Genomic DNA, 60,948 nt, shown 5'->3' with positions numbered 1-60,948 from the left:
AGTGAATTCTCGGTGTTTGTTCTTTGGTGGAGTCGATCGTAGGTAGAGTCGAAAAAGATGTCTTTACACTTGTCTATCTTCACACAAGGCGACTGAGCACGAGGGCTGAACGAACAATTATAATTATATATGATTTGTCTCTGTTCTTCAAGCAGTGTCTGGTATTTTTCTGCTGAAATGCTGCTATTCTGAGACTCTTTCTGTGAAGAGACATTAGCAGACATACTAATTTCAGAGTCTAAGTTCAGCTACAGCAAGTCCAGAGTCTCCATTCCAGAGACAAAAGTGGATTGATCAAGTTCTGAGCCTGTGGCTCTGAGAGACAATTTTGCTACAGGGAGAGCAATCCTTCACTTCAAGGTACCTACATTTGTGCGTTTCAGATTTTAAGACCCTTTTGGCGCTCCAAGAGATCAGCATCCCACAGAGCTTTGTGTTTAAGGCTGTTTAAACTAATTCTGGATCCTTTCCCCACAGCGCAACCAGTGGGAGATGGCATCGCCATCAGACCTGTGCTGCATTTCCGAAAAGCATCGTAAGCTTAAGTTGATCATAGAACAATTGTCACCAATGGGCTCTACGATCAACTTAGACTTACGATGCTTTTGGGAAACCCAGCCCTGGACTTTGGATCCTATTCCAGAATAATGTTCTAATGAAGTCTATGCAAAGAATTTTATGGCACTGACAAAGTTCTGAATCCGAAATGGTTTGCACTTGCTATCGCGCATATTTCACACGTACAGTGTGAGCACATAAGTCGTGAACTTTGGCTTTACATCAAATGCGATCTACTTCTATAGCGTGGGTAGGCAACCTCTCTGAAATCGCACTAAATGCTCTTTGGCAAGTGATTAACCCACTCAACCCAGTGATTAGGCTACCGGGGCTCCGCCCTAAATACGTCCTGATTGGCTGTGAGTGCTAAATCAACCTGATCCCAATTATTAAGAGCTTTTTAATAATGCTACTATCAGTACAGATGAGAGTTAAGCTGTAGAGCAGTGTGAATCTGTAAAGAAGTGCTGCAGAGTTTCTGTCTAGACTTGGATGATTTCTCCTCATGGCTGTGAAGGAGATTTGTGTTTGGAAAGGTCTCATTTTAGCCCTTTTCCTCTTTGCTGTTGATGGGCAGACTTTAGGACCGTGAGTATCATGTGCTTTAAGTGGCTCAAATAGAATAGTCTGATTTGTGACTGGTTGCACAGTGCTATTGGGATCAGTTAACCATTTAACTGACTTGTGAACACTTTAGAAAACGCAGTTTAGGGCAGTTAGCCCTTGCTGGAGTCATTAATAACATCACTATTCTGATTTGTGAATTCAGTTAGCCCTTGAGTCATTAAGTTAACTATTCTGTTAATGACCAAGGTTGGATTTACTGCTCCAAACTGAGCTATGAAAATTAGAAGAGGGAAATTAGGCACCCAGAGTGTCCGTTAACTGTAGTTGATAAATTAAAGGGTCAAAAGCGCAAGTAAGTAGACACTTATCACACTGATTTGAAACATAACTTTCCATACAATCTTAACCTCTGAACTTTTGTAGAAGTATGACGAGTCAAACCTGTTAATGTCTAATGGCTTAAAGTCTATTTTCTGTTATTGGTTCCCTTTAGTGAATCTGCTTATCAGGTAACACCACTTAATCATCACTTAATTATCATTAACTTCACCATCTAAATTATTTACTCACTGTTGCAGTTATACTGAAAAATAGCTTGAGGCACCCCGCAGATAGTAATAAACTGAACGTGGCTGCTTAAAGTGTGACCTGAACTCTGAGATCATAAATTTTAACAAAAATAAATCACACCAGAAAAAGTCTTCCAACCTAATTGCTCACTTTGACTTGCAGCAGGGGTCAGATTTAATTTATCATGACTGAGCTGACTGGCAAGATATCAGAAGCTTTGGTTTTAAAGTGAACCGTAAAAGTTCCCATTTACTCAAGTTTGTCACTGTACTGTTTCCTTGTGTTGTTCTTTAAAAGTAGGCTTGTTTGAGATCCATCGGTGCTGCGCAGACCGCTCTGTGTATGGCATCAAAATACCATGAGAGAGATTCAAAAGCATACGAAGTAGATTGCTCTACAATCTTTCTCGCTGTACTTTGTCATATGCTGATCAGTCTGCAAGGTGCCAATGTATCTCGAACAAGCCTAATAATTGGCTAATAAACCCACCATTCAAGCAACATTGACCAGAATTGGCGCTAATTCTAAACTGAAAGTAAAGTTAATGCATGGCTGTACTGTCACTGCACTGTGAGTGTTCAGTTAATTCTGGAAAGCACTGAAAGCACTCTCTTTACACTGCACTGTTATGAATGCACATTTTACTTTAGTTTTAGAATTAGTTATTTTTAAAAGCCCCTGTTGGTGATTCTGATATTACTGGTGTTGTCGCATGTTGATTTAACTGGTGGAAATTTCCTCACATCCCCATTTTCAAATGGATATATATATTTTTTTAAATTAAAGAAACATTAAACATTTTTCAATGCACTGCTGCAAATAACCTTTTGTCAGAATCTCTTAAATTGCATGTTATCTGTTCAGGATCATGATCTCTATCAGAAACCAATTTTTTTTTTTCTCAGTTCACCTAGACTCATGCAGCCCTAACACCTCACCTGCCCAAGTCAACCCACCCCCCAACAGTGTCACTTTGGGCTAATTGGCCATTATGAACAGACATGGCAACCCTGTGGCATCCACTTTATGTGACTGTTCAACCTACATGTTCTGACCTGAGTCCCTTTGCTCTCTGAATCTAAACTTCATGATGTTTCCACAGGTTATTCATGGTGACATTCCCTGCAGTGATTGAGTCTGGATCTGAGGCCAAATTATGCATAACCCTTCTAAAACCCCAAGAGAGCCTCACAATGACAGTTTATCTGCTTGATGACACCAGTACGATTCAACTTGTCCAGAAGGTTTCTTCTAAGCCATTTCACAGCTGCTTTAGTTTCCAGGTCTGTTATCTTGAGACATGTGGCTTTTTCTTGTCTGGTTTGTTGTTAACTGGATTTCTCCATAGGCTCCTCGAGTAGATGGAGAATCTGTGCAGAAGCTGAAGGTGGAAGTTCAAGGGATGACCTTCAGAGCAACCGAAGAGAGGAGTGTCATGTTCAGACGTTATCTGCCTTTGACCTTCATCCAAACAGACAAACCCATCTACAATCCAGGACAAACAGGTGAGCAGTGCATGACCCTTGGTTGAATATTAGAGTTCTGATCATCAAGTGCATGATGCAATGAGCATTTGCTGCTGTCTTTTGCAGTGAATTTCAGAGTTGTCACCATGGATCCCAGATTTGTGCCTTTTGATCAGATGGTAAGACCTGAACATGAACAAATTGTGCAAATAAAAATAACATGCAATAAATGTGTAGTTTTGCAATCTTCAATGACTGCTGCATCAATGTTTGCTTTTTAAATGCCTATTATGTCTTTGTCATTGCAGTACAATCTGGTGGTGCTGGAGGTAATTTGTTCCATTGCAAGTCTTTGAATGGTGCCAATTAAGCTTTTTGCTTGTCTGCTGTTTTTCTGAGCTGTTACTTGTCTTAATAGGACAATAATAAAAACCGGATTAGTCAGTGGACAAATGTTTCATCACCACGGTGGATCTTGCAGCTTTCTCATGAGTTAAACCCAGAGGCTCAGATAGGGATGTACACACTAAAGGCTTTTATTGGTGACCGGATGATCTCTCAAGTTTTTGAGGTGAAAAAATATGGTAAGGTGTGTGTGTGTATATAATGTGCAGCAGTTCAATGAATATCTGAGTTCTTAATCTAAGGAGTCTTGTTTCTGGTTTAGTTTTGCCCAAGTTTGATGTGACCATAAATACACCACAAATGTACAGCGTTGGAGATGTGGGACTGAAGGTTGAGGCTTGTGCCAAGTGAGTGAGGCTTGCATTCTCTTGTCCTGTGGTTGGTCACTTTTTGATCTTGTTCCCTGTGACTCATTTCCTAGATACACGTATGGCCAACCTGTACCTGGTCAAGCATTGGTGGAAGTGTGCCGTGATCCATATCCATATGTTGTGGTTCCTAATGTGATCCGTCAGTGTCTAAATAAAACATCAAAGGTGTGACTCCTGCCTTTACAGTGGAGGGTGTCTCCTGCTTGTTGTTGAACTAAATTTGACTCTTCCAGATGAATGCCACGGGCTGTAATTCCCTTACTGTTGATGCGTCAGAGTTTTTCAACACCAAATTTAAATATAATATGCAAGACTCATTTCTTGTAAATGTGAATGTCACTGAGGTGGGAACAGGTGAGCTATTGGCTGATCTGATCCAACAGTATGTGTATAAAGTTGATGTGGTTATGTGATGGTTCTTTTTTCCCCTAGATGTAATGATGTCAAAATCTGCAACCGTGTCCATTACATTTGAAGTTGGCAAGGTCACGTTTGTTGACCTCCCAGATTATTTTGAACCTGGATTAATGATTAATGGAAAGGTAAATTTATACCTGGTTGCAGAAGACTTTACATTGTGTCCCTTTCCTAACCTTGATCATTCCTAACAGATCTCAGTGTCTCGTTTTGATGGTACTCCCATTATGAACAAAGCCGTGTATCTCCTGGACCGTAACAGCTGGCCCAACAAACTGCTGTTCAATCTGACCACAAACCAGAATGGACTGGCCACGTACTCCCTCAACACCGCTAATCTTCCGAAAGCCGATCTCAATCTGGTGGTAGGAGTTACTCTTTATATTTTGTGACCTGAAGATTTCTCTTGCAAGAAACTGATTCTGCTCATTGTTCCCCAGGCAAGTGTGACTCCAGAAGTTGTTTATAGTTACAAATCACCATACTTCACTACAGATAGGAGGGTTGTTCAGCTTCTCCGACCCACTTCTGACAACCCATCATCTAGTGAGCTGACTATAGTGGCACTTGAGCAGCCGCTCAAATGTGGTGCTGTTTCCAGTAACTGTGAAGTATTCTTTTGTTGGGGAGACTGGGGACTACAATGCTGACATTATCTATATGGTGAGTAAACCTCAGTTGTTTATGTATTAACTGTTTTTGTCTGTCCAGTGCACTTATGCACCATTTGTCTTCTGTCAGGTCTTATCCAGAGGAATGATCGTCCTCCATGGATTTCAGAGAGTAAGCGTCAGGGCTTCTAATACAGTCACAAGTGGCTCTGTGTCTTTCCAACTGTTTGTCACTGCTGCTATGGCTCCAGCAGTGCAGATACTGGTCTACTGTGTTCTGCCCAGTGAGAATGTAGTTGCTGCTAGTGTGTCTTTTGAGACAGAAATGTGTCTCCAAAACCAGGTATGATGTGCACTGGCTTCAAGTGGGGAATGGTGACATGCCCTACAGTGTGTTGGTCCTTGTTTCAGGTGTCTCTGCAGTTCTCTCCTGATACAGCCGTTCCTGCTGAGGGAAGTGTTCTGACTGTCTCTGCTCAAGCAGGATCTCTGTGTGGCATCAGTGCTGTAGATCAGAGTGTCCGGATCATGGAGCCAGGAAGACGCCTGAGTGCTAAAATGGTATCCATGTGCTGCTGATTTGAAATATTGTTGTTTTTGATTGACATTTAGGGCTCTTTAGAATTTGAGTATTGCTGATGGCTCAATTTGGCAAGCCTATCCTTTTGTGACTGACTGGATTATAGAAATTTAAGTGTACATCTCTAACAAAGGGTAGCTAGTGGTTCCTGTGCGAGTAAACCTCACTCCTCTGATCTCAAGACCCACTCTTGCAACTGATGCTTAAGATTGCAACATTTAGCCTCCTTGTTAGAGCATTCAACTCGTGCTGGATCAGAGTTCGAGTCCCACTTGGAGATGGCTGTCTGAACAGGAGGAGTTGCATGTCTTGCGCCTAACATTTAAATGCTTTAATGCACCGACCAATGCATTGTTCAATTTTCCAGAAACAAGCGACATATAAATGCTGTTTCTTTGTCCCAGGTGTTTGACTTGCTCCCAGTGCAATCACTATCAGGTTATCCATACAGCATTGACGACGAACCAGAGTGTTTTGGTATTCAACCTGATTGGCCCATTCGTATACCTCGCTACACTGATTCTACAAATCAAGCTTACACAGCCTTTAAGGTAGAAAACAACTCTCAACCATTGAGTCACTGAATAATCGTGCCATTGACTTTAAATCGGTTTTTGACTTGTTACTCCTGACAGAGCCTGGGAATAAAGGTTGCAACAAATCTTGCTGTACGAGCCCCTCCATGCCCCAGCTTCCCTGATAGTAGGTCTATGCAGACAGGCTGTTTCCATAAATACATTCTGCATGATGTGGTGAACTGGCCTTGACTTAAAAGAGGAATTATAATTTTGTATGTGACCAGTCACAGAAACCAGGGACACAAGTCAGCAGCTCTACTTTAAAGCAAAATGCGCTTTTTTTTTTTTTTTTTTTTTTTTTTCAGAATTTGTTGAAATCACAAAGCCTCATAATGTTTGCCATGGCAGTGTTTGTATATTTAAGTTTACATTTTGAGGTTGAAATCAACTTTTGTCTGTGTATTTCCACACTGGCTTTCGTTAATTTGTGACTATATAGGCTACCAAAGCATTTGAGGCATGTATTCCTCTAGTTGCGAGCCTGTGCGGCAGCTGCGCACGGACTGGGACTGAATAATTCAGACTGACAAAATAATTACATTCTTCTTCTTTTAAATATTAATAAAATAAATAATAACGACATTCTTCTTCTAAATAACAAGCATCATTAATAATAAAAATCATATAATAAGAATCTTATAAATTGTCATGCAATTATTGTGACTGAATGGAGGCTACGCCACATCATCACTTTTGTACACCCCAATACATGTGCCGTGATACGAAATTAAATGCTAATTGTTTCAAAACATGTGCTGTAAAATGCGGTAGGCCTAATTTATCCAAACATCTTTAAACTGCTGGAATGCGCTTCTCAACCTCCACACTATTAACAGTAGGCCCTAATCGTAATTTGGGTCCATATGTTTGTTTTTTGGGTGCCTTTTAATCCCACTCTTTAAACTCCCAAATAAAACAATTTTGCTTTTTTCCACTTCCCTGGTAATTGTCTCAATCATCTCACTAGTTCACTAGTCAGGGCACTGATCAGTAAGTCAGCCCATAGACTTACTCCTAATCTGTGTCCTGACTAGTGGACTAGAAAGATGATTGAGGCGCGCCCGATCTCCACGTCAGAAGTTTCGCTCTGCCGTCTTCCGTGTGTCCATGGCGTAAAATGAGGGCGTGGGGGAGGCAGAGACTTGAATATATAGAGGCGTGTTATTCTAATGACGATCGTTTTCAGGCGCGGCATTTATCAAGGGCAATTATTGCATAATCTTACGCCAACATATATGCCCGTTTCTACGCAAGATTGATAAATGAGGGCCAATATCCCTAATCTACAACTGAGCAAAGAGGAAGAATGTATCAGACTGTTGTTAGACGAGTTGCACCGTGATTTATCAGAGGCTAAAGCGATTAGTAACATTTGATGGGGATATAGATTGAGAAATGGGTAATCTGTAACCGTGGCTGTAGTGTAGAGGTAAGGCGCATGAGACAAATCGATCAGAGGTTCGACTCCACCTTTTGCCACACTCTCTACTCCCTTTTCCCATCACATTGAACATACATGCCTATCTGATAGATGCTTTTTCACTTTTCTAATATCTTTAGAATTCTTCTAACATATTTAATACATTTCTCGTTTAGTGTGGCAAAAGGCAGATTCAACCCTATGATTGCTTTGTGTGAACTTAATTACTTGCTCCTTACCCCTACACTAGCCACGGTTATGGATTTTACCCATTTCTGTCTTCATCCCCATCAAACAGACAACACACAGTACATCCACAAAGATGCCGGCAAACAAAGTGTGCCCAAACGACTTTTCATTGGAGGCAACGAGATCTGTATGGGGTGAGCTTCCATAAACACCCAAGTATGTAGTTTTGTGTTCATTCTAAGAACACATGCACGTTCTGATGTTTAGACCTTCCCATACCTACCTATTGTTTTGAACCGTAAGCATTGTATCACTTGCCAAAACCCATTACTATAATGGGCTTTTAGATGGTAATGTTAACATCTGTCCTTTATTATTAATAGTATGATGTCCTTTTGTGGTGTCTGTCATTACTAGCAACCATGCAGCTTTACAGGGGGAGCTTTAAAAGGGGTATGGCTTATCTAAATGAGCCCTATTGTGACTTCCAGCAGGTGAGAACTGCTCAATCTTTAGCTGTTGTTTTCTCTCATTTAAACCTTTCTTAAAGCCTACATTCATACGGCCACAACTTCTCCAAATATTATCAGATTTTCCTGTTACACATCATTGGAACGCTTGGAGACTACACTTTCAGAATCTGTGAATAACTCAATGCCCGGGCCGACTTGTGTCCCTACTTTCATGATTGGTCACATTAGCCAGGAGGGTGATTATGAATCCCATGTTTATTCTGCAGACATTGACAGTTCAGTGTAAAATCTCTTCTCTTTCAGTTGAGATTTTTCCTGGTCGTGTAAACATGGAAGAAATGGCTCTTCCAACAGAAATGATGACAACAACACTTCCCCTTTTAAAGGCACCATCACTTCCTGCTCCTGAAGTGACCGTCAGGACTTACTTTCCAGAAACCTGGCTCTGGCAGCTTGCTCAAGTGGGGTAAGTAGAGCATCTTGTTTACTCCTTCTAAAGCTACTAGTCCAGTTTTTTTTTTTTTTTACTACACCCTTTCTTTCATTTGCTGTCCTTCAGGGCCACTGGGTCCACACAAGTTCCTCTCACGGTTCCAGACACAATCACCACATGGGAGACTGAGGCATTCTGCCTGTCCTCCAAGGGTTTTGGTCTGGCACCACCTGCTCTGCTGATGGTCTTCCAGCCCTTCTTCCTAGAGCTCTCTCTGCCATACTCCATTGTCCGTGGGGAGTCTTTTGATCTGAAGGCCACAGTCTTCAGCTATCTATCCAAATGCATAATGGTCTGTCATATTTTTTTTTCCCCATTCTGTTTAAAATGTGAGGCCAAACTCAGTCCTGTAGGGCTACTGTCCTGCAGCATTTAGCTCCAACTTGCATCAGCGCTCATTTGAACGGGGCGTAACTATTAACTCTGCAGACATAAATATCTAAATAGTGAAATGGGCATTTAAATCAGCAGCTTAAGACATTCAATTGTAAGTGTATAACACAAGAACACCACTACTTTTAAACGCAAATGAGACTTGTTTGTTAAAATGCATCAATAATATCGAAGACAGGCACGTACTCTTGCAGGTTAGACATGAACTGGCTGAACCATCAGTCAGTACTTAGTTCTTATCCTTTCTTAAATGAGGTTATTCCACTTTTAAATGGTGCATTGATTGACGTTAGAATCTAGAAGTATTGTTTGTAGTTCATGAACTCTTTGAATGGGGTTTCTTTTCTTGAGTCTGGTAGCCTGACTTCTGCTTCTGATGTGGCTTTTGTGCCTCGCCATACATTTTACCACCTGGTCTCAACTTTTAGACATGCCTGAATGATAGAGCTTACACAGATTTCAATCAAGCAGTATTCTGGCTTATGAACAGATGGATGCATACAATGAAAGTCCCTTGCTTGGTACCAATCACTCATTTGATAGTTACTTGGCCTCAGACTGTATGATAACCACCTCAATTATGGTCATATATTGTCAATTGGGGTCTGGAGTGATTTTGTGTAATGATTTGAATGAATACCGTTGAAGGTTAATTTGTTGGCTTTGCCCCCAAATCCTATAAATTGACCTTTATAGAGAATGTTGTTGTTTTTTTTTTGGGGGGGGGGCAGGTTAAAGTGACTCCAGCTTTGTCCACAAACTACACTCTTAAACCATACGCTGATCCATATTCATCCTGTCTTTGTGCCAATGGGAGAAAGACCTTCAAATGGGTTCTCTCTGCTTCTGTTCTCGGTCAGTTTTGGACTGTATTTCTAAATTTGAAATGTCCGTGGTCTTGCTCACTAGTCTGTCACCCACAGGAACTGTCAATGTGACTGTCAATGCTTCAGCTGAGCCATCCCGGACTCGATGTGGCACTGAATCCGTGACTGTGCCGACGAGAGGGCGCATTGACGTTGTCACTCGAAGTCTACTTGTCCTGGTAAGTTTGAAACCGCTTCTGGAGTTTGATCACGGACCTCATTCTGCATTACTGATGCGGTTTCTTGCTTTAATAGCCTGAAGGAGTTGAAAGGACAAACACCCAGAGTTGGTTACTGTGTCCAAAGGGTTTGTTTGCACTCAGTGATTCACAAACATTTTCCCTGTACAGCCAAACATTAGCCTAGTGCTCAATGCTGATCCTTTCTGTTTGGTCTCCAGGAAATGTTCTTTCTGAAGATGTGACTCTGACACTTCCAACAAATGTGGTTCAGGGATCAGCCAGATGCTCTGTTTCAGTCCTTGGTAAAGTGTTTTATTGAATAGCAACTGACAGGGGATGTTTAGTAGAATAATGTTGTTTCTGATTTGTGCTTTATGCTTATCCTCTTGTAGGGGATATAATGGGTCGTGCACTGAAGAATCTAGATGGGTTGATAAAGATGCCATATGGCTGTGGAGAACAGAATATGGTTGTTCTTGCTCCCAATATTTACATCATGCTGTACCTGAAGGTCACGGGGCAACTCACCGCAGCCATTAGAGAGACCGCCTTGGGCTACCTTCAGAGTGGTAAATAGTCCTGCTCTTCTGGAGTGTCAGACTGTCTAATTCTTGTCCTGATCAATTTACATGCGTCTTGACCTACTCAGGATACCAACGAGAACTAAACTACAGACACAATGATGGTTCATTCAGCACCTTTGGTTACGATAAATCCAATACGTGGTAAGTTTCATGCTGTTCTACTGCTGAGTATAATCTGTCCCCAGCAGTTTGTAAGTTCATTTTGTGATACCACATGTGATCTCTGTGGCCAGGTTGACCGCCTTTGTCCTGAGGTCTTTTGGTCTAGCAAGGCAATTTATCTTCATAGATCCAAATGTCCTGCAGAGTGCAAAGGATTGGTTGATCAGCACGCAGGGTTCAGATGGCTGTTTCGTGCAGCAGGGAACTTTGCACAACAATCTCATGAAGGTACATTACCTGTTTCTTAATATGCTCAAGCTAGAACTGCACAATTATTAAAAGATTGTGATCTCTATTCAAAGACCCATGTGATCCCTTTTGACAATGATTCTGCTATCTATGGCTGTTTCACGTCATAAACATGAGCTTGAGCAGCGCATATTTTCGCAGCTCATATTTTCGCAGCTCATGTTAATAAATGACAGTTTGGCTGTCATGCTCCTGCTGTGAATGCTCTCATTCATTGATAAGGGCAACAAAAACAGACTGCTTGCGCTCTGGTTTAAAACCAGTTTCATGTCACGTGTCAAAGACTTTAGGGACTTTAAAGTACAAGCTTCACTTCTGAGTTCTTGCTGCCGCTAATTCAGAGAAGCTGACATGTATAGATAACCAGTTTCAGTCTTTTCAACCACAATTTATTTGACCGTGTACTGGGCTAAACAGAGAATCATGGTTTTTCTCTAATTCTGAATTGTGCAGCTCTAACCAATGAACTTGGTTTGAGACCATTCTTCTAAATTTAATATTTTTTTTCTTTTTTTTTTTTTAAGGGTGGAGTTGGTGATGGTGTGACCATGACTGCCTACATTGTTGCATCGCTGCTTGAACTAGGCGTCCCTGTCACCGTAAAACATCTCCAGTAGCTCAATGAGCTCCTTGCAAATTATTGTCCTGTTCTTGCTGTTGTCTAATATCTGTTTTGCTTTCAGGATCCTGTCCTTACAAAATCTCTGTCCTGCTTGAGGCCTGTTGTTGGGAGCCTGGGAAACACTTATGCCACAGCTCTACTGGCCTACACCTTCAGTCTGGCAGGGGATGGAGAGACAACCACTCGATCACAGCTTTTAACTGCCTTGAACAGCCATGCCATTTCTGAAGGTAAAATTTACCAGCTTGTTTGTCGTTCAGTTTCTTTTATCAACTCCCCCCCCCCCCTCCCCCCTTTCTCTTCTTAAGGAACTAAGCTCCACTGGTCTCAGACCACATCTGGTGATACTCTGGCGGTGGAGATCAGCGCGTATGTGCTGCTAGCGGTTCTCACTGAACGGCCTCTTACGACGGCTACTCTGGGCTATGCTAACCGCATTGTCAACTGGCTGGTGACCCAGCAGAATCCTTATGGAGGCTTCTCCTCCACCCAGGTGCCTCTGACTACCAAACATGAGTGCAATATTTGAGTGTAGTTTTTAATCTGGTGCTTGTTTTCAGGACACAGTGGTGGCTCTTCATGCCTTGTCTGTGTACGCTGCTCAAGTGTTCAGTTTGGATGGCTCCAGCACTGTTACTGTACAGTCATCAGTGGTAAGGGGAGACTCTTCTAGCTTCACTGTGAATCGGGATAACCGGCTGCTGTATCAGGAGAAGCCGCTGAAGAATGTTCCTGGCAAATATAGTGTCAAAGCATCAGGATCCACTTGTGTGTCTGTACAGGTCTGTATCTTCAGCTTTTAAGGTTTCTGTTGCACCTCAATCTTAATCTGCTTTACTTGTACTATAGGTTGCATGTTTCTACAACATCCCAACACCCATTAAAGATACCAAAACACTGAGTGTTGAAGCGACTGTGACTGGAGACTGCCAACCACTTGGGGCCAATCTCATGTTGAACTTCACTGTAAAGTAAGAACACCTTTGACTTTGTCCTGAAACCAGCTCTTGTTTTTCCTCTTAGAAAAGGAAACTGTTCTTGATCTTGTTGACTAAACCTCTTTTTCCCACATCACACTCAGATACAACGGCGTAAAAGCAAGCACTAACATGGTTATCGTGGACATTAAGCTCCTGTCAGGCTTCACCGCAGATGTGTCACCGGTTCGTGTGTTTAAGGTTTAGTCCTGCGACGCTTGAAGTGCCTTCAGATGTAATGGTGTCTGTAAATCATGGTCTCTTTCCTCCTCAGCTTGGTTCTCCACCCCAATCGTTTGCCCCGCTAGTGGAGCGAGTCGATGCTGATGATGATCATGTCCTAGTGTATCTGAAAGGGGTGAGACTGTACACTGGGTAGATTCACTAGCTGCAAGCTTGTTTGTGTTGCTGTTTATCACTTCTGTCTCGCAGGTTCCCAAAGGCGTCCCAATGAGTTACACTCTTCAGCTGAAACGGGTCCTTCCAGTGAATGATCTCAAGCCAGCGGTCATCAATGTTTATGACTACTATCAGACGAGTGTGTTTTAATCCCTAATCATGCTTTGCTCTGAACTCACTGACCATGATAGAGCTCATTTGATGTTCCTCTTTCAGGTGACGCGTTTGAGACGACCTACACATCTCCCTGTCCATGATTTAATTCAGTACTGATTGCAAGAAACATGACTTGAATAAAACTACTTTTATACAGTGGGGCTGATTTCTGTTTTGTCTTCTGACACCTTACAACATGACTTGATTGATAACAGCCACTGAACGTTTCAAAGTAAAAGCTGGACTTCAGACTGCAACTAATCTCTTGCAACATTTGAGATCCACTAGAGTTGCACTTTGTTTTGGACCAGTATCTTCTGGGATACTTAACAGCTCTTTCAGAGACTACAGGGCCTTCTCAAAAAATTTGCATATCATGAAAAGGTTCTCTAACCAAGCTATTAACCTAATCATCTGAATTGACTAACTCTAAACACCTGCAAAAGATTCCTGAGGCTTTTAAAAACTCCCAGCCTGGTTCATTACTCAAAACCGCAATCATGGGTAAGACTGCCAACCTGACTGCTGTCCAGAAGGCTATCATTGACACCCTCATGTGAGGGTAAGACACAAAGACATTTCTGAACGAATAGGCTGTTCCCAGAGTGCTATATCAAGCACCTCAGTGGGAAGGAAAATGTGGCAAATGCTGCTCAACGAGAAGGTGACCGGATCCTGAGGAAGATTGTGGAGAAGGACCGATTCCAGACCTTGGGGGATCTGCGGAAGCAGTGGACTGAGTCTTGATTGGAAACATCCAGAGCCACCGTGTGCAGGAAATGGGCTACAGGTGCTGCATTCCCCAGGTCAAGCCACTTTTGGGCTACAGAGAAGCAGCACTGGACTGTTGCTCAGTGGTCCAAAGTACTTCATTCGGATGAAAGCAAATTGTGCATGTCATTCGGAAATCAAGGTGCCAGAGTCTGGAGGAAGACTGGGGAGAAAATTCCAAAATGCCTGAAGTTCAGTGTCAAGTACCCACTGTCAGTGATGGTCTGGGGTGCCATGTCAGCTGCTGGTGTTGGTCCACTGTGTTTTATCAAGGGCAGGGTCAATGCAGCTAGCTATCAGGAGATTTTGGAGCACTTCATGCTTTCATATGCTGAAAAGCTTTATGGAGATGATTTCGTTTTCAGCACAACCTGGCACCTGCTCAGTGCCAAAACCACTGGTAAATGGGTTATTGACCCATGGTATTACTGTGCTCAATTGGCCTGCCAACTCTCCTGACCTGACCCCCATAGAGAATCTGTGGGATATTGTTAAGAGACGCAAAACCCAACACTCTGGATTTGCTTAAGGCCGCTATCGACGCATCCTGGGCCTCCATAACACCTCAGCAGTGCCACAGGCTGAATGCCTCCATGCCACGCCGCACTGAAGCAGTCATTTCTGCAAGAGGATTCCTGACCAAGTATTGAGTGCGTAACTGAACATAATTATTTGAAGGTTGACTTTTTTTGTATTAAAAACACTACTTTGATTGGTCGGAAGAAATATGTAAAAAAATGTATAGGAATTTGGGGTTTTCATGAGCTGTATGCCAAAATAATCAGTATTAAAACAATAGACCTAAACAATGAAATATTTCAGTTGGTGTGCAATGAATCTAAAATATATGAAAGTTTAATTTTTATCATTACATTATGGAAAATAATGAACTTTATCACTATGCTATTTTTTTTAGAAGGACCTGTAATCTATTTAAACAGGTTATCTTTATGCCTTTAAAACTGGGATGCATTTTGCTTGCGGGTGACACTAATGACTTTGAAATTTAAAAAGTTTTCCAACAGTGCTGTTTTATGAAGGCATTCAGTTCTATGCACAATCCAGTGTAACCAGTTGTTTTAGCAAGGTGATAAATATGGGAATAATGTCTCAAAGGGATATTGGCCAAGCAGCTGGTTGTTGCAGAATAAACCCAGGCAGTAATCAGCAGCCTGATCTGGAGGGGTCTTGCACCCCTACCCCTTTTCCACCAGAATGAACTGGGTGCTTGTTGAATTATGTTCTCATCATTTATGTTGTATTATGTTGTTTTCTATTATTATTATTTCCCTTTTTATGGTACATTATAATACTGACTGTCATATACTAAAAATGTGCAAGAGTTCATTGTGCGCATATGTGGACAACATGTGACCTTTTTTTTTTTGACTTGAGAATGTGACGACCCCCCGTGACACATGTGGCTGCTCCCTTGAGCACTGATGGTTTGCCAGTGTATCGAGATGTACGGTAAAAATAAAGAATGCTAAGAAGTTATTTAATGTGTAATATTCTTTAATGGATGGATGACAACTACATTACACATAAACATGATGGAGAGAGATGAAAACCTAACAGGTTATGGGCCCAGGCGCGCCAATGCTAACGTTTCAGGAGGAAAATGGCAGAGACTAGTCTTCGACGGAGACGAGAATAACTACGAACTATGGGAAGTAAAATTTCTTGGTCATCTGAGATTAATGGGTTTAAAGGAAACAATACTGTCTACCGAGGATATAGACAAGGAAAAGAATGAGGAGTGCTACGCTGAACTAATCCAGTTTCTCGACGATAAAAGCTTGTCACTGGTGATGCGAGAGGCGGCTGATGACGGCAGGAAAGCTCTGGAAATACTTCGAAGTCACTACGCCAGTCAGGGTAAGCCGAGAATTATCGCCCTATACACTGAACTAACTTCGTTAAAGAAGGAATCTAACGAGACGGTGACAGACTACATTATCCGAGCTGAGAAAGCGGTGACTTCCCTAAGAAACGCAAAAGAAGTAATAAGTGACGGACTGATAATAGCGATGATCCTAAAGGGCCTGCCAGATTCCTACAAGCCTTTCGCTATCCATACTACACAGAGTAATGAAGAATTGACTTTCACCCAGTTTAAAAGCAAACTGAGAAGTTATGAAGAGACAGAAAAATTTGATGATAAACCCAAAACTGACAATGTGATGAAAGTAAACATAGCATCCGTGACCTGCTATGGATGTGGAAACCGCGGTCATCTTGCACGTGATTGCCGCCAAAAGGGGGTACCCAAGTGGTGCAGCTACCATAGAAGTTCAACACACAGTGATGAGACATGTCGCCGGAGAAAAGACGGGCACAAAGACGAAGCGAAACAAGCTGCAGAAAAACAAGAGGAGCGTGAAAAAGAACAAACATTTGTTTTCAAAGTCAGTCAAACATTTCTTCCAGACAATATTACGAAAAATGGACTAATGGTAGACTGTGGAGCAACATCCCACATCTTAACAGAGAAGAACGATTTCACGAGATTTGATGAGAGTTTCGACCCAAAGTCACACTACATGGAACTTGCGGATGGAGCCAGGATGAACAACGTGGCATTAAAGCGGGGCGACGCAGAGGTGTTACTGCTGGATGTGGAAGGAAAATGCATCAGGATCACTCTAAAGAAGGCCTTGTTCATACCATCATATCCACAAAGCATCATCTCCGTTCAAGCTGCTACAACAGATGGTGCCAGGGTGATCTTCCAAGAAGGACAGAATGAACTGATAAGCAAGGATGGAGCTGTGTTCCGCATAGAAGAGCATGAGAGACTGTACTATCTGAAAACGGTAAATAACAACAAACACTGTGTTGATACATCAGTTACTGATATGATGTCCAGGGACAAAGTGAGTTTAACTTGTGATGTTAAAACATGGCATGAGATAATGGGACATTGTAATGTTAGTGATGTGTTGAAATTACCTGAAGTGGTAGAGGGTATGAAAATCACAGGTAATACCAAACTAGATTGTGACGTCTGTACTGAGGGAAAGTTCATCAACAGCAGAAGTAGAAAAACTGACACAAAAGCTGGCGAGGCCCTAGAGTTAGTACACACTGATTTAGCAGGTCCTATTGAACCAACTTCTCAAGATGGATATAAGTATGCGATTTCATTCACAGATGATTTTTCAGGGGCAATATCTGTTTACTTCCTTAAGAATAAGAGCGACACTACTCTAGCGACAGAGAAGTTCCTAGCAGACTGTGCACCATACGGTAGAGTCAAATGCATTAGATCAGACAATGGTACAGAATACACAGGCAATGCATTTCAGTCACTTTTACGAGAAAAGGGTATAAGACATGATACATCATCCCCATACTCTCCACATCAAAATGGTACAGCTGAGAGACAATGGCGAACCATTTTTGAAATGGGAAGGTGTCTTCTAATAGAGAAGGGATTACCAAAGGTTCTGTGGCCTTATGCTGTCCAAACTGCTACTCATATCCGAAACAGATGCTATAATGACAGAATTAAGAATACTCCACATTTCATATTGACAGGAAGAAAGCCAGATCTTTCTAAAATGTGGGTTTTTGGATCAGAATGCTATGCATACAAACACAATCAAAAGAAATTGGACCCTAGATGTGAGAAGGGAATATTTGTGGGGTATAGTAAGAATAGCCCAGCTTATCTGGTATACAATCCACAGACAGGAAATGTGTCAAAACATAGATTGGTGAAATTCATTAGGAAGAACAGTGTTGAACAACAGACACAAACCGATGAAGATTACTTGGAAATCCAAAGCTACAGAGATAGGACACAGAATAATGTGAACGGTGGTGATACCCCACAAAGTGAGGAGAGCACAGAGAAGCAGGTACTAGGTGAAAAAATGGAGAGTATAGATACAGACAATACAGAAGTGTCAGAACATGATGGAACTATGGAAAAAGTAGACACAGAAAACAACAAAAACAGTACAGGTCCAACAGACACTGATAGTCAAAAACAGTATCACTCGAAAAGAGAAAAGAGAGCCCCAAAGTATTTACAAGACTACCTGACAGACTTTAAAGACGATGTAACCAATGTGAGTGTCGATTATTGTTACAGGGCAGTGTGTGGAGTTCCCCAAACCTATAGAGAAGCCCTTATGTCACCTGATGCTCCCGGATGGGAACATGCTATGAAGGAAGAGATGGACTCACTTAAAGAAAATGACACATTTGAATTCACTACTCTACCAGAGGGCAGAAAGACAGTAGGGGGAAGATGGGTATATGCCCTTAAAGAAAATGCAGAAAGAGGAAAAATCTTCAAGGCTAGGTATGTTGCAAAAGGATACAACCAAACTGAAGGCATAGACTACCATGAGACATTTGCTCCTACAGCAAATCTCACCTCTGTACGGGCATTAATGCAGATAGCTGCTCAGAATGACTTTTTTGTTCATCAGATGGACGTCAAAACAGCATATCTACATGCCCCAATAGAGGAAGACATATACTTAGAACAACCAGAGGGTTTTGAAGAAACATCTGACATAGGAGACAAGTTAGTATACAAACTAAAGAAATCTCTGTATGGTCTAAAACAGTCTGGAAGGAACTGGTACAAACTTTTAAATGATCATCTTGAACAAAACAACTTTGAGAGAAATCAGTCTGATCACTGTGTGTATCGAAAGCAGATTGAAAATGAGACAATCATAGTGATCATCTGGGTAGATGATTTGATAATTGCAGCAAGCAGTGAAGATCAGCTCAACAGTTTTAAAGAAAAAATGAAGTCCAAATTTAACATGAAGGATCTGGGGAAAATATCTTATTTTTGGGAATTCAGTTTGAACAAAAAGAGGGAGAAATTAAAATGAATCAGAAAAGGTACATTCTCAAAATGCTTGAAAAGTTTGGAATGTCAAACTGTAAACCAAAAGCTACCCCAAGTGAATTAAAAGTGGAATGTGATAAGAATCAGGGAGAAAACATCAATGAGATTGAGAACCCCAAAGAATACCGTGAGCTCGTTGGAAGCTTGATCTATGCAATGACCTGTACCAGACCAGACATTAGCTGGATAGTCAGTAAACTGTCACAAACCCTTGCAAAACCTAAAACACATGACTTAGTAGCTGCAAAACATGTCCTGAGATACCTAAAAGGTACAGCTGACTACGAGCTTTGTTTCAAGAAAACAGACAAGACTTTAAGTCTAATAGCATTCAGTGATTCTGACTGGGCATCTTCAGAAAAAGATAGACGCAGCACTTCAGGATACTGTTTCAGCCTGACAAAACAAGGCCCTGTTATTTCATGGAAGTCTAAGAAACAGCCGACAGTGGCACTGTCGACCTGCGAAGCTGAATACATTGGCCTAGCAAACACTACTCAGGAAAGCATGTACTTAACTCAACTGCTAAATGGCATGGATAATAGTGTCTACACTTGCACCACAATGTATGGTGATAATCAGGGGGCCATTGCATTGAGTAGAAACCCAGTGAACAGATCTAGATCGAAGCACATTGATGTGAAATATCACTTTATTCGTGATGCTGTCAATGAGGGAAAAATACATATTGTGTACTGCCCTACAGAAGACATGGTGGCAGATGTTTTGACAAAATCTGTGTCAAAAATTAAAATTCTAAAGTTCAAATGTTTTCTGTTTGGGAACTAAATATTTGTGATGTCATTATATATGGCTTAAGATGATGAGAACAAGTGGGGGTGTTGAATTATGTTCTCATCATTTATGTTGTATTATGTTGTTTTCTATTATTATTATTTCCCTTTTTATGGTACATTATAATACTGACTGTCATATACTAAAAATGTGCAAGAGTTCATTGTGCGCATATGTGGACAACATGTGACCTTTTTTTTTTTGACTTGAGAATGTGACGACCCCCCGTGACACATGTGGCTGCTCCCTTGAGCACTGATGGTTTGCCAGTGTATCGAGATGTACGGTAAAAATAAAGAATGCTAAGAAGTTATTTAATGTGTAATATTCTTTAATGGATGGATGACAACTACATTACACATAAACATGACGGAGAGAGATGAAAACCTAACAGTGCTAGTTCATAGTTGGTTCGACTTGAGAGCTTTCAAAGAACCGTTTGCTTTTCCACATGCTAAGAGCCGCAACAGAGCCAGGTCTTACATCATACCAGAGTACTGCTCGGGTTCATCCCAGACCCGTTAATATTTGGCCCGTTACCGGATCCGTGCCCGCAATAAATCACACATGCTAAAATCATTCCAATTAAAATGCTTTATTTTTTTATCTTGCACCTTTCTCAACATCACAGCATCGTCATGAATGGGCTAAAGAAACAGGCGAAAGTGCCCTTTATAGACTCATTGTCAATGTTATACACTAACTTTACTTTTACTTCATCCATTGCTACTTTTTTTTTGCTCGTTTTTTGAGAACCGGCGACCATTTAAAAGACTAACCAATTAAAACAAAAGAAAGTACAATTCCTGAAGAAATTTTGAGTGGTGCTTGCCGTGGACAACTGCCACATAGGCCTACACACATAATAAAACATAAACACAGCTCAACGTCAAATCCAGGTCTGGTGATCTCAATTCCTTTATTGGTGTCACTTGTCCTTATATGCCTCCGAGCTCCCTCATGAGAGGACTTGAGTGATCACAGAGTGATCACAAAATCACAAACTGTTCTCATGACAGCTCTATAGCACGAGCCGACAGTCCAACTAACGACATGTTACAATTATGACTGGATAAGGGTTATATAGATCATGAAAAGAGGAAACAAACATATATTAGGAGTATAGTATGTGTGAGCTGACGATTGAAGCACACAGTGAGGAGATTTAGATGCTCCATATGGTGTGGAAATGAACGGGTCTTTATTATCGCTATGGACTAACAAGTGAACATGACACACGAGCATAGTCAAACAGCATATATTAGGCTAGTTCTCTGCTAATGTCCGTCATGTGTGACTCGTGTGTTTTAAATAATGACGTGCACAGAGCGAGAGCGCTCAATAGTAGACACGCCCCTTACCTGCTGATTGGCTAAGTTTCAAAAATAAGTTTGTTATTCCACTCGGCCCATGTCCTTTTTCTGAAACGGTTTTGAAATAACACTTACCCCACCTTTAACTGGGAGTGTAAATGCAATTAAGAAAAATAACATTTAAATTATTATTTTGCTACAATTTTTGCTTGACCATGTTAAACACATTTAATAATTCCTGTAATACATTTTTAATTTTAACTTTGCAACTTATATTATATGTTAAAATTATATGTTAAAACTGAAATAGCAAATTATTCAATTTGAATAATCATGTTGCTCCAAATGTTGCACACATGGTATAGAAAATGTAAATACTATTCATTGCCATTTTGCATTATTGCATTGCAAATTGAATATTGCTACACGTAGGCTTCCATAAGGATCCTGTTGAGAGTTCGAAAATATGATCACATCACACCCATTCTCCATTCACTTCAATGGCTTCCTGTTTCTGCCAGGATTGAAAATAAGCTCTTCCTTCCAACCCACCAGTGCTTCTATATAAAAAGTGGCTATTTTCCAAAGATGATTTATTCATTTCTAGGGGGCAAATGTTATTTTTATTCAAAATATTTTGATAATTTTAAACACTTCAAATCAAATAAAATCAATGCAGTTTTGCTCACAATGTGAATATAGGATGTTTAGGCTATTTTTAATGGAAACAGATAGGCCTATGTATTTATTGCAGTGTAAATACAATTGTATGACTCAGCAATTCACTGACAAAGTTTTTTAAAATGGAAACGTGCACATCTTAACTAACTTTTTCTTCAAATTGTAGGCTATCCTTCAAATACAATGGTTTTTTTCATAATTATGTGAAGATGTTTTTACACTCCATGTCCGTGCAGCTCCGGTTGTGTACGGTATTATCTTTGGACCTATTTAACCCGGACAATGGACAGTTCAACCACCGAATCCTGCAGTAATATCCAACGAAGTGTACATCATCATTCTCGCTAAAACATTGTCATAACATGAGATCTGCAGTTTAGTTTAAAGAGGAATTACTGGAATTAGCCTGTATTTAATCCTGGCTGTCACTGAAACAGCGTCACAGGAAAAGTGATCAAAAGTTGCACTTCATCTAAATTCATATCATTTTTGTTTAAATTCTGAGTAATGACTTTGTCATTTAAGTGGATATCGCCATTAATGAAACTGGAACAGTAATATACCCTACACATACGCATGGCCTATGTCAAAATGAAAACAGTTTTAAATTGTTCTTACTTCATTACTTTTCTCACTCGAGTAAAAGAGTTTGTACGCATGGGTCAGAGTTTGCATGCAGGTGTGCAAATTTTCCTGTCAAGTTTTTTTTTTTTTTTGAAAAAAAAAATTAAAAAAATAAATAAAGCTTCAGCTTCTGCCGTTTGTAAACAGCACAGCAGTAATGACTTTATGAACTTCTTTACTAGTAAGATTGATAATATTAGGAATAAAATTATAACCATGCAGCCGTCTACTATAGTATCACTTCAGGCAGATCATTGTAGTGTCACTGAGGAAAAATTACAGTCATTCACTGCTATACTGCCCTACAAAGCAAAAAGGCAGTAACTACGCAGAGTGCAGAACTGAGAAAAATGACTTTAAAGTTATCCTGTCGTCCAGCCCAAGTAGTTGTAGGTAGATAACAATTTATTTTTGTGAAACTCCTGCATTTATTTGTGGATCTCATTCTATTGATTTGTGAAATTATTTATTTTTTGTGAATCGCTTTACATTTATTTGTGGATTACAATATATTTGTTTGGAATAAAGCAACAATATTACCCCCATATCTGTAGGCCTATTTCACAAAGTAAGGGCTGCAACACATCGCAAAATTAACTACCCTGGAGTTACAGAGGGCAAGCATACGCAAGAAGCTGTGCAAAACAGTTCTTTTTAAAGGATTTTAGCTCCCCAGTCCCAGTTGCAAGCCTGGCAGGGTAATGTAAGATGCTGGGATGACCTGGAATTATGACGTTTACTTTAGGCCTTTAAAAAAATAATAATAATTCTGAGCTGGTACAGTATATATGGGAGCTTATATGTGTTACAGAAGGTGTGTGTGTGTGTGTGTGTGTGTGTGTGTGTGTGTGTGTGTGTGTGTGTGTGTGTGTGTGTGTGTGTGTGTGTGTGTGTGTGTGTGTGTGTGTGTGTGTGTGTGTGTGAGAGAGAGAGAGAGAGAGAGAGAGAGAGAGAGAGAGAGAGAGAGAGAGAGAGAGAGAGAGAGAGAGAGAGAGAGAGAGAGAGAGAGAGAGAGAGAGAGAGAGAAATCTAAGTGAAAAATCTGGAACTTCATTAAAAATAAATTAAGTATCACACATTCCTAATAGGGCGATTCCACATTTTAGGCCTAACTGCAAGGACAATAGCCTGCAAAATCAATCTTCATGAAGAAAGCCATTGTCCTCAGGTTAACATCCTGAGAAAACCTGGGATACATCTGTGTGAAAGGCAGGATAAATCTGGCAATGGTAAACTTTTATCAAAGTTGAGTTGATGCAAAATATGTAACATGGACGGAAAAACAGTGTAAATTCAACCAGAAAGTGTACTTAATCTAATTCAGTTTAATAAAACTCTGGTTGAATCCCAGTTCATGTTTTACTTTGTTCCTAATTTGGTATATTATGAGTCATGTGTTGTGTATGGTTCACAAAATTGGTAATAGGACTTCCATGCAGGAAGGGTGGCCATCTAATATTATCTGTTCTATAAACTTAAAGGTGCATTTTTGATTCTGGTATGTTCATAAACTGAAAGCCAGAAAGATTAACAAATACCACAGGTATATTGTTCAAATTTATTTGCCAAATGTAGGAGCCAAAGGAACTCCTACAAGTGTGCAAAGTTATAACGTGTGTAACGTGGACGGAAAAAACTTGAGGAGATTTGCCATAATTTCTGAAAAAAATAAAGAAAAGCCATTTATATACAGTATAGACCAAACGTTTGGACACATTACTATTTTTAATGTTTTTGAAAGAAGTTTCTTTTGCTCATCAAGCCTGCATTTATTTGATCAAAAATACAGAAAAAATAATAATATTGTGATATATTATTACAATTTAAAATAATTGTTTTCAAATTTATTATACTTTAAATTATCATGTATTTCTGTGATGCAAATCTTAATTTTTAGGATCAATATCCTGTGAGCCGTTAGAAATTATTTCCAACAAAGTTGGAAACAGTTCTGCTGCTTAATATTTTTTTCAGAACATGTGAAACTTTTTTTTAGGATACTTTGATGAATAAACGTAAAAAAAAACAACAAAAAAAAACAATGTTTTTAAAATATAAATATTTAGTAATAACAATATACACTACTTGTCAGTAATTTTTTTCTTTATTTTTTAAAAAATAAAATACTTTTTTTCAGCAAGGATGTATGTGTTAAATTGATAAAAAGTGATAGTAAAGAAAATATATTATTAGATTATATATTATTAGAAATTGAATAAATGCAGTTCTTTTTAACCTTTTATTCATCAAATATATTAGACATCAGAACTGTTTCCAACACTCATAATAAATCAGAATATTAGAATGATTTCTAAATGATCATGTGATAGACTGGATGTTACATGTGACACTAAAGGCTGGAGTAATGATGCTGAAAATTCAGCTTTGCATCAAAAAGAAAACTATTATTTTAAGTTTTAATAATATTTCACAATATTGCAGTTTTTTCTGTATTTTTAATCAAATAAATGCAGGCTTGATGAACAGAAAATATCTTCTTTTAAAAACATTAAAAATAGTAATGTTTCCATACTTTTGGTCTGTATACTGTATATACTGTGTATACACTTTACATTTATAATTATATGTTTAATTATATTATCTGAACACCACAGCAAACTTAATTTACTGAATAGCTGTTTCATTTCTTGAATATACTTCTTAAAATTAAGAATCTGAAATATGAATGATGACTGTTAGTCTCCATGTTCATGTCAATGACAAGATAAGGATATCATCTTCTCTATGATAGGCTGCAATTTACATAGCCTGATTTACAGAATATGATGCTGCATGAATGGTGGCCTACATAGTATTTGAAAAAGTTTTTTGATTTCATATTAGGCCTGCTTTTTAAAATAATGAATAGGCTACTTAAGACATTTATTAGGCATGATGTGCTAAATATGATTTGGAGAAATAATACACAAGACCATAGGCCAGTGTTTCTCAAACTTTTTCAGCCCAAGGACAACTATATTTTGCAAGCTTAATATGAACAACAAAATGCACATGTGGAAGAAAAAAAACTGCCATTAAACATACTGTAACAGCCTAGGTCTCACTTAATGCCATTCCAAAGAGCCATTAGTTTAAAACTGAGGTGGTGGGTATAGGAAGTCTATGGTTGTGTAACTATGGTAACAATAAAATGCTGAAAAGAATGTTCCCCTTAGGCCCTTTCACACTGGACATGATTTTGACGTGCGAATAATTTGCACGGTGGTTTTATTTTTTGGTCAGCTGTTTGTGTAATGAGCGCTTCCAATCCGAACGCGAAGGTGCTGCGGCGAAAAAACGGCATTTATTTTTTTAGTTTCAGTTTTGATTTGTTTTTACTCTAGCGGTGTCAAAAATGGCTTCAACCAATCACATACAAGGAAACAAAGGTGACGAAATGTCAAGTTGATGTCATGAGCTATTCACTTCATTTATTCACTTATTCACTATTCACTTATTACTACTGTGTTTACAGACAGCAATAACCTAAGTTAACCTTTTATATATTGTTTTTTTTTTTACCTTATGTCTGCGATTATGGAAAGTGAATGTGCTGCCATCAGTATGTCTGTGGCACTTAAATGTTTACATTGTGACTGAACTGGAAACAGACCGGATGGATTGGTTCCTGAAGAGCGCGGTTTGTCTCGTCAGATGCGCTGCTGTCTCGGGATGAGATCCTCAAATTGTCCCCCAGACTTAAGAAAGTACTAAAGTGCAGAACCGGCCATGATAAAGATTTAGCTCCTGTACACGATTAGCATACTCCCCTTCAGACTCTCTGTCCTTCAAGACTGGGTTGCACCCGAAACCGTCTTTTAAATAAAATGAAAAGCTCATCTTCACTGTCCGTGTTTTCTCAGCTGACGCAGCAAATGTTTTGGAATGTTGGAGCTCTGAACGTTGCAAATTCGTGTCGCGGCTGATGTGAATGGCTTTGACGCAAAGTATTCGCATGCGTTACGCGTCCGGTGTGAAAGGGCCTTTAATGTCCAATATCACTGAAATTACTAGGATTTTACACATGAAACAAAAACTGGTACATTACAAAACTAATAGATCTGTGGATTTTAGATCCATTTTTACATTATTAAAACAGAATGGCAAGAACTGTTTCGCAAGTACATTAAAAATCTACTTAAATAAGTGACGATTTTATAAACACTTGCCTAGTTTAGGTAATATTTTCGCGGACCACTAGGGGTCGATGGTGGACCACTAGTGGTCCGCGGACCACACTTTAAGAATTACTGCCATAGGCTATTGCTGAGCTGTGGCTTTCGGCTACACTTAAATGGCATGACTAATCGACCAATAAGGAAATGAGCACAAATTCAAAGTACGCTCTTGCTTCCATCAAACAGAGCTCCAGTGGAACTGAAAATAACCTCGTGCATCGCCTGTGGACATAATTTGAACATGATGAAGGTACACTTGACAAGCGGTGGAGCTTCATTTTACCACTAATGTTTAAACTAGCTTTATTGTGTGCCATCAGTTTTTTTGGCAGAAAATCTGTGCGTTTCTTTTCTTAACATTATAGCCCAGTTGTTTAAAAATCTATGCGATTAACGCCGACATTTTATTCTAATGGCATAAGTGAGATTGTGTTAACTTTGGCAGCCTAAGATATATTCTTACGAACATTGGACAAAACAAAACGGGAAAAAGTGAGCAAATTCATTGACGCTGTTCACTTTCATGAACAGCTTATTGAGTCGTAAACTTTTGGACAGAAGCCACAAACTTACCCACATTTGTCGAAATCCGTGAAATCCTGTTGTTCTTTCTCCCGTGCAGAACAAGCATGACCTAGACAATCTTATATCTCACATGAGAACCGTTGAGACATTAAAAGATGGAAATTTAGCTTCAAAAATAAAATGTATGAGCGTTAAGATTTATGGATAGATAATCTCTGCCCCTGTTTTATCCCAATTTATTAACAATTTATCATATAGCCACACATTTGATAATTTAACCCACACAAGATGTTTTTATCGTTTTGCTACTCATATAATTACGTGGAAAAATTATATCTTTTTTTTTAGAATTGTTCTGTCTGTTTAATTAAGTATTGTAGGTTTCTTGTCTGGGACTCTTATTTTGAAAATTATCTGACTAAGCCCGGGAGCAGCCATTTTAGTTTTAGTTTGCTCAGTTCTCTAAAGCAATAAGCTCCATGTGACTGCTGCTCCAGTTTCTTTAATGTTCAAGTCTTCGAAAGCATTGTCAGTAGGTAGTTCTTGTAAAATGTGTAAATTGAGAGTATTTCTTTGTTATATTGGTAATATAATTTAGTGTTAATTACTCTAATTGCTCATTTGGTAACTCTGCTGTTCCATCCTTTATATTGTGCATATAATTTGTATTCTATTTACTAAAAATAATTTATTTGTATTGTTTTTTATTAGTTTCACTCTCATTCAATGCATATTGGAGTAAACATCAGGAGTTTTGGAAACTACACCCTGGCTCCAGTCTTTATTTGAAGGGAGTTTGGCTCGCTGCTGAATTGTGTTCACACATAGGGAAACACACAAGGAGAGCAGTACAAGAATCATAGTTTAACGTTCGTAACTGTTTGGACAGAAGGTGTAACGAACGTTAGTAAATGTTTCCATTGCATCGTGGTGGATTAAGGGAATTATACTTGCAGTGTTAGTAGTAGTATTTTGTAGAAGACACACCAAAATAAATGTTATGCACCAAAATTCAGGATTTTATTAAAGGAAATGAAAGAAATTACTTAGGAAAAATCCAGATGCACTGAATGTCCCACCCTGACATCCGCAATTTCTGGGGACGGAAATAAAAAAATGTCTCATTACATGATAATGCCAAGCCTTAGTGTGATAAAATTAACTTTATTATTTCTTACATCTATCTTAAACAAAATAGTGGAAAAAAAAGAAAAAATGACAACATCTGGGTATTATTCAATCTATTTTTTTGTTCATTACACCCCTTGTGGACAGAAACTGTGGAATCGCTCAATACTAGGATCTGAAGGAAGCTTATGCAGCGACTGAGTTCTTCGGTAACAAGAACTCAGTTTTATGCATGTTTATGACAACTGTCATTAAGTGTCATTCGCTTAATTATGTCATTTTTAATGCAATGACGACATTTCGGAGTTGTCTTTGTTATGACAACTTGACATTACCAAGACAACATCACCTGTCATAAACAAATATGAAATGACATAGCAGATTAATTATCAAATTTAAGAAACTACTTAGCTTTTTGGGTTTACATTACATTAGTTGCTAGGCAACGTGGGGGAGAGGATGCTGGCGTTGTCTGTTCGCCGCTTCTCCACCCACAAATCATGTTAACTTTACTATCAAATTTAGATTTTATTTTATTTTATTATGTTTGTGACTAGTCTAACAGAGCTACTATTGGGACTGTTGCTGATTGCTGGCAGCCACTGAGAGGACGTTGTTTGCCGTTTTTTCACTGCTTCTTCTGTTTTTGTTTGAATTTGTGGTTGGTTTTGGTTTGAAGGACATTTGATGTTGCTCACTGCGGCTGCTCTCTCTTCTGGGTGTCGGCTGCTCACTGGTGGTCTCCAGAGGTGGGTAGTAACGAATTACATTTACTTCGTTACATTTACTTGAGTACATTTTTTGGGTAACTTGTACTTTTAGAGTATATTTAAAAATGGGTACTTTTACTTTTACTCAAGTACATTTCTTGTGAAAAAACTGTACTTTTACTTCGTTACATTCGGTGGCGTTCCTCCGCTACTGTCAATGATGATAGTTAATTATATATTTTAAAATAAGTTATGAATTGTTCGCAAGTCTCGCGAAACGTTGGAGAGGCTGCTTCGCGAGAGGTGGATACGCATCACCCGCATAAAATTAGCGCGCGTTTAGTCAGAAGATGATGGCCGAAGCAGAGGGAGATGTGTGAGCTACGGCAGATCACCCGTACGTGGCCTCAAGTTCAGCCTGTTTTCAGTCAAAGATGTCAAAAAGAACAGTTTCATAATGTAATGCATGCTGTGTGCACCAATATGAACGGACATCTCAGCATACATTAATTCCAGCTCCAACCTGAGAAAACAGCGGTAAGTGTAACAATGATGCCTATATTTGAACACTATTAATGGTAAATTGGTAACTATGGGCACTTTTCCTTTATTGTAATACTATTTCACACACTGTCCGAGTGTTTTCCTCATATGCTCTCTTGTGCAAGCATTGACAAATCATTTGAATCCTCCGAACACACGTCCACAAACAAACGTTCACATCTGCACATTTACATATCTTTTTTTTCTCATAAAACGAGCAACCTCATTGGCAAAATGTACGTTACCTGTGACATTTTTGCAAACCACAAAATACGTACCAATACACTGCAGTTTCCAACAGAAATGAACACTATCAGAAAAACTGCATTTTTTAGTCTATGGTTTGTAAACTAAAACATTTTGAATTTTGCGTCACAGCTCCATGTTCTGCTTTTCTGATTCACCAGATTTGCTCGATAGCTCAGCTGATACAGATTTGTATTTGCAATGCGAAAAGCTTGAGAGCGAACCCCGTGAAGAACGAGTCATGATAAAAGAGCTCAAAGACGAGTTCTAAACACAAGCTAAAAATACATGGACACAATTTTATTTTTGTCACATTTGCTTTTGTTACCACTTTCGGGTAGGTTTAGTGTGGGTGTACGTTAAAAACACAACGTAACAAAACATGTCAGATTCACGCAAATCTGTTCTGGAAAAAAATAAGCTTTTAGCGCCACCCAGTGGACATTTCACTTTGAAACTGTCGCAATATGTACGTATTGGTACATATTTTGTGGTTTGCAAAAACGTTGCCATAGATACTGATGAGATCAGGCTAAAAACGAAACAAATTGAATAGCCTAATGTAACATCTTGCATTTATACACATATCCGGACAGACAACAGTCTGCAGTGTATATATACATTTAAAAATGGGACTGTATTTTTAAGAATGCATATACTTATAAAAGTATAAGAGCAAAGTATGTTTTTGGATCTTATCAATCAGATCGAAAGTAACTAGTAACTAAGTACTTGAGTAGTTTTTTCATCTAATACTTTTTTACTCTTACTCAAGTAACTATTACGATTGTTACTTTTACTTTTACTTGAGTAAATATTTCCGTAAGTACTTGTACTTTTACTTGAGTAAAGATTTTGGCTACTCTACCCACCTCTGGTGGTTTCCCTCTGGCTTGAACTGCATGGTGGCTGAAGTTTGCTCCAGGCTAGCGTCATCAGCGTCCGGCATGATGTTGAGATATAATTAGGGCCCAAGCCCTGAAAGGGCGCAGAGCCCTATTGTTCTTCTAAGGATTATTTGTTATTATTATTATTAGGGCCCAAGCCCTGAAAGGGCGAAGAGCCCTATTGTTCTTCTAAGGATTATTAGGGCCCAAGCCCTGAAAGGGCGCAGAGCCCTATTGTTCTTCTAAGGATTTTTATTATTAGGGCCCAAGCCCTGAAAGGGCGCAGAGCCCTATTGTTCTTCTAAGGATTATTTGTTATTATTAGGGCCCAAGCCCTGAAAGGGCGCAGAGCCCTATTGTTCTTCTAAGGATTTTTATTAGGGCCCAAGCCCTGAAAGGGCGCAGAGCCCTATTGTTCTTCTAAGGACAATTTAGCTTTTTCGACTATTCGGGCACTTTCGGGGCCCTTATCATGCTCGAAAACTCTTGAAACTTTGCACACGCATCAGAATGCGCGGCCATCAGGGCCGGGCTGAGGCTGGGACCCGGGCGTGGCAGGGGGGCTCGACAGCGCCCCCTAAAGTGGGGTCTGAAAACATGGTCTATAAATCAAACACACTTGCACGTACATATATGAAACTCGGTACACATATAGAGCTCATCGGGCCGAACAACTTTCTTGCTCTAAGTTATGCGTCAGCCCAACAGGAAGTGAGCTATTATGGGTTGTTCGGAAAACGCATGCTGTGGAATTTGCGATACTCCTCCTAGACGATTGACCCGATCAGCACCAAACTCGGGCAGCATGAAGTCAAGACACTGAGGATGCTAAATTGCGAGCAACTTTTTGATATCTCAAACGGTTAGGCCGTGGCGAAGAGACGAATTTATGGCGAGAAAAGGCAAACAGGAAGTGTATTATAACTTCTGCATACATTAATTCATTTTGATGAAACTTCAGCTGTGTGTTCGTTGTAAGAGGCCGATCACATGGATATGACTTTTGTGAGTCAAAGTTATAGTGCCACCAACTGGCAGCAGGAAGTGTGTCACTTTCAAAAATGCTTTAAATCCCCATCTTATTTTCACCCGATTTACTTCAAACTTCATCAGTATTATGTCAAAACATGGCAGATATAGACATATAAATGGATTCCTGATTCTTGAAATACTGTTGTCATGGCAACGTGTCAAAAACCAATAATCTTTTTAGGTGTTTTTGAGACACTTAGCATGCTTGAAATTGCATGAAACTCAACACACACATCTGACATGCTGTCCAGAAGATGCAAGCAAAGATTCAGAAACGGGCGTGGTAGAGGGGCTCAGTAGCGCCATCTTTTGTCCAAAGTGGGGGGTTAGTTTTATGTACATTCACCAAACTCGGTATATATATTGTACATTTCGAGCCGGACAACTTTCTAATTTACAGTCATTAGCTCTGACCAACAGGAAGTCAGATAATTTGGTTGGAAGATAACAAGAAGTCGAAAGCAAACTCTGAGTTTTTACCTTCTCCTCAAAAGCGATTCATTCAATCTCCTCCAAACTCGGACAACATGAAGTAAATATACAGAAGATGCTAAAATGCGAACGGTTATTGGATATCTCAAACGGTGTTCCCGTACCAAAAGCCTAAAAAATACAAAATATGGACACAAGTACCTGGTTCATAAATAAGGCTATACTCCCACCTGCTGGTTATTCTTTATATCACACTGTTTTTTTTTGTTGTTTTTTTCAACACTTATGCTCTCACTTAAATGACCAGTAGAGGGCAATATTGTATAAGTTTTCAAGCAAAAAAACTTGCCTCTGTGTGTGTAAATGATTTTCTAGCCTGGTGGGGACTTAAACCTGAATGCACAAAGACTCATGGGGACTTCCCAATGGGTACAAAAGCTTATAAATCAGACAGAATGAGTTCTTTTGAAAAGGTGAAAATGCAGAAAATTGTGTGAGGGGTAGGTTTAGGGGCAGGAGCAGTGTAGGAGGACAGAATATATGGTTTGTACAGCATAAAAACCATTACGTCTATGAGTCCCCAGAAAGATAGTGAACCAGACATGAGTGTGTGTGTGTGTGTGTGTGTGTGTGTGTGTGTGTGTGTGTGTGTGTGTGTGTGTGTGTGTGTGTGTGTGTGTGGAGGGGGGATGGGCTGCAGCTTATACCTGCAGCTTACTGTGTGTGTGTGTGTGTGTGTGTGTGTGTGTGTGTGTGTGTGTGTGTGTGTGTGTGTGTGTGTGTGTGTGTGTGTGTGTGTGTGTGTGTGTGTGTGTGTGTGTGTCAGTCACTTTCTCTCGATGGTAATAATTGAACCGTTACATAACATAGGCTAATACAAATGTAAAAAATAAGTTAAAAAAATAAAAAAAATACTTTTGAATTAAATACAGGTTTCCTGGACTTACAAAATATTGCCCTGCAAAAGATAACTTTGCACATATTTGAAATGACCTATTATATCCTATTACATTAGAATTCATCTATAATTAAATTACATCATAGGTGTGGCTTGAAACTTTTCCCACCGTTTAGACTTTACTATTATTGTTTTGCTGAAAAATATGTTTAATCTAAATCTCACTTTGCCCTCTCTCTCTCTCTCTCTCTCTCTCTCTCTCTCTCTCTCTCTCTCTCTCTCTCTCTCTCTCTCTCTCTCTCTCTCTCTCTCTCTCTCTCTCCCTCTCTCTCTCTCTCTCTCTCTCTCTCTCTCTCTCTCTCTCTCTCTCTCTCTCTCTCTCTCTCTCTCTCTCTCTCAGTATGTGTGTGTGTGTGTGTGTGTGTGTGTTTGGAGGGGGATGGTGCCAGCTTCATTTTGATTGTGAAAAGATTAGCTCATTGCTGTGTGCTTTGGCAAGCCTTAAAGGATGAAAAAATTTATTATTCTGGGTTACAATAAAATTATAGAACCAGTTAATTTGTAACAATAGAAAAAACACATTTGAGTTTCCTTTTCAAACAATGAAGTTTGTGTAACCTAAAAATAAGCAGATTCATGCCTTTTATTTGTGGACGAAAATGAGAGCAAATGATAGAGAATAACAAGAAGGTGGGAGTATAGCCTTAGTTATGAACCAGGTTGGATATGTCCTTGAGAACACCGTTTTGAAGATAAAACTATTGTTATTGCAAAACAGTGTTTCCAGACAGTGAAGAAAAAAAAAAAACTTTCTCCCACTGTTTAGATTATTATTTTTTTGTTTGTTTCAAATCTTGTTTCTTTCGGAATTAGACTCTGTCTCTCTGTCTGTCGTTCCCCTCCCCCCTCACTCTCCCTCTCTGAGTTTCACTCTGTTTGGGTTGTTTGTGTGTGTGTGTGTGTGTGTGTGTGTGTGTGTGTGTGTGTGTGTGTGTGTGTGTGTGTGTGTGTGTGTGTGTGTGTGTGTGTGTGTGTGTGTGTGGAGGGGTCTCACTCTTTGTGTGTCTCACCTTTTCTCTTGATTGTCATAATTTAAACCTTCATATCACAAATAACTATCACTTTAGTGTGAAAAATAAGTTTAAAAAAAACAAAAAATATACTATATCTTTAATTAAATACTGGCCTTCTGAACTTACAACATTTTAAAGCTGCAAAATATACATTTGCACATAATTGAAAGTGACCCATTATATCCTAATACATAAAAAAAAAAAAAATCTATATTTAAATTTCATAATAGGTGTGGCTTGTGGTCATAGGGGTACCAGCTGCTGTGATACATGTGGCATATTAGAGCAATTTTCAAATATTCTCCTGTTTATAAAGTTCTATAAATTTTATGCACGCATATTACTCTTACCTGACACTGATATTAAAATCATTGTTGCGGTCTCTGTGATTTGGCTTAATTTATTTTTAAGAGAAGTGTAAGAATAATACAACTTCAGCATTTGGACGGTATTCTGCACTCATTTTGAAATTGACATTTGATATCATCTGACATAAAATTAATGAATAAAATGTAATTGATCTCAGAGATGTGACTGTTGTGGTTTCTGGTCATAGCAGCACCAGTTGCTGCAGTTAATGAGGTGAATTCAAATGACTTTGACATAGTCCCTTTATTTATTTTTTCCCATATTAAATGCCTATTGGCCTGCTGTGCACAGTTAAGCTGATGCCACCGGGGTGGCGGTGCCCCCGGCTTGGGCCCGTCATCGCTGCTCGCAGCTTTAATTAGGGCCCAAGCCCTGAAAGGGCGCAGAGCCCTATTGTTCTTCTAAGGATTATTATTATTATTAGGGCCCAAGCCCTGAAAGGGCGAAGAGCCCTATTGTTCTTCTAAGGATTATTATTATTATTATTATTATCTTTTCGCCTTTTGGGCATTTTTGGGGCCCTTCCCATGCTCGAAAACTCTTGAAACTTTGCACACGCATCGGAATGCGCGGCCAACAGGGTCGGGCAGAGGCCTTTGACCCGGGCGTGGCAGGGGGGCTCAACAGCGCCCCCTTGATAAACTGGGTCTATATATTAAACACACTTGCACGTACATGTATGAAACTCGGTACACTTATAGATCTCATCAGGCCGAACAACTTCCGCACTCATAGTCACAAGCTTTGCCCAACAGGAAGTGAGCTATTATGGGTTGTTCGGAAAACGCATGCTCTGGAATTTGCGATACTCCTCCTAGACGATTCACCCGATCAGCACCAAACTCAGTCAGCATGAAGTCAAGACACTGAGAATGCTAAATTGCGAGCAACTTTTTGATATCTCAAATGGTTTGGCCGTGGCGAAGAGACAAATTTATGGCGAGAAAAGGGAAACAGGAAGTGTGTTATAACTTTTGCATACATTAATTCATTTTGATGAAACTTCAGCTGTGTGTTCGTTGTAAGAGGCCGATCACATGGATATGACTTTTGTGAGTCAAAGTTATAGCGCCACCAACTGGCAGCAGGAAGTGTGTCACTTTTGTCCAAAGTGGGGGGGTTAGTTTTATCTACATTCACCAAACTCAGTATATATATTGTACATTTCGAGCCGGACAACTTTCTAATTTACAGTCATTAGCTCTGACCAACAGGAAGTCAGATAATTTGGTTGGAAGATAACAAGAAGTGGCAAAGCGAGCTCTGAGTTTTTACCTTCTCCTCAAAAGCGATTCATTCAATCTCCTCCAAACTCGGACAACATAAAGTAAATATACAGAAGATGCTAAAATGCGAACGGTTATTGGATATCTCAAATGGTTTTCCCTTAGCAAAAGCCTAAAAAAGACAAAATAAGCACACAAGTGCCTGGTTCATAAATAAGGCTATACTCCCACCTGCTGGTTATTCTCTATATCACACTGTTTTTTTTTTTTTTTTTTTTTTTCCAACACTTATGCTCTCCCTTAAATGACCAGTAGAGGGCAATATTGTATAAGTTTTCAAGCAAAAAAAACTTACCTCTGTGTGTGTGTGTGTGAATGGTTTTCTAGCCTGGTGGGGACTTAAACCTGAATGCACACAGACTCATGGGGACTTCCCAATGGGTACAAAAGCTTATAAATCAAACAGAATGAGTTCTTTTGAAAAGGTGAAAATGCAGAAAGTTTTGTGTGATGGGAAGGTTTTGGGGCAGGAGCAGTGTAGAAGGACAGAATATATGGTTTGTACAGCATAAAAACCATTACATCTATGGTGAGTCCCCAGAAAAAGATAGTGAACCAGACATGAGTGTGTGTGTGTGTGTGTGTGTGTGAGGGGTGGGGGGTGAAGGGGGGTGTTGTGGATGGGGGGATGGGCTGAGCTGATTTGAGTTGCCTGCAGCATACTTCAGCATTACGTGTGTGTGTGTGTGTGTGTGTGTGTGTGTGTGTGTGTGTGTGTGTGTGTGTGTGTGTGTGTGTGTGTGTGTGTGTGTGTGTGTGTGTGTGTGTGTGTGTGTGTGTGTGTGTGTGTGTGTGTGTGTGTGTGTTGTTCTAGCCTGGTGGGGACTTCAACCTGAATGCACACAGACTCATGGGGACACGTCACTGTAGGGGCCTAAATTGAGGTCCCAATGGGTACAAAAGCTTATAAATCATACAGAATGAGTTCTTTTGAAAATGTAAAAATGCAGAAAGTTTTGTGATGGGTATGTTTAGGGGTAGGGGCAGGAGGACAGAATATATGGTTTATACAGCATAAAAACCATTACGTCTATGAGTCCCCAGAAAGATAGTGAACCAGACATGAGTGTGTGTGTGTGTGTGTGTGTGTGTGTGTGTGTGTGTGTGTGTGTGTGTGTGTGTGTGTGTGTGTGTGTGTGTGTGAGCCAATCTTCTGTCTAAAAAGATTACCTCTCAATGCTGTGCTTTGGCCTGCATTAAAGGATAAAACATATTATTCTGGGTTTGAATAAAAAAATAAATGTATAAAACCAGTTTATTTGTAGGGCATTGACAATATTGTTTTATATAATTAGTTAAATAATTGTGTTAATACAAATAATTATTAATAAAACATAAATATAAATAAAAAAAATTACTAACAAAGGCAAAAACACATTTAATTGTCTTTTTCAACAAAAAGTAATTGGTGTGTGTAACTTAAAAATGAGAAGATTAATGTTTAAGGACAAAAATGATAACCAATGAGCTACCGGTATATAGAATAACCAGAAGGTGGAAGTGTAGCCTTATTGAGTAACCAGGTTGGATATGTCCTAGGGAACACTGTTTTGAAGATAAAACTATTGTTGTTATTGGAAAACAGTGTTTTCAGACAGTGAAATAAAAACAATGTTCTCTCACTGTTTAGATTTTGTGTCTGTCATTCCCCTCCCCCCTCACTCTCCCTCTCTTAGGATCACTATGTGTGTGTGGGTGTGTGTGTGTGTGTGTGTGTGTGGAGGGGGTCTCTCTCACTCTGTGTGTGTGTGTCACCTTTTCTCTTGTGTTTTCATAATTTAACCCTTTCATATCATAGGCTATCACAAATATCTATCACTTTATTGTGAAAAATAAGTAAAAAACAAAAACATATATTATATCTTTAATTAAATACTGGTCTTCTGAACTTACAAAATTTTGAGCTGCAAAAAATATATTTGCACATAATTGAAAGTGATGTCCCAATACTTTTAATTGTTTTCTATAACACGGGCTTTAAAGAAGGTCATGTGATGTGTTTGCAAAGATCACGTATGACACCTCTTTAAACTAATTATTTATTGATAAAATTCAAATGGATAAAAAAAATATAATTTCACATGATCTTATAAAAGTGGCTGTTTAAAATAAACTTCTATAAATTATATGCACGCATATTACTCTTACCTGACACTGATATTAAAATCATTGTTGCGGTCTCTGTGATTTGGCTTAATTTATTTTTAAGAGAAGTGTAAGGATAATACAACTTCAGCATTTGGACAGTATTCTGCACTCATTTGAAATCATCTGACATAAAATTAATGAATAAAATGTAATTGATCTCAGATGTGAGTGTTGTGGTTCCTGGTCATAGCAGCACCAGTTGCTGCAGTTAATGAGGTGAATTCAAATGACTTTGACATAGTCCTTTTATTTATTTTTTCCCATATTAAATGCCTATTGGCCTGCTGTGCACAGTAAAGCTGATGCCACCGGGGTGACGGTGCTCCCGGCTTGGGCCCGTCATCGCTGCTCGCAGCTTTAATATATTATTATTTTTTTTACCGACTATTTGGGCATTTTTGGAGCCCTTCCCATGCTCGAAAACTCTTGAAACTTTGCACACGCATCAGAATGCGCGGCCATCAGGGCCGGGCTGAGGCTGGGACCCGGGCGTGGCAGGGGGGCTCGACAGCGCCCCCTAAAGTGGGCTCTGAAAACGGGGTCTATAAATCAAACACACTTGCACGTACATATATGAAACTCGGTACACATATAGAGCTCATCGGGCCGAACAACTTTCGTGCTCTGAGTTATGCGTCAGCCCAACAGGAAGTGACCTATTATGGGTTGTTCGGAAAACGCATGCTCTGGAATTTGCGATACTCCTCCTAGACGATTCACCCGATCAGCACCAAACTCAGTCAGCATGAAGTCAAGACACTGAGGATGCTAAATTGCGAGCAACTTTTTGATATCTCAAACGGTTAGGCCGTGGCGAAGAGACGAATTTATGGCGAGAAAAAGGAAACAGGAAGTGTGTTATAACTTTTGCATACATTAATTCATTTTGATGAAACTTCAGCTGTGTGTTCGTTGTAAGAGGCCGATCACATGGATATGACTTTTGTGAGACAAAGTTATAGCGCCACCAACTGGCAGCAGGAAGTGTGTCACTTTCAAAATTGCTTTAAATCCCCATCTTATTTTCACCCGATTTACTTCAAACTTCATCAGTATAATGTCAAAACATGGCAGATATAGACATATGAATGGATTCCTGATTCTAGAAAAACTGTTGTCATGGCAACGTGTCAAAGTCTAATAATCTTTTTTGGTGTTTTTGAGACTCTTCACATGCTTGAAATTGCATGAAACTCAACACACACATCAGACATGCTGTCCAGAAGATGCAAGCAAAGATTCAGAAACGGGCGCGGTAGAGGGGCTCAGTAGCGCCATCTTTTGTCCAAAGCGGGGGGTTAGTTTTATCTACAGTCACCAAACTCGGTAAATATATTGTACATTTCGAGCCGGACAACTTTCTAATTTAAAGTCATTAGCTCTGACCAACAGGAAGTCAGATAATTTGGTTGGAAGATAACAAGAAGTCGAAAGCGAGCTCTGAGTTTTTACCTTCTCCTCAAAAGCGATTCATTCAATCTCCTCCAAACTCGGACAACATGAAGTAAATATACAGAAGATGCTAAAATGCGAACGGTTATTGGATATCTCAAATGGTTTTCCCGTAGCAAAAGCCTAAAAAACACAAAATAAGCACACAAGTGCCTGGTTCATAAATAAGGCTATACTCCCACCTGCTGGTTATTCTCTATATCACACTATTTTTTTTGTGTTTTTTTTCAACACTTATGCTCTCACTTAAATGACCAGTAGAGGGCAATATTGTATAAGTTTTCAAGCAAAAAAACTTGCCTCTGTGTGTGTGTGAGAATGGTTTTCTAGGCTGGTGGGGACTTAAACCTGAATGCACACAGACTCATGGGACTTCCCAATGGGTACAAAAGCTTATAAATCAGACAGAATGAGTTCTTTTGAAAAGGTGAAAATGCAGAAAGTTTTGTATGATGGGTAGGTTTTGGGGTAGGAGCAGTGTAGGAGGACAGAATATGGTTTGTACAGCATAAAAACCATTATGCCTATGGTGAGTCCCCAAACAGATAGTGAACCAGACATGAGTGTGTGTGTGTGTGTGTGTGTGTGTGTGTGTGTGTGTGTGTGTGTGTGTGTGTGTGTGTGTGTGTGTGTGTGTGTGTGTGTGTGTGTGTGTGTGTGTGTGTGTGTGTGTGTGTTCTTTTTTCTAGCCTGGAGGGGACTTCAACCTGAATGCACACAGACTCATGGGGACATGTGTCATTGATTTCTACAGTGTGTGTGTGTGTGTGTGTGTGTGTGTGTGAGTGGGGGGGGGGTTGTTGTGGATGGGGGATGGTGGATGGGCTTAACTGATAAGAGTTGCCTGCAGCATACTTCAGCATTACTACTGTGTGTGCGTGTTCTTTTTTCTAGCCTGGTGGGGACTTCAACCTGAATGCACACAGACTCATTGGGACACGTGTCACTGATTTCTACAGTGTGTGTGTGTGTGTGTGTGTGTGTGTGTGTGTGTGTGTGTGTGAGAGAGAGCCACTCTTCTGTCTAAAAAGATTACCTCTCAATGCTGTGCTTTGGCCTGCATTAAAGGATTAAACATATTATTCTGGGTTTGAATAAAAAAATTCATGTATAAAACCAGTTTATTTGTAGGGCATTGATAATATTGTTTTATATAATTAGTTAAATAATTGTGTTAATACAAATAATTATTAATACAAATATATAAATATTTAAAAAAACATTACTAACAAAAGAAAAAACACATTTAATTGTCTTTAAAAAGAAAAGGAAAAAAAAAGTAGTGTGTGTAACTTAAAAAAATGAGAAGATTAATGCCTTTTGTTTAAGGACAAAAATGAGAACCAATGAGCTACCGGCATATAGAATAACCAGAAGGTGGGAGTGTAGCCTTATTTAGTAACCAGGTTGGATATGTCCTAGGGAACACTGTTTTGAAGATAAAACTATTGTTGTAATTGCAAAACAGTGTTTTCAGACAGTGAAATAAAAACAATGATCTCTCACTGTTTAGATTTTGTGTCTGTCATTCCCCTTCCCCCTCACTCTCCCTCTCTCAGGATCACTCTGTGTGTGTGTGTGTGTGGAGGGGGTCTCTCTCACTCTGTGTATGTTGCCTTGTTTCTTGTTTTTCATAATTTAACCCTTTCATATCAAAAGCTATCAGCAATATCTATCACTTTATTGTGAAAAATAAGTTTTAAAAAATGTATTATACATATATATAACACTGGTCTTCTGAACTTACAATATTTTGAGCTGCAAAAAATACATTTGCACATAATTGAAAGTGATATCCTAATACTTTTAATTGTTTTCTATAACATGGGCTTTAAAGAAGGTCATGTGCTGTGTTTGCAAAGATCACCTATGACACCTCTTTAAACTAATTATTTATTGATAAAATTCAAATGGATAAAAAAATATAATTTCACATGATCTTATAAAAGTGGCTGTTTATAATAAACTTCTATAAATTTTATGCACGCATATTACTCTTACCTGACACTGATATTAAAATCATTGTTGCAGTCTCTGTGATTTGGCTTAATTTATTTTTAAGAGAAGTGTAAGGATAATACAACTTCAGCATTTGGACAGTATTCTGCATTCATTTTGAAATTGACATTTGACATCACCTGACATAATATTAAAGAATAAAATGTAATTGATCTCAGAGATGTGAGTGTTGTGGTCAGGGGCGTAGCACCAAATTTTGGGCCCTGGGTACAAACCATCTTGCTGGGCCCCCGTACCATGTATGTGTATGTATAGAAAACTGACTTCTAAGGCCCCCCCCTGCCTCGGGCCCTGGTTACTCAGTACCCTTTATCCCCCCAGTCCCACGCCCCTGGTTGTGGTTCCTGGTCATAGCAGCACCAGTTGCTGCAGTTAATGAGGTGAATTCAAATGACTTTGACATAGTCCTTTTATTTTTTCCCATATTAAATGCCTATTGGCCTGCTGTGCACAGTTAAGCTGATGCCACCGGTGTGGCGGTGCCCCCGGCTTGGGCCCGTCATCGCTGCTCGCAGCTTTAATTATTATTATTATTATTATCTTTTCGCCTTTTGGGCATTTTTGGGGCCCTTCCCATGCTCGAAAACTCTTGAAACTTTGCACACGCATCGGAATGTGCGGCCAACAGGGTCTGGCAGAGGCCTTTGACCCGGGCGTGGCAGGGGGGCTCAACAGCGCCCCCTTGAAAAACTGGGTCTATATATTAAACACACTTGCACGTACATGTATGAAACTCGGTACACTTATAGATCTCATCGGGCCAAACAACTTCCGCACTCATAGTCATAAGCTTCGCCCAACAGGAAGTGAGCTATTATGGGTTGTTCGGAAAACGCACGCTCTGGAATTTGCGATACTCCTCCTAGACGATTCACCCGATCAGCACCAAACTCGGTCATCATGAAGTCAAGACACTGAGGATGCTAAATTGCGAGCAACTTTTTGATATCTCAAACGGTTTGGCCGTGGCGAAGAGACAAATTTATGGCGAGAAAAGGGAAACAGGAAGTGTGTTATAACTTTTGCATACATTAATTCATTTTGATGAAACTTCAGCTGTGTGTTCGTTGTAAGAAGCCGATCACATGGATATGACTTTTGTGAGTCAAAGTTATAGCGCCACCAACTGGCAGCAGGAAGTGTGTCACTTTTGTCCAAAATGGGGGGGTTAGTTTTATCTGCAGTCACCAAACTCAGGATATATATTGTACATTTCGAGCCGGACAACTTTCTAATTTACAGTCATTAGCTCTGACCAACAGGAAGTCAGATAATTTGGTTGGAAGTTAACAAAAAGTTGAAAACGAGCTCTGAGTTTTTACCTTCTCCTCAAAAGGGGATTCATTCAATCTCCTTCAAACTCGGACGACATGAAGTAAATATACAGAAGATGCTAAAATGCGAACGGTTATTGGATATCTCAAACGGTGTTCCCGTAGCAAAAGCTTAAAAAATACAAAAGAGAGACACAAGTAACTGGTTCATAAATAAGGCTATACTCCCACCTGCTGGTTATTCTCTATATCACACTGTGTTTTTTTTTTTTTTTTTTTTTCAACACATGCTCTCCCTTAAATGTCCAGTAGAGGGCAATATTGTATAAGTTTTCAAGCAAAAAACCTTGCCTCTGTGTGTGTGTGTGAATGGTTTTCTAGCCTGGTGGGGACTTAAACCTGAATGCACACAGACTCATAGGGACTTCCCAATGGGTACAAAAGCTTATAAATCAGACAGAATGAGTTCTTTTGAAAAGGTGAAAATGCAGAAAGTTGTGTGATGGGTAGGTTTAGGGGTAGGAGCAGTGTAGGAGGACAGAATATGGTTTGTACAGCATAAAAACCATTATGTCTATGGTGAGTCCCCAAATAGATAGTGAACCAGACATGAGTGTGTGTGTGTGGGGGGTGGATGGGCTGAACTGATAAGAGTTGCCTGCAGCATACTTTAGCATTACTAGTGTGTGTGTGTGTGTGTGTGTGTGTGTGTGTGTGTGTGTGTGTGTGTGTGTGTGTGTGTGTTCTTTTTTCTAGCCTGGTGGGGACTTCAACCTGAATGCACACAGACTCATGGGGACATGTGTCACTGATTTCTACAGTGTGTGCGTGTGTGTGTGTGTGTGTGTGTGGGGGGGGGGGGGTTGTTGTGGATGGGGGATGGTGGATGGGCTTAACTGATAAGAGTTGCCTGCAGCATACTTCAGCATTACTACTGTGTGTGTGTGTGTGTGTGTGTGTGTGTGTGTGTGTGTGTGTGTGTGTGTGTGTGTGTGTGTGTGTGTGTGTGTGTGTGTGTGTGTGTGTGTGTGTGTGTGTGTGTGTGTGTGTGTGTTCTTTTTTCTAGCCTGGTGGGGACTTCAACCTGAATGCACACAGACTCATTGGGACACGTGTCACTGGTTTCTTCAGTGTGTGTGTGTGTGTGTGTGTGTGTGTGTGTGTGTGTGTGTGTGTGTGTGTGTGTGTGTGTGTGTGTGTGTGTGTGTGAGAGCCACTCTTCTGTCTAAAAAGATTACCTCTCAATGCTGTGCTTTGGCCTGCATTAAAGGATTAAACATATTATTCTGGGTTTGAATAAAAAAATTCATGTATAAAACCAGTTTATTTGTAGGGCATTGACAATATTGTTTTATATAATTAGTTAAATAATTGTGTTAATACAAATAATTATTAATAAAAAAATATAAATATTAAAAAAACATTACTAACAAAAGAAAAAACACATTTAATTGTCTTTAAAAAGAAAAGGAAAAAAAAGTAGTGTGTGTAACTTAAAACATGAGAAGATTAATGCCTTTTGTTTAAGGACAAAAATGAGAACCAATGAGCTACCGGCATATAGAATAACCAGAAGGTGGAAGTGTAGCCTTATTTAGTAACCAGGTTGGATATGTCCTAGGGAACACTGTTTTGAAGATAAAACTATTGTTGTTATTGCAAAACAGTGTTTTCAGACAGTGAAATAAAAACAATGTTCGCTCACTGTTTAGATTTTGTGTCTGTCATTCCCCCCTTCCCCCCCCCCCTTCTCTCTCAGGATCACTCTGTGTGTGTGTGTGTGTGTGTGTGTGTGTGTGTGTGTGTGTGTGTGTGTGTGTGTGTGTGTGTGTGTGTGTGTGTGTGTGTGTGTGTGTGTGTGTGTGTGTGTGTGGAGGGGGTCTCTCTCACTCTGTGTATGTCGCCTTGTTTCTTGTTTTTCATAATTTAACCCTTTCATATCATAGGCTATCAGCAATATCTATCACTTTATTGTGAAAAATAAGTTTAAAAAAATGTATTATATATATATATATATATATATATAACACTGGTCTTCTGAACTTACAATATTTTGAGCTGCAAAAAATACATTTGCACATAATTGAAAGTGATATCCTAATACTTTTTAATTGTTTTCTATAACATGGGCTTTAAAGAAGGTAATGTGCTGTGTTTGCAAAGATCACGTATAACACCTCTTTAAACTAATTATTTATTGATTAAAATTCAAATGGATAAAAAAATATAATTTCACATGATCTTATAAAAGTGGCTGTTTATAATAAACTTCTATAAATTTTATGCACGCATATTACTCTTACCTGACACTGATATTAAAATCATTGTTGCGGTCTCTGTGATTTGGCTTAATTTATTTTTAAGAGAAGGCTAAGGATAATACAACTTCAGCATTTGGACAGTATTCTGCACTCATTTTGAAATTGACATTTGACATCATCTGACATAAAATTAATGAATAAAATGTAATTGATCTCATAGATGTGAGTGTTGTGGTTCCTGATCATAGCAGCACCAGTTGCTGCAGTTAATGAGGTGAATTCAAATGACTTTGACATAGTCCCTTTATTTATTTTTTCCCATATTAAATGCCTATTGCCTGCTGTGCACAGTTAAGCTGATGCCACCGGGGTGGCGGTGCCCCCGGCTTGGGCCCGTCATCGCTGCTCGCAGCTTTAATTATTATTTATTATTATTTTTTTACGCGACTATTTGGGCATTTTTGGGGCCCTTCCCATGCTCGAAAACTCTTGAAACTTTGCACACGCATCAGAATGCGCGGCCATCAGGGCCGGGCTGAGGCTGGGACCCGGGCGTGGCAGGGGGGCTCGACAGCGCCCCCTAAAGTGGGGTCTGAAAACGGGGTCTATAAATCAAACACACTTCCACGTACATATATGAAACTCGGTACACATATAGAGCTCATCGGGCCGAACAACTTTCGTGCTCTAAGTTATGTGTCAGCCCAACAGGAAGTGAGCTATTATGGGTTGTTCGGAAAACGCATGCTCTGAAATTTGCGATACTCCTCCTAGACGATTCACCCGATCAGCACCAAACTCGGTCAGCCTGAAGTCAAGACACTGAGGATGCTAAATTGCGAGCAACTTTCTGATTTCTCAAACGGTTTGGCCGTGGCGAAGAGATGAATTTATAGCGAGAAAAGGGAAACAGGAAGTGTGTTATAACTTTTGCATACATTAATTCATTTTGATGAAACTTCAGCTGTGTGTTCGTTGTAAGAGGCCGATCACATGGATATGACTTTTGTGAGACAAAGTTATAGCGCCACCAACTGGCAGCAGGAAGTGTGTCACTTTCAAAATTGCTTTAAATCCCCATCTTATTTTCACCCGATTTACTTCAAACTTCATCAGTATAATGTCAAAACATGGCAGATATAGACATATGAATGGATTCCTGATTCTAGAAAAACTGTTGTCATGGCAACGTGTCAAAGTCTAATAATCTTTTTTGGTGTTTTTGAGACTCTTCAAATGCTTGAAATTGCATGAAACTCAACACACACATCAGACATGCTGTCCAGAAGATGCAAGCAAAGATTCAGAAACGGGCGTGGTAGAGGGGCTCAGTAGCGCCATCTTTTGTCCAACGCGGGGGGTTAGTTTTATCTACATTCACCAAACTCGGTATATATATTGTACATTTCGAGCCGGACAACTTTCTAATTTACAGTCATTAGCTCTGACCAACAGGAAGTCAGATAATTTGGTTGGAAGATAACAAGAAGTCGAAAGCGAGCTCTGAGTTTTTACCTTCTCCTCAAAAGCGATTAATTCAATCTCCTCCAAACTCGGACAACATGAAGTAAATATACAGAAGATGCTAAAATGCGAACGGTTATTGGATATCTCAAACGGTGTTCCCTTAGCAAAAGCCTAAAAAACACAAAATAAGAACACAAGTGCCTGGTTCATAAATAAGGCTATACTCCCACCTGCTGGTTATTCTATATATCACACTGTTGTTTTTTTTGTTTTTTTTTCAACACTTATGCTCTCACTTAAATGACCAGTAGAGGGCAATATTGTATAAGCTTTCAAGCAAAAAACCTTGCCTCTGTGTGTGTGTGACAATGGTTTTCTAGGCTGGTGGGGACTTAAACCTGAATGCACACAGACTCATGGGGACTTCCCAATGGGTACAAAAGCTAATAAATCAAGTTTTGTGTGATGGGTAGGTTTTGGGGCAGGGGCAGTGTAGGATGACAGAATATGGTTTGTACAGCATAAAAACCATTACGTCTATGAGTCCCCAGAAAGATAGTGAACCAGACCTGACTGTGTGTGTATGTGTGTGTGTTTGTGGGTGGGTGTGTGTGTTGTGGATGGGGGATGGTGGATGGGCTTAACTTATAAGAGTTGCCTGCAGCATACTTCAGCATTACTACTGTGTGTGTGTGTGCGTGTGTGTGTGTGTGTTCTTTTTGCTAGCCTGGTGGGGACTTCAACCTGAATGCACACAGACTCATGGGGACACGACTCATTTCTACAGTGTGTGTGTGTGTGTGTGTGTGTGTGTGTGTGTGTGTGTGTGTGTGTGTGTGTGTGTGTGTGTGTGTGTGTGTGTCAGCCACTCTTCTGTCTAAAAAGATTACCTCTCAATGCTGTGCTTTGGCCTGCATTAAAGGATAAAACATTTTATTCTGGGTTTGAATAAAAAAATCAATGTTTAAAACCAGTTTATTTGTAGGGCATTGACAATATTGTTTTATATAATTAGTTAAATAATTGTGTTAATACAAATAATTATTAATAAAAAAATATAAATATAAAAAAACATTACTAACAAAAGAAAAAAACACATTTAATTGTCTTAAAAAAAGTAGATTAATGCCTTTTGTTTAAATATAAATATAGAATAACTAAATATAGAATAACCAGAAGGTGGAAGTGTAGCCTTATTCAGTAACTAGGTTGGATATGTCCTAGGGAACACTGTTTTGAAGATAAAACTATTGTTGTTATTGCCCCTTCCCCCTCCCTCTCTCAGGATCACTCTGTGTGTGTGTGTGTGTGTGTGTGTGGAGGGGGTCTCTCTCACTCTGTGTGTGTGTGTGTGTGTGTGTGTGTGTGTGTGTGTGTGTGTGTGTGTGTGTGTGTGTGTGTGTGGAGGGGGTCTCTCTCACTCTGTGTGTGTCGCCTTGTCTCTTGTTTTTTCATAATTTAACCCTTTCATATCATAATTGCTATCAGCAATATCTATCACTTTATTGTGAAAAATAAGTTTAAAAAAATGTATTATATATATATATATATATATATATATATATATATATATATATATATATATATATATATATATATATATATATATATATATATATATATATATATATATATATATATATAAAATACTGGTCTTCTGAACTTACAATATTTTGAGCTGCAAAAAATACATTTGCACATAATTGAAAGTGATATCCTAATACTTTTAATTGTTTTCTTTAACATTGGCTTTAAAGAAGGTCATGTGCTGTGTTTGCAAAGATCATGTATGACACCTCTTTAAACTAATTATTTATTGATAGAATTCAAATGGATTAAAAAATTAAATTTCACATGATCTTATAAAAGTGGCTGTTTATTATAAACTTCCATAAATTATATGCACGCATATTACTCTTACCTGACACTGATATTAAAATCATTGTTACGGTCTCTGTGATTTGGCTTAATTTATTTTTAAGAGAAGTGTAAGGATAATACAACTTCAGCATTTGGACGGTATTCTGCACTCATTTTGAAATTGACATTTGACATCATCTGACATAAAATTAATGAATAAAATGTAATTGATCTCAGAGATGTGAGTGTTGTGGTTCCTGGTCATAGCAGCACCAGTTGCTGCAGTTAATGAGGTGAATTCAAATGACTTAGACAAAGTCCCATTATTTATTTTTCCCATATTAAATGCCTATTGGCCTGCTGCGCACAGTTAAGCTGATGCCACCGGGGTGGCGGTGCCACCGGCTTGGGCCCGTCATCGCTGCTCGCAGCTTTAATTATTATTATTATTATCTTTTCGCCTTTTGGGCATTTTTGGGGCCCTTCCCATGCTCGAAAACTCTTGAAACTTTGCACACGCATCGGAATGCGCGGCCAACAGGGTCTGGCAGAGGCCTTTGACCCGGGCGTGGCAGGGGGGCTCAACAGCGCCCCCTTGAAAAACTGGGTCTATATATTAAACACACTTGCACGTACATGTATGAAACTCGGTACACTTATAGATCTCATCGGGCCAAACAACTTCCGCACTCATAGTCATAAGCTTCGCCCAACAGGAAGTGAGCTATTATGGGTTGTTCGGAAAACGCATGCTGTGGAATTTGCGATACTCCTCCTAGACGATTCACCCGATCAGCACCAAACTCGGTCATCATGAAGTCAAGACACTGAGAATGCTAAATTGCGAGCAACTTTTTGATATCTCAAACGGTTTGGCCGTGGCGAAGAGACAAATTTATGGCGAGAAAAGGGAAACAGGAAGTGTGTTATAACTTTTGCATACATTAATTCATTTTGATGAAACTTCAGCTGTGTGTTCGTTGTAAGAGGCTGATCACATTGATATGACTTTTGTGAGTCAAAGTTATAGCGCCACCAACTGGCAGCAAGAAGTGTCTCTTTTGTCCAAAGTGGGGGGGTTAGTTTTATCTGCAGTCACCAAACTCGGTATATATATTGTACATTTCGAGCCGGACAACTTTCTAATTTACAGTCATTAGCACTGACCAACAGGAAGTCAGATAATTTGGTTGGAAGATAACAAGAAGTCGAAAGCGAGCTCTGAGTTTTTACCCTCTCCTCAAAAGCGATTCATTCAATCTCCTCCAAACTCGGACAACATGAAGTAAATATACAGAAGATGCTAAAATGCGAACGGTTATTGGATATCTCAAACGGTGGTCCCGTAGCAAAAGCCTAAAAAACACAAAATAAGCACACAAATGCCTGGTTCATTAATAAGGCTATACTGCCACCTGCTGGTTATTCTATATAATCACAGTTTTTTTTTCTTTTTTTTTCTCAACACTTATGCTCTCATTTAAATGACCAGTAGAGGGCAATATTGTATAAGTTTTCAAGCAAAAAACCTTGCCTCTGTGTGTGTGTGTGTGTGTGTGTGTGTGAATAGTTTTTTAGCCTGGTGGGGACTTAAACCTGAATGCACAAAGACTCATGGGGACTTCCCAATGGGTACAAAAGCTTATAAATCATACAGAATGAGTTCTTTTGAAGAAAGTTTTGTGTGATGGGTAGGTTTAGGGTAGGAGCAGTGTAGGAGCAGTGTAGGAGGACAGAATATATGGTTTGTACAGTATAAAAACCATTAAGTCTATGGTGAGTCCCCAGAAAGATAGCACACCAGAGACCAGACATGTGACTCTGACTGTGTGTGTGTGTGTGTGTGTGTGTGTGTGTGTGTGTGTGTGTGTGTGTGTGTGTGTGTGTGTGTGTCTGATGGGGGATGGGTGCCAGTTGCATTTTGATGAGGAAAAGATTAGCTCTTTTATTGCTGTGTGCTTTGGCCAGCATTAAAGGATAAATATATCTATATATATCTATATCTATATCTATATCTATATATATATATATATATATATATATATATATATATATATATATATATATATATATATATATATATATATATAAATTTTTTTTTTTTTTTTTCTGGGTTTGAATAAAAAAATGGAAAAAGTATTGAACCAGTTAATTTGTAGAGCATTGACAAAATCGTTTTATATAATTAGTTTCGTAATTGTGAAAATACAAATATAAAAAGACCTTTAGATAAATACTAAAGTCAACTCGGTCAACATGAAACAAAGGACACTGAAGATTTGACAGGCATTGACAATATTTTTTATATAATTAGTTTAATAATTGTGTTAATACAAAGAAGGTGGGAGTATAGCCTTATTTATGAACACAGCTGGATAAGTCTTTGAGAAAAATGTAAAAAAATAAAACACTTGGCTAGTTTTTTCTATAGTCACCAAACTCAGAAAGAATACAAATGTAAAATGAATGTACTTTTTGTATTTTTTTTTATCAATATATTGGTTTTCTTTAACATTTTGTATTTGAAGATTAATTCTTAAAACTAAAATACTAACATAGAAAAAACACATTTGAGTTTCTTTTTCAAATAATTTTCTCCGACCATTTAGATTTTATTATTATTTTTTGTTTAAAATCTTGTTCAATATTCATGTTTTTCTAGCCTGGTGGGGACTTCAACCTGAATGCACACAGACTCATGGGGACTCGTGTCACTGTAGGGACCTAAATTGAGGTCCCAATGGGTACAAAAGCTTATAAATCACACAGAATGAGTTCTTTTGAGAATGTACATTTAATTTTTTGTTTCAAATCTTGTTCAATCGGAATCAGACTATGCCTCTCTCTTTCTGTCTGTCCTTACCCTCCCCCCCACTCTCTCAGGCTCACTCTGTGTGTGTGTGCGTGAGTGTGCGTGAGTGTGCGTGTGCGTGAGTGTGGTGGGGGGGGGGCTCTCTCACTCTGTGTGTGTGTGTGTGTGTGTGTGTGTGTCACCTTGTCTCTTGATTGTCATAATTTAACGCTTTTATATCATAGGCTATCACAAATAGCTATCACTTTGATGTGAAAAATAAGTTTAAAAAAAACACACAAAATATAACATATCTTTAAAAAATATACAGGCCTTCTGGACTTACAAAATTGTGCATGTATATTACTCTTACCTGACACTGATATTAAAATCATTTTTGTGGTTTCTGTGATTTAGATTTATTTATTTATTTATTTATTTATATTTTTAAAAATATTGAATGCCACACATATTAAAATAAAAACATGCATGCTTTTTACTGCATAAGACTGGTGAACAAACAGAAGCTACGGTAGGTCAAAAACACAAAGAGAAGTGTAAGGATAATACAACTTCAGCATTTGGACAGTGTTCTGCACTCATTTTGAAATTGACATTTGACATCATCTGACATAAAATTAGTGAATAAAATGTAATTGATCTCATAGATGTGACTGTTGTTGTTCCTGGTCATAGCAGCACCAGTTTCTGCAGTTAATGAGGTGAATTCAAATGACTTTGACATAGTCCTTTTATTTTTTCCCATGTTAAATGCCTATTGGCCTTCTGCGCACAGTTAAGCTTATGCCACCGGGGTGGCGGTGCCCCCGGCTTGGGCCCGTCATCGCTGCTCGCAGCTTTAATTATTATATATTATTATTTTTTTTACGCGACTATTTGGGCATTTTTGGGGCCCTTCCCATGCTCGAAAACTCTTGAAACTTTGCACACGCGTCAGAATGCGCGGCCATCAGGGCCGGGCTGAGGCTGGGACCCGGGCGTGGCAGGGGGGCTCGACAGCGCCCCCTAAAGTGGGGTCTGAAAACGTGGTCTATAAATCAAACACACTTGCACGTACATATATGAAACTCGGTACACATATAGAGCTCATCGGGCCGAACAACTTTCGTGCTCTAAGTTATGCGTCAGCCCAACAGGAAGTGAGCTATTATGGGTTGTTCGGAAAACGCATGCTCTGGAATTTGCGATACTCCTCCTAGACGATTCACCCGATCAGCACCAAACTCGGTCAGCATGAAGTCAAGACACTGAGGATGCTAAATTGCGAGCAACTTTTTGATATCTCAAACGTTTTGGCCGTGGCGAAGAGACGAATTTATGGCGAGAAAAGGCAAACAGGAAGTGTATTATAACTTCTGCATACATTAATTCATTTTGATGAAACTTCAGCTGTGTGTTCGTTGTAAGAGGACGATCACATGGATATGATTTTTGTGAGTCAAAGTTATAGCGCCACCAACTGGCAGCAGGAAGTGTGTCACTTTCAAAAATGCTTTAAATCCCCATCTTATTTTCACCCGATTTACTTCAAACTTCATCAGTATAATGTTAAAACATGGCAGATATAGACATATAAATGGATTCCTGATTCTTGAAATACTGTTGTCATGGCAACGTGTCAAAGTTCAATAATCTTTTTAGGTGTTTTTGAGACACTTAGCATGCTTGAAATTGCATGAAACTCAACACACACATCTGACATGCTGTCCAGAAGATGCAAGCAAAGATTCAGAAACGGGCGTGGTAGAGGGGCTCAGTAGCGCCATCTTTTGTCCAAAGTGGGGGGTTAGTTTTATGTACATTCACCAAACTCGGTATATATATTGTACATTTCGAGCCGGACAACTTTCTAATTTACAGTCATTAGCTCTGACCAACAGGAAGTCAGATAATTTGGTTGGAAGATAACAAGAAGTGGAAAGCGAGCTCTGAGTTTTTACCTTCTCCTCAAAAGCGATTCATTCAATCTCCTCCCAACTCGGACAACATGAAGTAAATATACAGAAGATGCTAAAATGCAAACGGTTATTGGATATCTCAAACGGTGTTCCCGTAGCAAAAGCCTAAAAAATACAAAATATGGACACAAGTACCTGGTTCATAAATAAGGCTATACTCCCACCTGCTGGTTATTCTATATATCACACTGTTGTTTTTTTTGTTTTTTTTTTCAACACTTATGCTCTCCCTTAAATGACCAGTAGAGGGCAATATTGTATAAGTTTTCAAGTAAAAAAACTTGCCTCTGTGTGTGTGTGTGAATGATTTTCTAGCCTGGTGGGGACTTAAACCTGAATGCACACAGACTCATGGGGACTTCCCAATGGGTACAAAAGCTTATAAATCATACAGAATGAGTTCTTTTGAAAAGGTGAAAATGCAGAAAGTTGTGTGATGGGTAGGTTTAGGGGTAGGAGCAGTGTAGGGGGACAGAATTAATGTTTTGTACAGCATAAAAACCATTACGTCTATGAGTCCCCAAAAAGATAGCGAACCAGACATGAGTGTATGAGTGTGTGTGTGTGTGTGTGTGTGTGTGTGTGTGTGTGTGTGTGTGTGTGTGTGTGTGTGTGTGTGTGTGTGTGTGTGTGTGTGTGTGTGTGTGTGTGTGTGTGTGTGTGTGTGTGTGTGGAGGGGGGATGGGCTGCAGCTTATACCTGCAGCTTACTGTGTGTGTGTGTGTGTGTGTGTGTGTGTGTGTGTGTGTGTGTGTGTGTGTGTGTGTGTGTGTGTGTGTGTGTGTGTGTGTGTCAGTCACTTTCTCTCGATGGTAATAATTGAACCGTTACATAACATAGGCTAATACAAATGTAAAAAATAAGTTAAAAAAATACTTTTGAATTAAATACAGGTTTCCTGGACTTACAAAATATTTCCCTGCAAAAGATAACTTTGCACATATTTGAAAATGACCTATTATATCCTATTACATTAGAATTCATCTATAATTAAATTACATCATAGGTGTGGCTTGAAACTTTTCCCCACCGTTTAGACTTTACTATGATTGTTTTGCTGAAAAATATGTTTAATCTAAATCTCACTTTGCCTCTCTCTCTCTCTCTCTCTCTCTCTCTCTCTCTCTCTCTCTCTCTCTCTGTGTGTGTGTGTGTGTGTGTGTGTGTTTGTAGGGGGATGGTGCCAGCTTCATTTTGATTGTGAAAAGATTAGCTCATTGCTGTGTGCTTTGGCAAGCATTAAAGGATAAAAAATATATTATTCTGGGTTACAATAAAATTATAGAACCAGTTAATTTGTAACAATAGAAAAAACACATTTGAGTTTCCTTTTCAAACAATGAAGTTTGTGTAACCTAAAAATAAGCAGATTAATGCCTTTTATTTGTGGACGAAAATGAGAGCAAATGATATAGAATAACAAGAAGGTGGGAGTATAGCCTTAGTTATGAACCAGGTTGGATTTGTCCTTGAGAACACCGTTTTGAAGATAAAACTAATGTTATTGCAAAACAGTGTTTCCAGACAGTGAAGAAAAAAAAAAAACTTTCTCCCACTGTTTAGATTATTATTTTTTTGTTTGTTTCAAATCTTGTTTCTTTCGGAATTAGACTCTGTCTCTCTGTCTGTCGTTCCCCTCCCCCCTCACTCTCCCTCTCTGAGTTTCACTCTGTCTGGGTTGTTTGTGTGTGTGTGTGTGTGTGTGTGTGTGTGTGTGTGTGTGTGTGTGTGTGTGTGTGTGTGTGTGTGTGTGTGTGTGTGTGTGTGTGTGTGTGTGTGTGTGTGTGTGTGTGTGTGTGTGGAGGGGTCTCACTCTTTGTGTGTATCACCTTGTCTCTTGATTGTCATAATTTAAACCTTCATATCACAAATAACTATCACTTTAGTGTGAAAAATAAGTTTAAAAAAAAACACAAAATATACTATATCTTTAATTAAATACTGGCCTTCTGAACTTACAACATTTTGAGCTGCAAAATATACATTTGCACATAATTGAAAGTGACCCATTATATCCTAATACATTAAAAAAAATCTATATTTAAATTTCATAATAGGTGTGGCTTGTGGTCATAGGGGTACCAGCTGCTGTGATACATGTGGCATATTAGAGCAATTTTCAAATATTCTCCTGTTTAAATGCATATTGCCGGTCGTGCACATTCTCAGCGGTATACAAACATGCTGCATGTTTTAGAGAGGTCGACTTTGACCAGTAAATATGGCATATTCAGATGACTTTGATATCGTTATTTTAAATTTAATTACATTTAAACATTTAAAAGTGGCTGTTTATAATACACTTCCATAAAATGTATGCAGGCATATTCCTCTTACCTGACACTGATATTAAAATAATTTTTGCGGTTTCTGTGATTTGGCTTTATTTTTTATTATTTTTTATTTAAAAAAAATATTGAATGCCACACATATTGAAATAAAAACAAGCATGCTTTTTGCTGCATAAAATTGGTGAACAATCACAAGCTACGGTAGGTCAAAAACACATAAAGAGAAGTGTAAGGATAATACAACTTCAGCATTTGGACAGTATTCTGCACTCATTTTGAAATTGACATTTGACATCATCTGACATAAAATTAATGAATAAAATGTAATTGATCTCAGAGATGTGACTTTTGTGGTTCCTGGTCATAGCAGCACCAGTTGCTGCAGTTAATGAGGTGAATTCAAATGACTTAGACATAATCTCTTTATTTATTTTTTCCCATATTAAATGCCTATTGCCTGCTGTGCACAGTTAAGCTGATGCCACCGGGGTGGCGGTGCCCCCGGCTTGGGCCCGTCATCGCTGCTCGCAGCTTTAATTATTATTATTATTATTATCTTTTCGCCTTTTTGGCATTTTTGGGGCCTTTCCCGTGCTCGAAAACTCTTGAAACTTTGCACACGCATCGGAATGCGCGGCCATCAGGGTCGGGCAGAGGCCTTTGCCCCGGGCGTGGCAGGGGGGCTCAACAGCGCCCCCTTGAAAAACTGGGTCTATATATTAAACACACTTGCACGTACATGTATGAAACTCGGTACACTTATAGATCTCATCGGGCCAAACAACTTCCGCACTCATAGTCATAAGCTTCGCCCAACAGGAAGTGAGCTATTATGGGTTGTTCGGAAAACGCATGCTCTGGAATTTGCGATACTCCTCCTAGACGATTCACCCGATCAGCACCAAACTCGGTCAGCATGAAGTCAAGACACTGAGGATGCTAAATTGCGAGCAACTTTTTGATACCTCGAACGGTTTGGCCGTGGCGAAGAGACAAATTTATGGCGAGAAAAGGGAAACAGGAAGTGTGTTATAACTTTTGCATACATTAATTCATTTTGATGAAACTTCAGCTGTGTGTTCGTTGTAAGAGGCCGATCACATGGATATGACTTTTGTGAGTCAAAGTTATAGCGCCACCAACTGGCAGCAGGAAGTGTGTCACTTTTGTCCAAAGTGGGGGGGTTAGTTTTATCTACATTCACCAAACTCGGTATATATATTGTACATTTTGAGCCGGACAACTTTCTAATTTACAGTCATTAGCTCTGACCAACAGGAAGTCAGATAATTTGGTTGGAAGATAACAAGAAGTGGCAAAGCAAGCTCTGAGTTTTTACCTTCTCCTCAAAAGCGATTCATTCAATCTCCTCCAAACTCGGACAACATGAAGTAAATATACAGAAGATGCTAAAATGCGAACGGCTATTGGATATCTCAAACGGTGGTCCCGTAGCAAAAGCCTAAAAAACACAAAATAAGAACACAAGTGCCTGGTTCATAAATAAGGCTATACTCCCACCTGCTGGTTATTCTATATAGCACACTGTTTTTTTTTTTGTTTTTTTTTTTTTTCCAACACTTATGCTCTCCCTTAAATGTCCAATAGAGGGCAATATTGTATAAGTTTTCAAGCAAAAAAACCTTACCTCTGTGTGTGTGTGTGAATGGTTTTCTAGCCTGGTGGGGACTTAAACCTGAATGCACACAGACTCATGGGGACTTCCCAATGGGTACAAAAGCTTATAAATCAAACAGAATGAGTTACTTTGAAAAGGTGAAAATGCAGAAAGTTGTGTGATGGGTAGGTTTAGGGCAGAGGCAGTGTAGGAGGACAGAATATATGGTTTGTACAGCATAAAAACCATTACATCTATGGTGAGTCCCCAGAAAAAGATAGTGAACCAGACATGAGTGTGTGTGTGTGTGTGTGTGTGTGTGTGTGTGTGTGTGTGTGTGTGTGTGTGTGTGTGTGTGTGTGTGTGTGAGGGGCAGGGGCGGGGGGGTGAAGGGGGGTGTTGTGGATGGGGGGATGGGCTGAGCTGATTTGAGTTGCCTGCAGCATACTTCAGCATTACTACTGTGTGTGTGTGTGTGTGTGTGTGTGTGTGTGTGTGTGTGTGTGTGTGTGTGTGTGTGTGTGTGTGTGTGTGTGTGTGTGTGTGTGTGTGGAGGGGTCTCACTCTTTGTGTGTATCACCTTGTCTCTTGATTGTCATAATTTAAACCTTCATATCACAAATAACTATCACTTTAGTGTGAAAAATAAGTTTAAAAAAAAACACAAAATATACTATATCTTTAATTAAATACTGGCCTTCTGAACTTACAACATTTTGAGCTGCAAAATATACATTTGCACATAATTGAAAGTGACCCATTATATCCTAATACATTAAAAAAAATCTATATTTAAATTTCATAATAGGTGTGGCTTGTGGTCATAGGGGTACCAGCTGCTGTGATACATGTGGCATATTAGAGCAATTTTCAAATATTCTCCTGTTTAAATGCATATTGCCGGTCGTGCACATTCTCAGCGGTATACAAACATGCTGCATGTTTTAGAGAGGTCGACTTTGACCAGTAAATATGGCATATTCAGATGACTTTGATATCGTTATTTTAAATTTAATTACATTTAAACATTTAAAAGTGGCTGTTTATAATACACTTCCATAAAATGTATGCAGGCATATTCCTCTTACCTGACACTGATATTAAAATAATTTTTGCGGTTTCTGTGATTTGGCTTTATTTTTTATTATTTTTTATTTAAAAAAAATATTGAATGCCACACATATTGAAATAAAAACAAGCATGCTTTTTGCTGCATAAAATTGGTGAACAATCACAAGCTACGGTAGGTCAAAAACACATAAAGAGAAGTGTAAGGATAATACAACTTCAGCATTTGGACAGTATTCTGCACTCATTTTGAAATTGTCATTTGACATCATCTGACATAAAATTAATGAATAAAATGTAATTGATCTCAGAGATGTGACTTTTGTGGTTCCTGGTCATAGCAGCACCAGTTGCTGCAGTTAATGAGGTGAATTCAAATGACTTAGACATAATCTCTTTATTTATTTTTTCCCATATTAAATGCCTATTGCCTGCTGTGCACAGTTAAGCTGATGCCACCGGGGTGGCGGTGCCCCCGGCTTGGGCCCGTCATCGCTGCTCGCAGCTTTAATTATTATTATTATTATTATCTTTTCGCCTTTTTGGCATTTTTGGGGCCTTTCCCGTGCTCGAAAACTCTTGAAACTTTGCACACGCATCGGAATGCGCGGCCATCAGGGTCGGGCAGAGGCCTTTGCCCCGGGCGTGGCAGGGGGGCTCAACAGCGCCCCCTTGAAAAACTGGGTCTATATATTAAACACACTTGCACGTACATGTATGAAACTCGGTACACTTATAGATCTCATCGGGCCAAACAACTTCCGCACTCATAGTCATAAGCTTCGCCCAACAGGAAGTGAGCTATTATGGGTTGTTCGGAAAACGCATGCTCTGGAATTTGCGATACTCCTCCTAGACGATTCACCCGATCAGCACCAAACTCGGTCAGCATGAAGTCAAGACACTGAGGATGCTAAATTGCGAGCAACTTTTTGATACCTCGAACGGTTTGGCCGTGGCGAAGAGACAAATTTATGGCGAGAAAAGGGAAACAGGAAGTGTGTTATAACTTTTGCATACATTAATTCATTTTGATGAAACTTCAGCTGTGTGTTCGTTGTAAGAGGCCGATCACATGGATATGACTTTTGTGAGTCAAAGTTATAGCGCCACCAACTGGCAGCAGGAAGTGTGTCACTTTTGTCCAAAGTGGGGGGGTTAGTTTTATCTACATTCACCAAACTCGGTATATATATTGTACATTTTGAGCCGGACAACTTTCTAATTTACAGTCATTAGCTCTGACCAACAGGAAGTCAGATAATTTGGTTGGAAGATAACAAGAAGTGGCAAAGCAAGCTCTGAGTTTTTACCTTCTCCTCAAAAGCGATTCATTCAATCTCCTCCAAACTCGGACAACATGAAGTAAATATACAGAAGATGCTAAAATGCGAACGGCTATTGGATATCTCAAACGGTGGTCCCGTAGCAAAAGCCTAAAAAACACAAAATAAGAACACAAGTGCCTGGTTCATAAATAAGGCTATACTCCCACCTGCTGGTTATTCTATATAGCACACTGTTTTTTTTTTTTTTTTTTTTTTTTTTCCAACACTTATGCTCTCCCTTAAATGTCCAATAGAGGGCAATATTGTATAAGTTTTCAAGCAAAAAAACCTTACCTCTGTGTGTGTGTGTGAATGGTTTTCTAGCCTGGTGGGGACTTAAACCTGAATGCACACAGACTCATGGGGACTTCCCAATGGGTACAAAAGCTTATAAATCAAACAGAATGAGTTACTTTGAAAAGGTGAAAATGCAGAAAGTTGTGTGATGGGTAGGTTTAGGGCAGAGGCAGTGTAGGAGGACAGAATATATGGTTTGTACAGCATAAAAACCATTACATCTATGGTGAGTCCCCAGAAAAAGATAGTGAACCAGACATGAGTGTGTGTGTGTGTGTGTGTGTGTGTGTGTGTGTGTGTGTGTGTGTGTGTGTGTGTGTGTGTGTGTGTGTGTGTGTGTGTGTGTGTGTGTGTGAGGGGCAGGGGCGGGGGGGTGAAGGGGGGTGTTGTGGATGGGGGGATGGGCTGAGCTGATTTGAGTTGCCTGCAGCATACTTCAGCATTACTACTGTGTGTGTGTGTGTGTGTGTGTGTGTGTGTGTGTGTGTGTTGTTCTAGCCTGGTGGGGACTTCAACCTGAATGCACACAGACTCATGGGGACACATGTCACTGTAGGGGCCTAAATTGAGGTCCCAATGGGTACAAAAGCTTATAAATCATACAGAATGAGTTATTTTGAAAATGTAAAAATGCAGAAAGTTTTGTGAAATGGGTAGGTTTAGGGGTTGGGGCAGGAGGACAGAATATATGGTTTGTAAAGCATAAAAACCATTACGTCTATGAGTCCCCAGAAAGATAGTGAACCAGACATGAGTGTGTGTGTGTGTGTGTGTGTGTGTGTGTGTGTGTGTGTGTGTGTGTGTGTGTGTGTGTGTGTGTGTGTGTGTGTGTGTGTGTGTGTGTGTGTGCGTGTGCGCTAAAAAGATTACCTCTCAATGCTGTGCTTTGGCCTGCATTAAATGATAAAACATATTATTCTGGGTTTGAATAAAAAAATAAATGTATAAAACCAGTTTATTTGTAGGGCATTGACAATATTGTTTTATATAATTAGTTAAATAATTGTGTTAATACAAATAATTATTAATAAAACATATAAATATTTAAAAAAAATTACTAACAAAGGAAAAAACACATTTAATTGTCTTTTTCAACAAAAAGTTATTGGTGTGTGTAACTTAAAAATGAGAAGATTAATGTTTAAGGACAAAAATGATAACCAATGAGCTACCGGTATATAGAATAACCAGAAGTTGGAAGTGTAGCCTTATTTAGTAACCAGGTTGGATATGTCCTAGGGAACACTGTTTTGAAGATAAAACTATTGTTGTTATTGCAAAACAGTGTTTTCAGACAGTGAAATAAAAACAATGTTCTCTCACTGTTTAGATTTTGTGTCTGTCATTCCCCCTCCCCCCTCCCTCTCCCTCTCTTAGGATCACTGTGTGTGTGTGTGTGTGTGTGTGTGTGTGTGTGTGTGTGTGTGTGTGTGTGTGTGT

The 60,948-nt window shown here is 39.3% G+C and overlaps 1 pseudogene; it reads left to right on the top strand.

Moving 5' to 3' along the window:
• The first annotated feature begins 989 nt into the window (after positions 1–989).
• On the top strand, positions 990–13,434 carry LOC137089855 (alpha-2-macroglobulin-like protein 1; annotated as a pseudogene).
• The last annotated feature ends 47,514 nt before the right edge of the window (positions 13,435–60,948 follow it).

The sequence above is a fragment of the Pseudorasbora parva genome, chromosome 9 (genome assembly GCF_024679245.1).
Source record: "Pseudorasbora parva isolate DD20220531a chromosome 9, ASM2467924v1, whole genome shotgun sequence".
NCBI classification, from domain to species: Eukaryota; Metazoa; Chordata; class Actinopteri; order Cypriniformes; family Gobionidae; genus Pseudorasbora; species Pseudorasbora parva.
Note: the sequence above shows the minus strand (reverse complement) of the source record. Positions and strands in the feature narration are given on the sequence as shown.